This window comes from Protopterus annectens, chromosome 1.part0, assembly GCF_019279795.1.
Source record: "Protopterus annectens isolate FY-2018-M chromosome 1.part0, PAN1.0, whole genome shotgun sequence".
NCBI classification, from domain to species: domain Eukaryota; kingdom Metazoa; phylum Chordata; order Ceratodontiformes; family Protopteridae; genus Protopterus; species Protopterus annectens.
In genome coordinates, this window is record NC_056725.1 from 970,418,204 (window position 1) to 970,490,292 (window position 72,089).

A 72,089-nucleotide genomic window follows, 5' to 3' on the forward strand; every position below is an offset into this window, starting at 1 on the left:
GTAGAATTGCAGCCTTGGGGAACACCTTTGTTCCTACTAGATATTGTGATGTTGTCAAATTACTCATAGAACTGAAATGTAAGTAAAAACTCAACCTGAAACTGTTATTCAATGATATGATGCAGGTAACAATGCTAATAGTGGTTTGAAACTTTCCAGCGTTTTCAACCTCCAATACATGTAGTGTTGAGAATTTTTGAAAATGCATGTGAATTGGATATTAGGAATATGGACAGGTTGAGTAACTCTACACGAAAGTACATTTAACATCACAAAGAACAACACAAGCACTTAATCACTTACGTGACTCTCCGGTTAGGGTCATCAAACCGGATAAAGGGGTGGTCTAGCCATTTCGAAAACACTGATTACACACAGAGAATGTTAATGGTCTTAGACTCCCCAGCTTATGAAAGTGCTTCTCTCAATACTATGAATGGATCTAACAGAATTAAAGGGTACTTGGGACCTTTTCATTAATGGTAGGATAGACATGGATACGTATAATTATATAGACATCTCACAACCTAGGGTTCCAGTGATGTTTGAATTCTTTGAGTCCATAAAAACTTTAGGAATCCACCATTTAGAGCCCTGGTTGATGGGAGGAGTTCTATTACTTATCCATGTGCAAAATACATAGATGTTTTGCTAGTAAATATATCAAACTTATTCCAGTATCTGCAAAGATTCCTGGACTTTAAGCAAACATCAATAACATCAGCTATGATGAGTCTTACAATTTCCTAACCATTGATGTAGCTGACCTGTATACCTCCATTCCTCACTGTGAGGCAATAGAAAGAATTGGGTTACTCTTGGTGGAATTAAAAGCACCCAAGGTTGAGATAGATAACATCTTAGAACTTCTGGATATTTGTACTTATTTCTAATTTTTCCTTTTTGAAAAGGAATTCTATGTCCAGAAACAAGGGTAGCCATGGGCTCCTGTGGAGCTAGTGTGGCCAATATGGTCATGGCCCACTGGGAAAGATGTCACATTTTTGGAAATGACCACTGGAAACAACAGATTTGTTATTATACTCGGTTTCTGATGACGTTTCATTTCTTCTTAAAGGGGATCAACAGGTTGCATCAGAATTCATTGAATATATCAATGACACAACCAATTTCTTAAATTTACCTACCACTTTTCTAAGCGATGAAATTGATTATTTAGATGTAAACTGATCAAAGATAGAGTGCACTCTAAATTTAAATCAAAGATTTTCAGGAAAGAAACATATGTTAACTCATTTCTTCACTTCTCCAGCTCTCACCCTATAAACAGAAAAGGGCAATTGTCAAAGGACAATTAGTGAGAGGGTTAAAATGTGTAGTGATTTGAATGATTTTCCACTGAGTGCACATTGTTAGAAAATATGTTTTCCAACAGGGTTACCTAAAATATTAATTGATGAACTCATCCAGGAAGTGACACGAAGAGGAGCACTGGCTTTATGAACCTTTGCTCCGTTCTGGGATTGATGTACAGGAAAACAGTACCAACTTGGTCATTGAGGCTAGTCCTGATAACACAGAAAGTAGTGATCTGCCAGGTTTTCATCTTTTGAGTTTTATTACCACATTCAATGGTAATTCAAAACTTATTACAGGGATCATTCATAAAAACTGGTATTTCATCCTTAACAATACTTTTTAGCTGAGAGACTTGGACAAAGACCAAGAATAGTTTACAAGAGAACTAACATCAAAGAGTTACTACAAAAGGATTCTGAACAGAATTTGTTTAGTAGAACCACTGGCTCCTTCCTTGTGGGACATGTAATTGGTGTAAAACTATTTACAGGTAGTACATTTTGCATCGATGGAACCAAATATAACATCAAATATAGGATTAACTGTGAAACTAGGTGGTTATTTATATAGCTAGCTGGCGTTTGCTGTCCAAGCTTCTACGTTGGAAAAACAGACAGAAAATTTAGAGATAGCATTTATCAGCACAGCTATACGATTAAAAACAGGAAACTTGAAAATGCCCTGGCTAAGCATGATAAAACCAGGGCATAGTTTCCTATTTATGGAGTATTGACAATGTACAAGCTACCACCAGAGGCGGCCCTATTTCTCTCCTCTTAGAAAACCGGGAACTAGGTGGCAACTCAGACTAGATGCCTTCAATGTTCCCCGGTTTAAATGAGCTGTAACATCGCCCAGTTTGAAATATAAATCCTACCTTAGAAGATAACTAATACATGTATTCCAGTTAGTTGTTTAGTAGAGCAGTTGAGTAATGGGTCTGTGAGGGTACCATTCTCTTTATCTAATGGAATCCTTCTGATTAGAAGGGTATACTGCTGTTTAGGGTAACGGGTAGCCTGATGGGTAAATCATTATGAAATATATGGTTTTTCTGCAGCATTCATACTTTTTACCCCTTGTTTACATCGAGTTTAGGGGGAAAGTATACACTTTTTATACATTTTTGCCTTTTACAAATAGGTCAAAAGGGACTAAAAATATGCATACACATTTTTTGTCTTATATTTATATATCTTTTAAAAAATCCCCACAAGCTTTTGCTCAATTTGCATAGACAATGCTTATTTTAGGTATACTATACGAGTATTTGCAAATATGCACATTTAGAACTGTTTTTAAGGATGTGATTTTATTTAATTGTTATGGTTTTGGAAATTCTTAGTTTTTTTGAAGTATTGTATACCATGTTTTAAATATGTGATGTATGTCTCACTCCTGCCAGGATTGTAATTGTTTTTTAACTTCCAGGAAGTGACGTACTCGCTTGTTATTTAAATGTCTCACAAGTTTTGGCGCCTTGTGAGCATTTTCTTTTACTCTGAAGAAGCTTCCGTAATATAGAGAAGCGAAAACGTTTTTTATTTCATAAATAAATTTGCGTTAAGGTTCCTGTGGCTTGCGGGTCTTCTGTGGCTTCTGACTTTGTGGTCTTAACAGTTTGCATCTCTACTCTTGGATCTACAGTATATTTTGTTTATGGCAGGGGACCACCAGATTGGCTTCCTTTTTTTGGAGGATAGCGTCTTGGTTCTGTTTGGGATAGCACGATCCATGCACTCGTGTAAGTACTGATAGAGTGCATTTGTGTAAGATTCAGCAGCTGTAACTGTATTGTCCATCTGCATGGGTGTCATGAAGTTCACCACTTCTGTCTTAAGAGGCATGAAGTTGGCTTTGGAGAAAATTTTTACTGTGGTTTCCTTAATGGGGGGTCGGGGCGGGATGTGGATATCAAGAGTGATAAGCTTATGGTCGGATCGGACCAACGAGGAGTTGACTTCAGGTGTGGAACACGGTCCTCATGTTGGTAATGACTATGTCTAGGATATTGTTGCCCCTGGTGGGAATGTGGATAAGTTGATCTAGGGCATTGGAGTTTATGAATTCCAGAAAGCGTTGCGCTAAGGAGTTGGTACAGTAGTTTTCCCAGTTAATGGTGGGTAGTTGAAGTGCACTCATTATTAGGGTGTTTGGTTGAACCCTAATATTTTCAGTACATCAAAGAAAGAGGAATGGGAATCCTGGGGCATGGGTGGGGGATCTGTAGCAAGCTACAATTTGGATTGCAGTTTGCCCAGAGTAAGTTGCACTTGGATAACCTCAAACATTATGCTGAGCAACTAGCCTGGAGGTGTGGATATCATTAATGAATATGGGCACACCTCCGCCTTTGGTGTTCAGTCCAGGTTACATGGCCAAAAAGTGTGGTATAAGTTATACCCTGGTAGTGCAGGGGTGCTCTCTGGAGCCTTGAACCAGGTCTCAGTCACTGCACAGATATGGATATTCTCAATTTTAAGGAGTGCCTCGAGTGAGTGCCACAACACGGGCCTTTAGCTATCCCTCCTGTACTAGACATTGTTGTTGATGCCTTTTTGGAATCTAGCTTGGCCCCTGACTCTTTACCTCCTGCTCCCAGAAAACCTGATAGATATTACAGGGTTCCTGACTTTCACAAGTTCCTTTTTAAAAATCCTACTCGGATCCTGAGACCATTTCACAGGGACCCAAGGGCATTAAAGCTACTACTGCCAAAAATCCTACCCTTCTGATAGAGACTCCAGGATGCTGGATAGATGTGGTAAGAAGGTATACACTTCTGCAACCTTGGCCATTAGGGCTTTAAACTGCCAGTTTCATATGTTAAAGTATCAGCAACATATTATTGGATTGCTTAAACAGAAATTATGTTGATTCCCAATTGTGCTGAAAATGGGATCTACAGAATTTAATGCATTCTGCTGAACAGGTTGGAAAACATACTGCTATGTGGTTTTGATTCACTAGAGGCATCTTTCAGGGCTGCTGTCACTGGGTCTGTACTTAGAAGGCATGTTTGGCTTAAGGAGCAATCCTTGCCAGCTCATGTTAAAGCTAAATTACTGGATGCTCCCTTAAATCAGGACCGCCTGTTTGGCAACAAGGCAGAAGAAGTTCTTAAAAGATGTAGGAAAAAGATAAATCTATGCAAACTGTTAAAGACTTCTACAAGTACAACCTCAAGATTTGGTAGGCATTGGCCCTCTAAGAATTGGTCCTTTCCTGCCTCTTCCAGGCCTTCTCAGTCCAAACCCAGATCCAGCAGAACACCCAGGCTTCCAGTCCCAGGTACGCTTGGACTAAGCAGTGGGGGGCCCACTTCCAAATCTGGGAGTAGTAAAACTCGCCCATATGGTAAACTGTCTCAATGACTTAACTTTAAAACTTCCAAACACTTCTCAACTGACTGCCCCTTTGGGGGGGAAGATTGCTCTACATGTAAGAAACTAGGAAATCATTACCCAGGACAAACTGGTTTTAAATATAGTTTCCCAAGGATACAGATTTCACTTCCACACATTACCAACTCCAAACAGTTGGCCAGATCTACCCCCAAATCAGTGGGCAGAGGCTCAAAAGCAAGTACTCTCTCTTAAGCATAAAGGCTATTCAAACTGTACCAGAAGAGTAAAAGGGGCAAGGTTTCTACTCAAGACTTTTCCTGGTACCCAGAAAAGACAATTCATGGCATCCTATCCTGGACCTGTCTACTTTAAACACCTTTTTGGTGATTCCACAATTCAAGATGATAACTCTTCACCAGTTGCTTCCTATGCTAGGCAAAGATGCCTGGTTGGCAACACTCAATTTAAAGGAAGCATACCTGCACATTCCAATCAGGCAGTCTTGCAATAGATACCTACGCTTCAAAGCAGGCTACATGCACTATCAGTTCTCTGCACTGCCCTTTGGCTTATCTACTGCACCCAGGGTATTCACAAAGTGCCTAGCTCCAGTCATTGCATTTTGCAGGCAAATAAATATTCAAATATACCCATACCTGGACAATTGTCTTATTCAGGCAGGACATACTTTTGAATCATCTGGCTTTTGTACAAAGGGTGCTAACTTGCCTGGGGTACACCATAAACGAAAAGAAATCCAACCTGGTACCTTGCCAACAAATTATATTCCTGGCAGCAAGCTTGAATACAACTTCCCAAATGGCTTTCCTCACTACAGAGAAACAAATTAATTTCACAACCTACTTCAAACTAATGGCCACAAAAACCCTGCTATCTGCAAGGCAAATACTGCAAGCCTTGGGGTTCATGGCCTCCTGCATTCTTCTAATTCCATATGCAAGACTGCATATGAGGAAACAACAATGGCATCTGAAAAGCCTATGGTGTCAACATTCTCAGGATCTAGAAGCAATGATTCCTATCATACCTTGCCAATGGTTAGAGTTCCTTTGGTGGGCAGAGGCCTGCCACCAAAACAAGGGACTTCCATTCACTCTACCCCCTGTCGCCCAAACCCTAACAACAGACGCATCAGACTATGCATGGGGGGCTCACCTGGCAGGGAAGTGCATTCAGGGCAAATGGAACCTAAGTCAAATGCACCTGCATATCAATCAAAAAGAAATGTTAGCAGTACAGAATGCTATGACAGCCTTCAAGGACCACATTCTTCCAGGACAACTCATGCTAAAGACGGACAGCACCACTGTTATGTGGTACATAAACAAGCAGGGGGCTACTCATTCTTACCCCCCTCTGCAGACTAGCCATGGCACTGGGGAACACCGCCTTGAGCTACCAAGTGCATCTACAAGCTCAATTCCTGCCAGGAAAACTAAATACGCTGGAAGACAGACTAAGCAGAAACCTCATGGACCCACACGAGTGGAAAATGAAACCTAAGACTTTCAACATGTTGACAAACAAATGGGGGAGCCCAGATATAAACCTGTTTGCCTCCCCCCAGAACTACCAATTAGACAAATTTTGCACAAGGACTCCCCACAAACAAGCTTGGAAAGTGGATGCTCTGTCCTTCAGCTGGAAAAACCTATCAGTTTATGCCTTTCCTCCTCTGTCTTTCCTCTCCAAAGTACTACTAAAGATCAAACAGGACAAACCAAGGACGATATTGATTGCACCAGACTGGCCACACCAACACTGGCACCCCCTCTTGCGCAGTGTGTCACTGTTGGCCCCATGGCACCTGCCTCAGACCCCTACCCTGTTGTCTCAGCAGGAGAACCAGATTCTGCACCCTCAGCTTCAAACCCTGAACCTAGCAGCCTGGCTAATTACCTAATATCTCCTTTACCATCCCTCACTAAACCAGTGATGGATATCATTTTAGAGGCAAGGAGGCCTAGTACTAGAAAGTATTATGCTGAAAAATGAAAAAGATTCTGTGCTTGGAAAAAATCTCAAGGGATGAGCACAGCAGTGCCCAACTTACCTTAGATTCTACAATAGTTTTCTGAGATGCTTCACAAGGCCCTTTCTATTTCCTCCATCAGAATTCACGCCTCAGCCATTTCAGCTCATTATAACACAGAACATCCCCTCTTCTCTCATCCACTGCTCAAGCAGTTCCTTAGAAGGGCCAAAAATTTAAGACCACCCAGGAGAGCCCCAACTCCTACCTGGGACCTTAACTTTGTATTGGAGAAACTCACTGTTCCTCCTTTCAAGCCAGCTGCTAGTGCAGATTTAAAATTCCTTTCTTGGAAAACAGCCTTCCTTTTTAGCAATCACTTCAGCAAGAAGGGTATCTGAATTACAGGCCCTTATGGCAGTGGAGCCTTTCATCATCTTTCATGCGGACAGGGTGTCTCTCAGAACCAGTCCCTCCTTCATGCCCAAGGTGGTATCCAGTGTGGCTCTTAATCATTCCATTCATTTGCCAACCTTCTTTCCTAATCCACAGAACAAAGGGGAATGGATACTGCACTCCTTAGATGTGCACAGACAACTTAGATTTTACTTGGACAGGACTAAACCTCAAAGGAAATCTGAACAACTGCTGGTGGCATTTGCTGCACGGGCAGAGGGGAAGGCTATTTCAAAACTAACCATTTCTAAATGGATAGGCCATTACGTTCATTTCTACTATAAGCACCATGGAAAACCTGCCCCACATGGGATCAGACCCCATTCAACCAGGGCTGCATCTACCTGTACAGCTTTTCTCAGAGGTGTCACTACCAGGACATCCTAGAAGCTGCTACCTGGAGTTCTGTACATACTTTCACCAAGCATTACCATTTGCCAATTTTCTCTAAATCCAGAGCTGGCTTTGCCACTGCAGTCTTGCAGGGCCTTATTGCTGGTCCTAATGCTAAATATAAGTACTTTAATAGAACTTCAGCAATCAGTCTTCACTGTAAACAAATATCCGTTAAGCGCTTTCACCCAGTCCAAATTCCAGGCTTCATCAGAACCATGAACATTCTATTAAGTGCCAACAGCTGTGTGTTTTTTCTCCAAATGCATTGTTTTTATAGTTTTACAGCTGTTGGCACTTAATAGAATGTTTAATGTAGTAATGTATCATAAACTCTGTAAGCATTATGGATATGTTATCTATAATATAATATATATTTTTAAATATATTTTAATTATTGTATTGGTGGGAGGGGGTAGTCACATGATGTATTATTTGCTATTTAAGCGGTTAGAACATAATGTTCATGGTTCTGATGAAGCCTGGTATTTGGACTGGGTGAAAGCGCTTAACAGATATTTGTTTACAGTGAAGACTGATTGTTGAAGTTCTATTAAAGTACTTATACCTTGCCATTCTATGTTGCTTGGAGATCGTTTGTGGGTCCATTGTCCTGTGAGCCGTGGTGTTTTTACATTGGTTTTGTGCTTTGTGTGTTTTTTGGATATTAAAGGTTTGTTTCATGGCCGGAGTGGACTCGGACAAATTTATGGATACTCCAGCCATTCTGAGGGAAAATAGTGACTCTGCAGATAATTCCCCAGTTACCAGAAGTGAATTTAATCAAATAGTTCTTTTATTAACTCAGTTAACTGAGAACCTACGAGACCATGTACCTGAGACATCATCCGGTCTTCCAGGAAATCAACAGAAGGTACATTTATTCATAACACTGTCAATTTTGACGACCATTTCAGTGTTTTTAGTGATAAATTAAATGCTTTTAAGACTAATCAGTTGGAAATTGATTATTTAAGAGAGTACGTTCAAGTTAATAGAGTCCCGAAGGGACTCCGAGTATTTAAGTTTCCAAATAATGTTAAGCAGGATAGTATTTTGTACCAACAGCTGTGTGAAGTATTTAATAGGACAGGCATTGAAGTTATGAATTTAATGATAAGTGATTATGAGGCTCAAAGTGAAGCCCTGTTGAATGAGCTGAATTCTGTTCATGATAAAATTACAAGTGATAATGTGTTTGGTAGGGAGAACATAAAATATGAGAATGTATTTAGGGAGGTAGACAATCATTGTGGAAAAATTATCACTAGAAAAATTAAGAAAATTGGAAAGGGATTTGCTGGAATACAGGGAAGGGAGAGCTTATCCCGTAACTAAAGTGTATCGTGCCTCCGCTAAAGTGGACAATGTTTTTGTTAATAGGACTGTGGGTCACAATAATAACCATCAGTTGGCAGGACCTTCTGGTGGACAACCAGTACTTAGGAGAAGTGAGAGGTTGGCTGAAAAAGAGAGAAAGCACTCAGTGCCAGATTTTCAATATCGGTGGGGGAGGGTGGGAAATACAGGGGGAGGGGGTGGAATTATACCCAGAATTAAATATCTGGCCTATTACAATTGTAGACGAGGGCATGGTGTACGAACACGGAGAAGGACATCATCATGAGAACACAGTTTGCAAAAAAGGTAATTTTACTATTTACAATTTTACTGACATTTGTTTAACAGACGATTATTTTGAATTATTTTCTAAAGGGTTCCATTTTGTTCCTTCCCACCCTGGGTTGTTGGCCAATACTATTATTGACCTAAAATTTTTTATTAGGCAATTAAATTTGAATATTTTATTTAAAGGACAAGAATACACACAGTATGAATTTTCAAGGAAGAGTTTGTACGATGACCCCACCCACCCGTTTTTGAAGATGTTTGAGGAACTTATAGAAAAGGATATTAGGCGACTACATTTTAAGGATGGTCTGAGTCACAATTTTTCTGAAGTGGATGACCAAATATTGAAGAAGTTGAATAAACAAAAGTGTAGGGTTATGAAACCAGATAAGGGGGGTGGGGTGGTGTTGATGTATGCGGTTGATTACAATACACATATGTATAATATTTTGCAAGACACTGAACACTACTCCTTGGTTTCTCGCAATGAGATCAGTATAGCCTATGCTAAAATTAAATATTATTTATTGGACAACCTGCTGCAAGGAAGTATTGATGAAAAATTATATAATTTCTTATACGTTGATCAGGCTAGAATCCCGATTATTTTCGGGATTCCAAAGGCACACAAAGGGATTAGTAACATTAAGTTTAGACCCATAGTAGCAGGTGGGGGGGATTACAGAGCCTTTGGCTACCTTTGTGGATTGGAAAGTAAAGGAATTTGTTGCCTCAATACCACACATTAATAAAGATTCTTGGGAATTCTTGAAGGGAATGAACAAGGACAAATTTGATGAAGATATACTGATGGTTACTATAGATGTAATATAACTTTTTCCAAGTATCCCTCACAAGACTGGTCTTGAATGGTTTTCTGAGTTACTTACTATTGAATCTGGATTGGATGGTAACACTATTAATTTAATAATAGAGTTTACTGAAACGGTCCTTAGGAACAATTTTATGTATTTTAATGGTGAATTTTATCACCAAAAGTAAAGAGTGGCTATGGGGGCGCTCTGTGCTCCCTTCTATGCCAATTGTGTGTTATATTTTTGGGAGAAAACATTTATACTACAAACTGAATGGGCTAGATGTATTACTTACTACACAAGATTTTTAGATGACATCTGTTTATTTTGGAAGGGCTCGAAAGAGAAGTTACAGGAATTTTTTTGCTATATTAATGAATCCACTGAGTTTTTGGCCTTCACTTCTACTGTAAATGAATGTAGTTTAAATTAACTGGATGTTACATTATACATGGATAACAACAACAGATGTTTTCAGTCGAAGTTGTTTAGAAAAAAAACATTTTCCAATGCATATTTGCACTTTGATAGTGGACACCCTTTTTATCAAAAAAAAAGGGGATTGTGAAGGGCCAAATGATTAGAGCATCAAGGATGACAAGTTTATTGGATCAATTCTTGGAAGAGGTGGAATTTATTACTTCACTTTTCCTAGAGATGGGTTACCCTAAAAAAGTATAGACAGTGTAGTAAGGGAAGTTATTGATAATAGGGATTCTAAATTTTTCCCTATATTGGGCATTGGAAAGTCTGAGTACACCAAGTGCACCACAGAAGCATCTAATTTGAAGGGTGCCTTTATACATACTTTTTCTAGAACATCATCTGAAGTAGAAAAAATAATTATGAAGTATTTTTCTATGTTAAGAGTGAATGAGGAAATTTCAAATTTTCTCCCCACACACCCCCATTTTGTGAGGAGAAGGGATATGAACCTTAAGGAGTTAGTGGAAAGAGGGTATAACTCCCAGGAAAGACAGGACAGAGTAAAGAAAGGCACCTATAAATGTGGAGCCTGTCATCAATGTTGTTATATGATTAATCAAGGGTCTGTATATATCCCTTCTAGAAAAATGAAAATTCAAGCATCTAAATATTTCAATTGTAGGACTGAGGGTGTGGGGTATATGGGGGTATGTATGATTTATATGAGTTTTTATATAGGGAAAATGGAAAGGCACTTGGAAAAGAGAGCGCACATGTATGATGTCAGTAAGGGTAAGGATTCTAATGTCCTTTATAAACATGCCCTAGTTTGTAAGGACATGGACATCAAGTTTTTGGTCCTGGAATAGGTCTTGATTGATCCTCGAGGTGGTAGTTGGGAATCAATACTTGAATATAAAGAGTTGCTTTGGCAACTAAGATTGGATGCAGGGAGAGCCCCAGGGCTTAATGACAACATTAATATTAGCAGTGTCTTGAAGTTAAGGGCTGCTAGATTATAATGTGTTTTTTCTCCAAATGCATTGTTTTTATATTTTTACAGCTGTTGGCACTTTATAGAATGTTTAATGTAGTAATGTGTCATAAACTATGTAAGCATTATGGATATGTTATGTATAATATATATTTTTAAATATATTTTTAATTATTGTATTGGTGGGAGAGGGGTAGTCACATGATGTGTTATTTACTATTTAAGCGGTTAGAACAAAATGTTCATGGTTCTGATGAAGCCTGGTATTTGGACTGGGTGAAAGCGCTTAACAGATATTTGTTTACAGTGAAGACTGATTGTTGAAGTTCTATTAAAGTACTTATACCTTGCCATTCTACGTTGCCTGTAGATCGTTTGTGGGTCCATTGTCCTGTGAGCCATGGTGTTTTTACATTGGTTTTGTGATTTGTGTGTTTTTTGGATATTACTGGTCCTAATGCTATCTAAATTCCTCCTCCATCCTTAGCTTTGGGAATCTACCCAGATGTGATGACTGCAACAGTGAAACATGAAGAACATAGTACAGTTGTGTACACTTACCATAAATGTAGATGTTCGAGTGTATTCACTGTTGCAGTCCTGGTTGCCCTCCCTCCAGCCCCCCTGAACTTTTTTTGGCTATACCTCTACTCTCCTTTACTATGCTTAAAAGCTTTTTGGTGTATTTGCTTTTTTTGGAAGTATATCCTTGTGTGTGTGTGTGTGTGTATATATATATATATATATATATATATATATATATATATATATATATATATATATATATATATATATATATATATTCTCCTCAGTATGGAAAATATCTATATCTGTGCAGTAACAGAAACCTGGTTCAAGGCTCCCGAGAGCACCCCAGCACTACCAGGTTATACCTCATACCATGCTTTTCGGCCCCAAAACTCGGACCGAACCACAAAAGGAGGGGGATTATCCATATTCATCAAAGATACCCACACCTCCAGGTTAGTGGCACTGCACGAAGCATCGGAGACCATCCATGCGCAACTAACAGTGGGCAAAACTGCCTTTCAGTTTGTAGCCTGCTACAGACCACCCTCCCAAACTCAGGAACCCCACTCAGCTTTCTTGAGAACACTGGAGAATATGAAGGTCTCTCCAAACACTATCATATTGGGTGACTTCAACTTCCCAAACATAGACTGGGAGCACTACTCAAGCCCAAGCACCCTCGCCCAACGGTTTCTACAATTTATAAACTTAAATGCTATGGAACAACTGGTCACCACTCCCACAAGAGGGGAAAACATATTGGACCTGGTCATCACCAACATGGGGACTCTATGTTCCATACCAGAGGTATACCCCTCATTGGTAAGATCTGACCATAAATTAATCTTACTGGACATCCATATCCCGTCCCCACCCCCAGCCAAGGAAACCACGGTGAAGAACTTCTCAAAAGCAAACTTCACACTTCTCAAAACTGAAGTGGAATCCTTCAAAGCACCCGGGCCAGTGGAAAATACGGCCCAAACTGCAGAATCCTTTACAAACTCATTCTATGGACACCTACAGGAATGCATGGATCGTGCTATCCCAAATAAAACCAAGACTCACTCCTCCAAAGCCAGGAGACCTGTCTGGTGGACCCCAGCCATAAATAAGCTATACAACAGAAGGAGGAAGCTACTACATGATAGAGCAAAATCCCAAAAAGGGAAGGCATCTCTGATCAGTACTAGCAAGAAACTATGATCCCTCATAAAATCATCTAAGGCCAGCTTCGAAAGAAAAATTGCACAAGACGCTAAAGATAATCACAAGGCCTTCTTTAGTTATGTCAGGAACCTGGGTGACAACTCCCAGATATGCTCTGAGTTAGTGCAAAATGACAAAAAAAAATACACTGAACCCACAGACGTTGTCAACATCCTGGCAGACAGGTTCAGTGCAAACTTCTCCCCCCCAAAAGAGCAAATGTCTATCCCAACAGAGTGTAGCCTCCTGACATCACAGATGCACAGGTGAGAGCTGCCCTCCAAGGCAAAAACACAGCATCAATGGGACCGACGGTGTCCCGGCTGCGCCTTACGAGCTCCAAGAAGAACTGAACCCTCACATAAAGTCACTGTTCAATCTCAGCCTTACTACAGGATATGTACCCAAGGAATGGCGTACAGCAACAGTGGTCCCACTCCACAAAGGTGGTGCCACAACGGACCCCGGAATCTATCGCCCTATAAGCCTGACTAGCCTGGTATGCAAAGCTATGGAGCGTATCATCATGGAACTCATAAACAAAGACATTGGGAACCTCCAAACACTGGATCCTACCCAATTTGGCTTTGTTAAGGGCAGATCTTGCCTCTTGAACCTGGTTGACTTCTTTGAAACAGTCACCAAGGCCATAGATGAAGGGAAGGTAGTCCACACAGCCAAACTGGACCTCGCAAAAGCCTTCGACACAATACCCCACTCGGGCATCATAAAATAGAAGCTCACCAGCTTAAATATCAACCCCTATGTCACAAGATGGAAACACCAAACTGGCTCAGGAAAGAAACCCACATTCGTCAGAATTGCAGGTGCCATTTCAGACTCTAAACCAGTTAAGTATTAAGCGTCCCACAGGAGGTCAGTCCTGGGACCTCTTGTTCGGTATATATTTCTCTGAGAGGTACAAAGCTAACATGGGAGGACTATGAGCTGACCAAGTTTAAGATGACGCTGCAAACTGGGTGCCATAATCGACTTCGCCGACCAGGAGTCACAAGCATCCTCCAAAAGGGTCTACGCGGGAGACGGATAACTGGCAGCCAGAGCCATGGCCTAAAACTAAATGCCAAAAAGTGCATAGTCATCCCCTTTGAGAAAAACAAAGTGCCCTGAAATTACCACATAGGTGGTAATCCATTAAATATGGAAGAAGTAAATTAGGGATTTTGGGGACACAAGTAGATAGCAATCTCCTTTGACAATCCACGTTGCCCACAGAGTGGTTAGAAAGACCTTCTATATAGCCCAGCCTTATACACAAAAGGGTTTACATCTAGATCAAGAGGTCATTGTGCCCCTCTACTCATCAGGCCCATAATTGAATACAGTGCCCCATTTGGGATGTACCTTACCCGACACCTGCAGCAACTGGAAAGACCCTAAAAGTACCTCACCAAGAGGATCAAGGGACTCAAACAGATGCCCTACGTAGTTAGGCTAAAGAAACTCCAGCTCTACTCAGTTGCTTATCGCCTACTCAGAGACTATCTGTGCCTGACGTATAAAGCCATGTCCAAACGAGAATTAATGGACATGCTCCACCTCAGGAAATCAAAATCCCCTAGAGCCATACGCTCCAGGGACTTAAACCTCAACACAAAAATAAATAGGACATGCTGGAGGGACAAATTCATATCCCAGAGGCTCCCCTCACTCTGGAACAAAATCCCAATCCATGTTAGGCAGAGCCCCTCAATGACCCTCTTTAAGAGAAATCTTGACGAGTGGAGGGAGATCGTTGGTTTACCCCTGGGATCTCTTCTGTGTCCCTGCTCCTAACCTTAAAAGGGCTATCTTTTGTGACCTACTATACACAGGCACAGTCAACTAATCTAAAGGGTGGTGGTGAAAGCCAAAAGGCACTCTCTGGAGCATAGATGCCCTGGGACTGGGCCTAATTAATCGATATTGTGAGCCTGTGGTTGTTGTGTGTGTGTGTGTGTGTAATGTATGTGTGTAATATTGTGTATTAATATTGTGTATGTATATATATATATTAATAATGATTAATATTCATATTAGGCTTATAAATGCCCTAGATATATGTGTGTTGTGAAAAGTGTGTGTATATAAGCCCTATGAACCTATAGTGTGTATATATATATATATATATATATATATATGTATATATATATATATATATATATATATATATGTATATATATATATGTATATATATATGTATATGTATATATATATGTATGTAACATATATATATATATATATATATATATATATATATGTATGTATATATGCTATTAATATATATATATATATGTAATAATATGTATATATATATATATATATATGTAATGTATATATATATGTATGTATATATGTATATATATAATATTATGTATATATGTGTATATATATGTATATGTATATATGTATATATATGTATGTATATATGCGTATATATGTATGTATATATGCGTATATATATGTATGTATATATGCGTATATATATGTATGTATATATATATATATGTATATATATGTGTATATATATATATATGTATGTATATATGTATGATAAGCACGCATACACAAAATATACGCAACACATTAATATTATGCATTATTAAGAGACATTTAACACCAACACATAGAGACTAAATATTATTACTAGCACACACACACACATAGCCACACACAATCCAGACATATTTTCTAGACATATTATATTATATATTAAAATATTATTACACTGAGACACTAACAATACTTTTTCATAAAAAACACACACATAGTCACACACATAAATGTCCTAATTTATATAATAAGATGCATATATTAGTATATTTATTATATATAAATGCATTTAATATTATTATATTAAAATATTAATAATATAATATTATTATTTATTGCATTCAATAATATTATTAATAAGTGTATAATATAATAATATTATTATGCATATAATATATACATATATACACATATATATATTACATATACATATACACACATATATACATGTAGACAGTATCATATATTATTATACTATTATTATATATATGTATATTATATGTATTACATACTATACATATGTATATATATCTATATTAATTATATAAGTGACATTATACACAACACTGTCATAATATACACACATAATTATAGTATTGTATTGACATATATTGTTAATATTATTATTATTAAAATAGTATGCATACATATAAAATAATTTACCACTTAATATACAAGTATTATTAATATATATATATATACATGTATATAATTAAGAAATATATAATAAAATATACATATATTATATAATATATAAATTAATAATAATATTATATATAAAAAAACTATATATTAAATATAATATATAAATAATATATGGACATATAAATATTATTATTATATAATTAAAAGTATTGCATATATTTACAGCAGACAGAACACAACAACTGCACACAAAACAACATAGCATCAACACAGCAGACACATGCACACTAATATTAATAACATAGAGCTTACAACATAATAATAGAACATATGAGATGACCATAAGTATATTCATCTACATAATATAATAATATGCACTCAAGAATAACACTTTGCACTATCCACATTTTACATGCAGCACACACAAAGCACACACATGAACACACGCACACGCACACTGACACACAACACCACACACACACACACACACACACACACACACACACACACAGCATGCACACACACACACACACATAATAACACACACAATAGCACACTAATACAGCATACACTATCATAATATTGTAATGTGTATATTTTTCAACAAAACACCACATATGCACGCACAAAGTAAACTTAATATACGCTCAGACACAAAAACCACAAGACCACATATGCAGACATGAAATAATAATATCAGAGCATCAATATAAAACCACACAAAACAAAATGATGATGACAAAACAACACAAAGAAAATGATCACACAGACAAAACAAAAAACACAAACACACGCACACACAACACACAATATATCATTATTAATCCCACAACATGCACACACACACATTCAAAACCACACACATAGAACTTATTATGCATTTGCACATCAACCAGCACAACCACAGAAAACAACAATGAGAAACAAACAAAAGCAATAACACACTGGACAAAACCAATAAACATACACACAGCAAACACACAATGGAAGCCTAATACACATATATATATGTATATTATTCTGTATATATTTCATACATGTTATAATTGAAGTATATTGTATAGAAATATGTATAGGTATATGTATATTATGTATATATATATATATATATATGTATATATATATTTTTGTATATATATTTATGTATATATATTTTAATTATGTATATATATATAACTATATATACATATTATTTTGAGGATATATATATGAAATATAAAAAAAAGTGTATATATTATATTTATATGTGTATAAATTAATGGATTAAAAATGTGTGAAAGAAATATACAGTGTGATATATATTAAATAAATGTGGAAAGATATATATTAAGGAAAGTACAAAATGTGTGGATATAAAATATATATATAATTATAATAGGTTTATAAATATATATATATATATATTATAATAATTGTTGTTTACATAAAATAAATGTGTGTGGTATATAAGATATATTATATGTGTGTGATATAAATAGATATATAATATTGTGTGGATAAAAATTTATATAGTGTGTATATATATAAAATAATTAAATATATATATAATATATTATAAAGATATATTATATATGTATATATATATATATAAATATATATATTTTATTTAATGTATTAATAGTTATATGCAGAAAGAAAGTTAAATTAAAAAAAAAGTGTTAAATAATATTAGAAAATTTTATAATATTTTAGATATGCATATTTTTGCAAGATTATAAGGAGTAAGATAGATAAAATAATGATAGTAAAGATAAAAAAAGTATATATATAAACATAAATAAAAAAAATTTTGTTTTACAATTTTTTTTTTATGAACATGTTAAGAAAAAAGAAGATATACATATATGATTTTGTATAATTTTAGTTATATGTATAACAAAAAAAAGCATGTATAAATAAAAATGATGAATATAACATACAATTTTATAAATACATATATATTTGTATATATGCATATAAAATGAAAAAATGTATTGTTTAAAAGTAATTATATGTATATATGCATAGTATATATGTTTAATTAATTGTTATGTATTAAACTACATATATCTTATATTAACTAAAAAATATATATATTTAATGCACAATTTACAAATATGTTTTTATGATTATGTTTTTTAAAAATTGAAAGTTTTTTTATTTAATATATGTACAACATTATATAAACTTTTAAATATTGTAACAACTTTAATAATACAAAACAATAATTTTAACACTAATATTTAAACTATTCTTTACAAAATTAATATTTTAAATAAAAACATTAAAATTTATGGATATTGTACAAAAAAAAACAAAACTAAATTTAACATAAAATGTTGATTAAAAAACTATTACAATAAATTTAACAAAATAACTATATTTAAACTATTTCATTTTTATGTTTTTGCTATTTATTCCTAATATAATAAATTTTTATTTTGTTTTTTAAAAAAAAAAAATCTTTTTCTTGTCAAATATTTTTTCATACATATTTTTAAAAAAAAAAAATATTACACATATAAAAAATTTTTTTGTAAATAAAATTTGTATTTTTTTTTTTTTTTTTTTTTTCTTCTTTGTTTTTTTCCACTATTCACTATTATGCCTTTTTTACTTTAAAAAATTTTTTTTTTTTTTTAATATTCACACTTTTATTTTTTTTATTCTACATACTTTTTATTTTTCTATTTTTTTTTTTCAACTATTTTTTTCTATATTTTTTCAAAAATTTTTTTATTTCTCTTTAATCATCTTAAACTGTTATTGTTATATTAAATTTCTACTAAAAATTTTTTAAATTTCTTTATTTTTTTTATTTTTACTCAACATATTTTTAAAATAATTATTTTTTTTTAACATATTTAATATTACTCACTACTTTTAAATAACATCTCTATTAAAATTTTTTTGACTACTCTATAAATTTATTTTAAAAACTTATTCACATCTTATTTTTTTTAACTAATATTTTATTTATTTATTTCTATTTTAATAAATTTTATAAATTAAAAATTATTACAATTTTATTTTATTTATTATTTTTCTTAATTTATTTTGTTTTATTAAAAAAAAAAACATTTTTACACACTATTTTTTTTTTAATTCTTTTTACAACACTAAAAAAATTTAATACTTTAATCCAAATATTTTTAAAAATTTAATTTTACCTCACCACCTTTTTTAAAAAATTTTTTTACAAAATTTTATTATTATATTCCCTACATAATTATATTATTTTATTTTACATATTAACATAACACACCCTTTTTTTTTTTTTTACACCCATACTTTTCACTTAATTTTCAATATCATCCCAAATAAAAATGACTCCTCTCCTTACACTTTTTTTACATTTCTTTTAATTTAAAATTTTTCAAATATGATTTTCACAATTTTTTTTTAACATACAACAAGGATTTAATTTTTTTTTAAAGAATAGCTATGAAACATATTTATTTAAAAAAATTTTCTAAACAAAACTTTTTATGTTTTCTTAATATAATTTTAAAATTTTTTTACCCATACCTTTCTTATACTTCTAATTATTTTTTATTAAACAAAAATTATTTAATTTTTTTTTTTTACTTTTTTTTTTAACTTTTAAACTTTCTTTTTTTTTACTTATTTCCTACCTTTCATTTTATTATTATAAAAAAAAAAACATATTCATAGTTTTGTAAAAAATATTATTTTAAAATTTTTCCTACTTTTTAAATCATATGCTCAAAATTTTTACATTTGTATTCAAACCTTTTTCCTATAACAATTTACATTATTATTTGTTTTATTTTAAAAATATTTTTTTTTCCCCTTCTATACATAAATTTTTATATATTACTAAATTACTAACCTCTGTTCTATTTTATGTATATTTTATAACAATGCTATTCACACCATTATTTAATCTGCCCCCTACTATGAAAAGGCATAATTTAAACATATAAACTTTTTCTCTTTTTTATATAATATATATTTTTTTATTTTTTTTTATATTTTTATATTTTTATATATTTATATATTATATATTTGCTAATTTTTTTTTTTTCAATTACACACATTATTTCTGCTTTACATATTTTTTTTTTTTTTTTTATGTGCCCCTGCTATTGAAGAGTATATATTTTATTTTTATATTTTCACTACATATTACATATATAAAATTTAAAGCATATCTTCTAAAAATAAAAATTTTTTAAAACATAATTATTTTTATACTTTTTTTATTATATATATCTATATATATTAATATATATTACCTATATATTCTAACATATATATTTCATCTTCTAACAATTTTTTTTTTCTTTATTTTAAATAATATCATAAATTTTATATAAAAAAAACTATATATATATATTTATTAAAAACACACAATTTTTTACTATACACACTCACCAACTTCCTCTTTTTTAATGTTTTTTAAATAAACACTACATAAACCTAGAAAAAAAAAAAATTTTTAAAAGAAATAAAAAAAATACAAAAAAAAAAAACATATAATTTTAAAAAAAAAAAATTTTATTAAAAAAAAATTCTTTATAATAAAAAAATTAAAAATATTTTATAAAATTATAAAAAAATTTTTTTTAAACCCCTATTTATATCTATATATATATATTTTAAAAAGATATGTTTTAAAATATAAATATTTAATAAAATTTTATATAGATATTAATTTTATATTTTTAAAAAAAAAAAAAAAAAAAAAAAAAAAAATATATATATATATATATATATATATATATATATATATATATAAGGCCACACATATACTTTATACACACACACATATATTATTGCTTCCCATTAAGGGGGCACCTGACATCTGGGGCAAGAAAAACTGATGTAATGGCATTGGCTGCATGTTTTATACCTCTAACTACCTGACGTCATGGAAGAAGAGACAGCAACCGACTGAGGGCTACTGCAAGCAAATAACCCAAATGTGATGACTGCAACAGTGAATACACTTGAACATCTACATTTATGGTAAGTGTTCACAACTTTACTTTCTGTCAATAGAAGGCATGCATGGCTTATGGAACAGCCCCTGCCAGACCATGTTGGCTTCCCCCTTGCACAAAGATAACTTATTTAGCACTAAGGCAGAAGAGGTCTTAAAAAAGATGGAAGAAAAAGCAAAATATATGCAAACAGTTAAGGATTCCTTGCAGATCCAGCCCCCTAGGTTCAGCAGTCATTGTCCCTCCAAACACTGGTTCTTTTCAGCTCTCAGTAAACCAGCCCAGTCTAGGCCCCATGGAGACAGACCCACCAGACAGCAGGAACAGGCAATGCAGAGATCTAAGCAGTGGACTACCTCCACTTCAAAACTAGGGAGTTCTAAGCCACCCCCTTATGGTAAGAACTCACAGTGACTCAGCTCCTCCACCCCCTCCCTCTGCTCACCTTCACTTATCCCTAGGAGGAAAACTCTCCTTTCACTCAAGCACCTGGGCTACCATTACCAAGGACCACTGGGTTCTGAACATTGTGTCTCAGAGATACAAATTTTCCTTCCACACCCTTCCCAACCCCAAAAGGGTTCCCAGATCTACCACCACATCAGTGGGCAGAGGCTCAAAAGCAAATCTTTCCCCTGCTCTCTATGAGGGCAGTAGAGCATGTTCCTGCATAAAAGATACGGCAAGGTTTGAACTCCGGACTATTTCTGGTACCCAGAAAAGAGGGCACCTGACACCCCATCCTCGATCTATCCATTCTAAACACCTTCCTAGTGATCCCAAAATTCAGAATGCTCACCCTCCAGCAGCTGTTACCCATGCTCTCCAGTGATGCTTGGCTAGCCACCCTAGATCTAAAAGAGGCCTACCTCCACATTCCTATCAGGGAATCAAGTACGAAATATCTCCGCTTCAGGGTAGGATCTCAACACTTTCAGTTCTCTGTGCTTCCCTTTGGCTTATCTACTGCTCCCAGAGTTTTCACAAAATGGCACCGGCTATTGCCTTTTGCAGACAAATATTCAGATTCATCCATATTTGGACGACTCCCTTATTCAGGCAGACAGCCAGGAAAAGCTGCTCAAGCACCTGGCCTTTGTAAAGACCCTCCTAATCTCTGTAGGGTACACAATCAATAAAAAGAAATACAAGCAGGTGCTTACCCAAAGGATAATCTTCCTGGGAGCAAGTCTGGACACAGCATCCCATATGGTATACCTTGCACCAGAGAAACAAATTTTCCTGACAACCTACTCTCAACTAGCCACCAGGCCCCAGCTCACTGCAAGGAAGATCCTGAAAGCTCTGGGGTTCATGGCATCTTACATACTATTCATTCCATATGCCAGACTGCATATTAGGAAACTTCAATGGTACCTAAAGAGCCTTTGGTGTCAACACTCTCAAGACCTGGAAACTCTTCTACCTATAATTCCTTGCCTCAGAAAAGATTTTCTTTGGTGCGCAATAGTATGCTCCCTCAACAAGGGACTGTCTTTCTCCCCACCCCTTAAAACTCTCAGCACAGACGCATCAGATTATGCTTGGGGTGCACACTTGGACGGCAGGTGCATACATGGCCAATGGAGCCCACAGCAAATCCCTCTGCACATGAATTAAAAAGAGATGATGGCTGTGCAGCATGCCTTGATATCTTTCAAGCCCCTTCTCTCTATCCAGGGGCTCTCCTGATCAAAACAACACCACTGTGATGTGATTCATCAACAGGCAGGGAGGGACTCACTCCTACCCTCTATGCAGGTTGACCATGACTCTCTGGCAGACCAATTAAGCATAAATCTTCTGTACCCACACGAGTGGCAACTCAACAGAAGTACCTTCACCTTAACTCAGAATTGGGGAGCCCTGAAGGTCAGCCTCTTTGCCTCCCACACCAACCATCAGCTCAGCAAATTCTGCACTAGGGAGCATCAATGCATGGCTTGGAAAGTGGATGCCCTGTCCTTTCCCTGGGTCTCTCTATTGGTCTATGCCTTTCCTCTCTTACCTCTCATCCACAGGGTACTGCTCCAAATAAGGGAGGAAAAACCAAGGACCATTCTTATAGCTCCAGACTGGCCCTGGCAATACTGGTACCCCTTGCTGTGCAGCCTGTCCCCGCTGCCTCCATGGCATCTTCCTCATATTCCAAACCTCCTGACCCAGACTGAAGGGGAATTCCTGCATCCCCAATTGCATGCACTCAGTTTGGCAGCTTTGCTTATTCCCTTATCCTGAACCAATCTGCCAACCTCAGTAAACAGGTTCTGGATGTTATCCATGAGGCCAGATGCCCTAGTACTAGAAAGTCTTATGCTGATAAATGGAAAAGGTTCAGCATCTGGATCCAGGCTAAGGGAGCCAATATGGCACAGCCCTCCCTCTCATCCTGTTGTACTTAGCTGGCCTAATACGCAGTGGCCTCTTTCTCCTCTAGAAAAATTCATGCCTTTGCTGTTTCTGCTCCTTTTCACACTGAGCAGCCCCTTTTCTCGCACCCTTTGATCAAACAGTTCCTAAGAGGGGCTAACAACTTGAGGCCAACCAGAAGGGCACCAACACCAGCTTGGGACCTTAACTTTGTATGGAAAAGCTCACCTTGCCCCCTTTCGAACCAGCTTTTTATGCAGAGCTAAAATTTCTCTCCTGGAAGACAGCATTCCTTCTGGCCATCAGTTCAGCCAGAAGAGTCTCTGAGCTGCAAGCACTCATGGCTGTGGAACCCTTCATCATCTTCCTTGCAGACAGGGTATCCCTCAGAACTAACCCATCCTTCATGCCCAAGGTGGTGTCCAGTGTGGCTCAACCAATCCATTCATTTGCCCACCTTTTTTCTTAATCTCCAGAACAAGGGAAAGGATTATTCACTGTCTAGATATGCACAGACAGCTCAGATTCTATCTAGACAGGACTAAATCATTTAGAAAGTCTGATCAATTGCTAGTTAGCTTTGCTACAGGGGCAGAAGGCAAAGCCAGCTCCAAATAAACCATTTCCAAATGAATAGCACACTGCATCCATTTCTACTTCAAACAGCATGGAAAGCCTCCCCAGAAGTCAGGACACACTCCACCAGAACAGCCTCCACCTCTGCAGCTTTCCTCAGAGGAGTCCCCACCATGGACATCCTGGATGCTGCCACCTGGACATCTTTTCACACTTTTACCAAACATTACTACCTGCCTCTCTTCTCCAAATCCAGGGCAGGGTTTGCTTCTGCAGTCTTGCAGGGCATCCTAGCCAGCCCCTAGTTTCCTTGACTGGCTCCACCCATTTCTTCAGCTTTGGGAATCAACCCAAATGTGATGACTGCAACAGTGAAACAGGAAGAATGTAGTACAGTTGCATACACTTACCATCAATGTAGATGCTCGAGTTATTCACTGTTGCAGTCCTGATTTCCCTCCCTCCATCCCCCTTTCTTCTCTTTCTCTTTTTATTACCATTCTTCCTTATTATTCTCCTTTCCTTACAAATGACATATTGATATTTATTTTCCACTGGTAGGGTTCTTCCACCAGAGCCTGGCCTCCTACTTGGGGCTTCTGAAAGGTTATGGCAAGAAAAACTGATGTAATGGTGTTGGCTGCTTTGCTTTTATAATACTGATGATCTGACGTCAGTTCTCAAGTGACAGCAACCAATGCAGAAATACTAACTCTGTGGTGTTTGGGCTGGTCGAGGGCTACCCTGGCAGGGATAACCCAAATGTGATGACTGCAACAGTGAATACACTCGAACATTTATGGTAAGTGTACACAATTGTACTTTGTAAATACTACTACAGCCATGAAAAGTAGGACATCTACTGTTATGTTAACATCTTACACAACTGTACTTTCCTAAGACATCTTGGAACACTTATTAGATCCTACAGTCATTCCTATAGAAAGAAAGAGCAAACAACTCCCCAGTGATTCCTGTGTAAAAGATGCCACATTGATCCTTTACATAGATTATTACTGATGAGAATGTTGAGCTTGTTACATAACTGTGGTCTGTAATCCTTGATTCATTTTCCATAGTTTTCTTTATTGTGACCAGCTTTCCATAAAACACCTCTTTCTTTTCCTGACATGGTTTCTGTGCTGGTTGTCTTTTTCTCCCAAGAGATCTAGGCTACTCTTTAATTCACTAAAATCAGTATACAGTTGTGAAAATGTAATTTATTTGCCAAGTCATGAAAATGGTTTATTCAGTGACCTCGTAGGAGTCCTTGAATCTCTGTTGACATCATTTGAAGGAGAGCATGCTTTTTTACCATCTTAACTTTTGGGGCACAATAAAGGATAAGTGTGGTAGAAGTCCTCATTAACAGATACTTTATATATGAGACAAAGTTCTCTTTGCAGTTTAAACCAACTTAAGCACCATGCTTAACCCCTTAAACGTGGTGTGTTTAAGTTGATATTGTTAGACTGAAATATAAATGAAAATTATGTATGCACCATAAAAATAAATCTGTAAGAAGAGAGTCCATTTCTGGTAACCTGTATTATTGCTGTTTAAGACATTAGTACCATTTTGTAGCTAGGCATTTCCCAACCTGTTGGAACCCAACCTTTTCCCATCATATATCTGTTTTCTGTAATTCTTTAGTGAACAACACCAAACAGAAGGAACAAGAAAAACAGAAAAAGACTCCAGAGCACAGAAAAGGATAAAGTGAAGTTCTTGATGGAAGTGTATGTCATTCAAGCTGGACCTTTTTGCAGATCTATTATTATGGAAGGCACAAAATATTAATATCCGATAAAAGAGATTGATCTTTGGTAGCCTTTAAGAGAAATCTAGCACTACATGTAGATGGGCACAACCAAGGAAACATACCATAGAGGATAATGACTCTGAAAGCAGATCTGGACCTTGAAATAATGTCCAGCTTATAGTGCCTTAGATAGATGTTCAGGGAAAATCACATTGCAACTATGTAAATATTAATAGCAGCATTACATAAAAAGTAGAAGCTACTGCTATAGTGGAATTGAGCCCTCAATCTTGTAGAAGGAGAATCTCCATATTTGTTGTGCCAGACTTCACTACAATTATCCAACCAGCTTGTAAAGGTGAATGATACAAACTACTGTTCATTTTGTGTGTGTGTGTGTGTGTGTGTGTGTGTGTGTGTGTGTGTGTGTGTGTGTGTAAAGATCTGGCTGTGTCCACTTAAAATCTAAGCTTTATGTGGACATTTGTACAATGATGGGTATATTCACCATAGTTACAGAATTCAGAAAAAGGGCAGATTTATTGGTTAGTTCATATATAAATCTGTGACAACTTTTTCCATGAAGGACATTCTAAATATTCTTTTCTTGTGGAAAATTAGAAAAGTAAGCCTGATAGAAACAACCTATAATTCTGAAGAGACATATGCCAGGAAAGTAGTGTTTCAGGACAGGAACTTGATATCCACAGATGCAGAAAGCTCACTGGTGGATGGATACATTTCTGAAGTATAAGTCTGCCATGGAGGGCTAGTGCTTCCAACTAGAGGCCTGAGGTAAAAGGTGTCATATAGGATTATAGAAACTTTAAGGGAGGTGAGTGAAAAAAAAAATCTACAAAGGAATGAAAGTTAAGAGATGGCTGTTAAATGGACTGTGACAGAAGAGTAATTGAAATCAGAGCTGAAAGACTGAGTGGGTGCCATAAAGGAGGTATGCACCACTTTAGATGCCCAAACAGGTCCTTTTTTTTCCTTTTTAATTTTTTATGGAGGTTAGATGGGTTCTGAGATGAAGCAATTAGAAACTACTTTCTTTCAGAAGATAGGTCAAGTAGCTGTCAGTTGAACTGGAAAAGTCAGGCTGTCTGTTTTAGGACAGGAAGGTGTATATGCTATATACTTGAAGGAAGAGACAGCAGCATCTTGAAAGGATAGTGATGGAGGTAGCTTCTGCTGCAATAGGTGTCTCAGAAGAGGAAACCATTTTTTTCTGGGCCAGAATGGGAGACTATAAGAATGAATTTGATTACAAGGAGTTTGACTTCCTATATTAATTTTGTCATCAAAAGAAATAGGAGAAAAGTGTAACCGATTCCATTTGGCCTGTTGTGTGCTAGGACCTCTGTAGCCAGACCTCCCCAATGGCTGGATTAGGGAGAGGAAACTATAAGGCAAAGAGGTCACGCATTAGATTCTTTGTTGTCACTGTGTCAGACTGTGTAACTATTCTTGGGGCATCTGGAGACAATAGCTGCATCTACCCCAGAGAAATGGTCTCACATATGATGTAGTCACTGTTAGAAACTGCTGAGTCTTAGTGGCCTGTTCTACACTCATCACCTCCTGATGTATCAGGTGGAATAAGTTACCTCACAGTTTGTAGATGCAACAAACAACTGTGCTGTCTTAACTGAACAGAAATGACTCTCTGAGATAGGATAAGGTAGAGAATCCTGAAAGCCTAATTGGGGTCAACTAAACTAGCCTCATTTCATAACACTGACAAAACTCTGGTAGCAACCAGCTGTACTAGTCTCCCTATTTTAGTGCCACCCATACCCACCATAGTCCAGACACGCCTGAAGTGAGTGTAGCTTGAAGAATCTAAAACTAGAAAGGGCCCCAGACTTAAGGTGGTGAAGTTAGCTCACCATTGGAGGTGCCTTTTCACAGGCTTTGGAAATTCCAAATATAATATAGAGGATTGAAATGTTGGCATCGCTGACTGAAATTCTCAACTGAAGTTCCTCATGTGAAGCATAAAAATCAACGTTGCAATAAGGCCTAAGGCTTTTACGTTAAGCTGTGCTGGAAAATATTGTGGTAAATGAATAGAAGCAACTACCTGTTGAAAATGTAATGTTCTGTCCTGAAGCAGAAGGAATCAACACAGAATGATGCCCATGATGCACTCTTTGAGAATAACATACTGAAATGAGAGAACAATATGAGCAAAGACCCCCACTGGTAATCTATGAAAGATAAAGCAGCTAGGATCTAGTCTTCTAGATACTGAGAAATCTCATCTCCCTGCAGTACATAGTGAGCTACTAGTACTAACAAGCATTTGGTGAACACCCAGAAGGTTGAGGAAACATTGAAGAGAAAGAACCTGAACTGTTAATTACTAGTGCCAACCCCAAAACAGAACTCTCCTTGATTTCTTGGTTACTGTACTCTGTAGTTAAGAGTCCAACTAATAGGTTCAAAGAGTTCACCCAGCCTTCTTCTGGCAGACAAGGAAGGACTAATTGCACTGTGACCATCTGCATTTTCTTTTTTTGGGGTAACATTTAAATCACTAAAATCTAAAATGACCTAGGACCATTATGCTTAACATCAGAAATGATCATGTAATAATAACCTAAAGCCTCTCTAGCTTGGTTGGAGTGCTTGGAATTTTTTTAGCAGCTTTAAGATCTCCTTTTTTTGCCATTTTTTTTGGGGGGGGGTCTGAGAAGGGAATCCATGAAAGAGAGAGAGAGATCCTGTGTTGTATAATCTCTAGATATCATCTTCCTTAACCATCATTTCCTAGAAATTCTCCCAAAGTCATCTTGAAAGAATTGTTAAAACTGTCTCCAGTGTGGTGCATTTGGGCAGTTTGGGCAGGTTCTCAGAACTTCTTGAACTGATTATGGCTGCCTGATGAGTATCAGCAGGCCCTACATTTTGATCCATGGCCTTGCTGGCCACCAGACTGAGAGGACTGCCTTTTTTCCACCACTCTTCTGTTGCTATTGTGTGCCACACTGAAACCATATGCGGTATTGACTCTTCTGTGTTCTGTTAAATATATATATTTACTTATTTACTGTTTGTTGACTGGGTGAATGGACTGATTAGTTGTACCTTTTCAGCCACAACTCAAGCTTGATGAAACAAGCATAAAGCAATGCATTGTAAGATAGCAAATCATTCACAGCAATAGAAACAATATGGAAGAGAGGACAACCCAATACAAAACATGAGAAAGCAAATTGTTTAGTAATACAATCCTAATTATCACTATAACAAACAATGTGAGATAGGAATGGTGGCTATGCTGTGGAGGATTACATTTTTCAACTTGCAGCAGTGAGGGGCTAATACTTCTCCTTCACATTAAGATGCAGACATTTATCCTAAATGGTTGAGTCCTTGGAAAGGGAAATTACAAAAAAAGCATTGATGTCCTGCATCTAATTTAATCAGCTAGGAATGCCAACATATAGCTCTAGTGGGTCTTGCTGCCCAGTCTAACTTTGTCACATTATAAGTTACTCTGTCTTTAAGGATCTATATTAGAAGAGGTTAGAGTTTGGGTCCTAATGTCTTTTAATGGGACTACTACCTACACCACATGCTTCAATTTTGTCTTCCACATCTGTAGAAATATATCATGCGAGTCTAGTAGATCAGTGTCTACATGGATAAGGTGTCAGACATGAACACATACTTTTAAAATCTGTACATTACTTTAGATTGTTTCATAGTGGGGCAGCAAGAGTTATAGAAGCCTTGCCGAGGGCTCCTGCACATTTGCTGGCATCTGATTTAAGAGTCCTTGCCCACAACAAATTTTTTTATGGAGGACAGAAAATCTGGTCAGCCTTCTTTGGCATAGATGCTGTTGGAGTCTTGGCTTTTCCAAATTGTTTTAATGGATACTGTTTAAATTTTCATCAATGGGAGTCACCCAGGAGGTTTGAGGGGTTAAATAATATAATGGAAATTGAAGTCTGATGGCCTCCCTGCTTCATTTGCAGATAATCATGAAACATTGGGTCTTGGAAGAAAAGGGGGAGCTGGCCTTCACCAGTTCTTCAAGATCTTCAGTGGAAAGTTCTAAAGAATGTTTAATGTGCTTTGTTGTAGTTAGTTTTCTTAGGCTTTTTTCATTGGTTGTTCAGTATCCAAGGCCTCAGACATCCACTTTCCTATGGAGGAATAGAGGTCCTGGGATGAGTGTAAGCTTATGTAGCAAGAGAAGTCTGATAGGTTTGTCTTCAAAGAGAAGTTTATGCGTGGATGCTTCTGTGAGTAAAGTACTGTGCCAGAAGGAATCCTGCTACAAGATTAGTGCCTGCTGTTGATCCATGGAGAACTAGCACCAGTGTAATGGTATTATACTGAGGACCCAAAAAGCCGGGTGCCAGAAATCTGATGTTAACCCCAAGCCAGAGAGATGAACAGTGGGAATGTGAATGACAGAAATGTCAACAGAGAAAAATATCAGTACCAGCACTGAATATATAGGAGCTAGTATGAATGACACTGGGAAATATGGCATTGTGAAAAAAGTGCTATGGGAATGATGTCAGGTGATTAGTTGTTGGCATAGACTTTGCCCAAGTCAGAGAAGCAGGTACAAGAGAAGGCAACAGAGCCACTGTCACTAGCTATGAAAAGGAAGATTTGTGAATAAAATCGGTCTATATTAAATCAGCTAACATTGATTTATCAACCCCATGTGTTTAAAAGCTTACAACTCCGCTTTAATTCTAGAACAGCAATTTTTTCCCAAGGAAAAAAAAATCACTGTTCCACAAAAATAAAATAAAAACTTCAAAACATTACATAAAGTAGGGGCTTTTGCCTCCCTCGAGGCTGTGCTACACCTCCTACTTAAATATACCAACTCCGAGATCGCACTACAGTGACAAAAATGGCAAATTAACGGAGGCGGCCAAATGATTTCTTTCCCAGGAAAAATTACTTGTATGTCATTTCGCTATTTTGCTGTTTCGTGCTTTCAAGTTTGATCAAGATGCATTCGAAGGATTGCATCTTCAATTATATAATAGGAACCCATAAAATCATGTCCCTTAACACCCTGAATCTGAGAAGGTGGGGAAAGGCACCTTAGGTTGCCTTGCCTGAAAATATATCTTCTGTTATCTTGACATAATCAGTACTTAAGCAAACTAAAGAAAGAGAAAAAAAATCAAGAGAGAGCACCCAACTCCTGCTGCAGTGCCTGAGCTGCTAATCAAACACTGGTCATCTGGGTCATAGTCCAGAACATTTCTCTTTATGATATGGAGATGGTCTGATTTTTTTCTTCTTCTTCTTCTTCTTTATAAGTGTGCCAGACATTTAAGGACTTTGTACAGTTAAGCTAGAAGAAGAGGAATATGCAGGCTGGTCAGTCTTATGCTCTGCTTGTATGGCAGACAGTGCCTTAAAGTCTAATAAGGCTTAGAGTGCCTTTCAATACCCACTGCACATAGTCTGGTTAAATCAAGCAAATGGGACAGCTGGAAAAATTATGGGTTTCTCCAAGACAGTAAAGACAAAGAAGCCTGACAATCAATGGATATTGTAGCCTAACTGGAGAAACACTTTCTAAACAGAGGGAGAGCACATAACAAGGAAACAGTGGCCTAGGCTCAGTGATGCATAAAATAACAAAGTATGACTTATTTTCCCTGTGACCAAGTAGTCCATTTATTCTCTATGTAGTGCAAGAGCCAACCAAGGTGAGTGGCTCCAGCTTCAGTGATGCTGCTTGGCTTCCATTTCCCTAAGATGTCTTCATTCCTGCTTGTGAGTACCCTTGTACTGCTATGATACTTAGCCTCAAGTGTCATTACAACAATTAGACTAGCTGCTTCCCTTCCATAAAATGGTTGAGTCATTTTCCTCCACTGGTGCTTGAGACAGTAGTCAAATTTAAGTTATCTGAGTTGAAGTCGGGCCTTTATCCCTCTAAGATGTGGACCCTGGCTGTTAAAGTATGTATTCTGGCAGAAAATTCAGAGGAATAAGGCTCTTTTGACAGTGCAGAAGAGTGAGAGACAGGAGAAAAGAGTCTCTACTCTATAATTATTTTCATTCAGAAACTAAATTTTTCACAACCTTAGTTTGATGCCATTTTCTGAGTGATTGCCTTCATAGTATGATGAAAAGAAATGGAGATTGAGATATAGAGTGATGCATAATGGTAAAAGTTGGGAAGTTCTAGGGAGTCTGGGAAAGTTGTATCTGACAAGCTGTCCTAATGCCTGCTAGCATCAGCCCTTGAAAGATTACAGAAGATTGGATAGCTTTTATCAGATTTTTAGTTTCATTCAGTAAGTCAAAGTCACAATAAAATGTATAAGTGGAACTCTGTTTTATTTTAAGTGTAATAAAGAATATAGAAACTGTGATTCAGAAAAATAGTGTTTGCTTATTATGTTTTGATTTGTCTTTCAAATGCTGAGAATATACCACTAAAATGCACTGAGGATACCTGTGTGTGTATCTGTTTGTGTACTTTCCAACAGATGCTGTAAAATGTAATTCTTATAAAAGGCAGTCTAAATGATATTACATAAAAGTTTGGTTGAAAATTTATGTTGTTGTTTTATGTATGACCACACACATGCAACATAAAGGTTATTCCAAGGCATGTAGGATTAAAATGATCTAGACAATGTTAGAAAAAGTGATCAAGCACAGACAAAGCAAAACTGATGAACAGGAAAATCGAGGATACACAACCCTGGACAGGAAACATTATCAAAGGCTCCAATCTGGAAATTGGTCCTGAGGGCAGTTATCTCGATGAGCAATAAAGATAACTATGGAATATTGGGAAGCATACAGATACATTAATTGTACAAACAGAAAGACTTTTGCACATCAGTATAAATAATTAATGAGCCTCCTCCTCTGTAGCTCCATGTATGAAGAAGTCATCTTTGCTATAATGCAGAAAGGATGGAGACTTTGGAGAAAATAATGCACTACTTGAGAATCCTGGTATCTGTATTGTCTTCTTTCATTCCTCCTCATGGTTGGTTATGGATCTGACTCAAATGCATATTTACAGACTAGGATCCAAGTCTCAAGCTCCTCCCACTCACCCATAATGCACCACACTATCTCCCTCAGTTCGATTGCTGCCCAAATAGCTGATAATTGCAGGGAAAAAAGAAGGAAGTAGAAATTAAGAATCAGAGGCTCAAAATCAGAAACATCAGTTCCTAAAAAGTTCTATCCAGATCTTCAGAACCACTGAGAAGAGGGATGGCTGGGAGGGATGGTGAGGAGGAATGAAAGAAGACAAAACAGATACCAAGTTTGGGTAAGTACACAACTTATAAATCTGATGTTGCCTCTTTCTATCTTCCTCACAGTTGCCAGAGTCCCTGGCAATACAACTCCTGGGTGGTTTCAAGGAAGAATATGCCAGAGCACTGCTGAAGTGGAGCAGCCCTGCCTGGAACCACCACTGTAATGCACAGCATGATTTTGAACAAGCAGCAACACATGGTCACCCAAAGATGCAACAAAAAGAAACAATAGACATAATCCCAGCGAGGTCTCAGAGACGAAAAAATCTAACTACTACATCAGCACATAGTCTGTTGTTCATTTTAATGCTATACTTTGAACCACTGGTCATGGACTGTAGAAACATGGACACAAATAATTACTCTGATTTTTGAAATGGCTTCTCTGAATCTCAGGAGATCTCTCTTTATTGAAGTGATGGTGATAAAGACTGTTTTCCATGAGTAAGCTCAAACACTATTGGTTTTAAAAGGTTTTTGAGTTAAGCCTTGTAAGACCATGAGATTCCCTGGCAGGAAAGGATTTTTAACTGGAGGCCTGAGGAGGAATATTCCTTTCAAGAAGGCCATGCACAGTTTGGAGGTTGCAGGAGAACTGAAAACATTACCCAAATTAAAGTTAGAGATGGTTACCAATTGAAGTTTGATAGTAGAGATACTGGCTCTGATGTAAGGAAGAGAAGGATAGCTGATATCGGAGCTGAAAAGGGTCATGTACTCTATGCCTTTCCTCTCTTACCTCTCATCCACAGGGTACTGCTCCAAATAAGGGAGGAAAAACCAAGGACCATTCTTATAGCTCCAGACTGGCCCTGGCAATACTGGTACCCCTTGCTGTGCAGCCTGTCCCCGCTGCCTCCATGGCATCTTCCTCATATTCCAAACCTCCTGACCCAGACTGAAGGGGAATTCCTGCATCCCCAATTGCATGCACTCAGTTTGGCAGCTTTGCTTATTCCCTTATCCTGAACCAATCTGCCAACCTCAGTAAACAGGTTCTGGATGTTATCCATGAGGCCAGATGCCCTAGTACTAGAAAGTCTTATGCTGATAAATGGAAAAGGTTCAGCATCTGGATCCAGGCTAAGGGAGCCAATATGGCACAGCCCTCCCTCTCATTAGCTGGCCTAATACGCAGTGGCCTCTTTCTCCTCTAGAAAAATTCATGCCTTTGCTGTTTCTGCTCCTTTTCACACTGAGCAGCCCCTTTTCTCGCACCCTTTGATCAAACAGTTCCTAAGAGGGGCTAACAACTTGAGGCCAACCAGAAGGGCACCAACACCAGCTTGGGACCTTAACTTTGTATGGAAAAGCTCACCTTGCCCCCTTTCGAACCAGCTTTTTATGCAGAGCTAAAATTTCTCTCCTGGAAGACAGCATTCCTTCTGGCCATCAGTTCAGCCAGAAGAGTCTCTGAGCTGCAAGCACTCATGGCTGTGGAACCCTTCATCATCTTCCTTGCAGACAGGGTATCCCTCAGAACTAACCCATCCTTCATGCCCAAGGTGGTGTCCAGTGTGGCTCAACCAATCCATTCATTTGCCCACCTTTTTTTCCTAATCCCCAGAACAAGGGGGAAAGGATTATTCACTGTCTAGATGTGCACAGACAGCTCAGATTCTGTCTAGACAGGACTAAATCATTTAGAAAGTCTGATCAATTGCTAGTTAGCTTTGCTACAGGGGCAGAAGGCAAAGCCAGCTCCAAATAAACCATTTCCAAATGAATAGCACACTGCATCCATTTCTACTTCAAACAGCATGGAAAGCCTCCCCCAGGGGGGTCAGGACACACTCCACCAGAACAGCCTCCACCTCTGCAGCTTTCCTCAGAGGAGTCCCCACCATGGACATCCTGGATGCTGCCACCTGGACATCTTTTCACACTTTTACCAAACATTACTACCTGCCTCTCTTCTCCAAATCCAGGGCAGGGTTTGCTTCTGCAGTCTTGCAGGGCATCCTAGCCAGCCCCTAGTTTCCTTGACTGGCTCCACCCATTTCTTCAGCTTTGGGAATCAACCCAAATGTGATGACTGCAACAGTGAAACAGGAAGAATGTAGTACAGTTGCATACACTTACCATCAATGTAGATGCTCGAGTTATTCACTGTTGCAGTCCTGATTTCCCTCCCTCCATCCCCCTTTCTTCTCTTTCTCTTTTTATTACCATTCTTCCTTATTATTCTCCTTTCCTTACAAATGACATATTGATATTTATTTTCCACTGGTAGGGTTCTTCCACCAGAGCCTGGCCTCCTACTTGGGGGCTTCTGAAAGGTTATGGCAAGAAAAACTGATGTAATGGTGTTGGCTGCTTTACTTTATAATACTGATGACCTGACGTCAGTTCTCAAGTGACAGCAACCAATGCAGAAATACTAACTCTGTGGTGTTTGGGCTGGTCGAGGGCTACCCTGGCAGGGATAACCCAAATGTGATGACTGCAACAGTGAATACACTCGAACATTTATGGTAAGTGTACACAATTGTACTTTGTAAATACTACTACAGCCATGAAAAGTAGGACATCTACTGTTATGTTAACATCTTACACAACTGTACTTTCCTAAGACATCTTGGAACACTTGTCGTCCTACAGTCATTCCTATAGAAAGAAAGAGCAAACAACTCCCCAGTGATTCCTGTGTAAAAGATGCCACATTGATCCTTTACATAGATTATTACTGATGAGAATGTTGAGCTTGTTACATAACTGTGGTCTGTAATCCTTGATTCATTTTCCATAGTTTTCTCTTTATTGTGACCAGCTTTCCATAAAACACCTCTTTCTTTTCCTGACATGGTTTCTGTGCTGGTTGTCTTTTTCTCCCAAGAGATCTAGGCTACTCTTTAATTCACTAAAATCAGTATACAGTTGTGAAAATGTAATTTATTTGCCAAGTCATGAAAAATGGTTTATTCAGTGACCTCGTAGGAGTCCTTGAATCTCTGTTGACATCATTTGAAGGAGAGCATGCTTTTTTACCATCTTAACTTTTGGGGCACAATAAAGGATAAGTGTGGTAGAAGTCCTCATTAACAGATACTTTATATATGAGACAAAGTTCTCTTTGCAGTTTAAACCAACTTAAGCACCATGCTTAACCCCTTAAACGTGGTGTGTTTAAGTTGATATTGTTAGACTGAAATATAAATGAAAATTATGTATGCACCATAAAAATAAATCTGTAAGAAGAGAGTCCATTTCTGGTAACCTGTATTATTGCTGTTTAAGACATTAGTACCATTTTGTAGCTAGGCATTTCCCAAGCTGTTGGAACCCAACCTTTTCCCATCATATATCTGTTTTCTGTAATTCTTTAGTGAACAACACCAAACAGAAGGAACAAGAAAAACAGAAAAAGACGGCAGAGCTGCAGAAAAGGATAAAAGTGAAGTTCTTGATGGAAGTGTATGTCATTCAAGCTGGACCTTTTTGCAGATCTATTATTATGGAAGGCACAAAATATTAATATCCGATAAAAGAGATTGATCTTTGGTAGCCTTTAAGAGAAATCCCCTAGCACTACATGTAGATGGGCACAACCAAGGAAACATACCATAGAGGATAATGACTCTGAAAGCAGATCTGGACCTTGAAATAATGTCCAGCTTATAGTGCCTTAGATAGATGTTCAGGGAAAATCACATTGCAATTATGTAAATATTAATAGCAGCATTACATAAAAGAAGTAGAAGCTACTGCTATAGTGGAATTGAGCCCTCAATCTTGTAGAAGGAGAATCTCCATATTTGTTGTGCCAGACTTCACTACAATTATCCAACCAGCTTGTAAAGGTGAATGATACAAACTACTGTTCATTTTGTGTGTGTGTGTGTGTGTGTGTGTGTGTGTGTGTGTGTGTGTGTGTGTGTGTGTAAAGATCTGGCTGTGTCCACTTAAAATCTAAGCTTTATGTGGACATTTGTACAATGATGGGTATATTCACCATAGTTACAGAATTCAGAAAAAGGGCAGATTTATTGGTTAGTTCATATATAAATCTGTGACAACTTTTTCCATGAAGGACATTCTAAATATTCTTTTCTTGTGGAAAATTAGAAAAGTAAGCCTGATAGAAACAACCTATAATTCTGAAGAGACATATGCCAGGAAAGTAGTGTTTCAGGACAGGAACTTGATATCCACAGATGCAGAAAGCTCACTGGTGGACGGATACATTTCTGAAGTATAAGTCTGCCATGGAGGGCTAGTGCTTCCAACTAGAGGCCTGAGGTAAAAGGTGTCATATAGGATTATAGAAACTTTAAGGGAGGTGAGTGAAAAAAAATCTACAAAGGAATGAAAGTTAAGAGATGGCTGTTAAATGGACTGTGACAGAAGAGTAATTGAAATCAGAGCTGAAAGACTGAGTGGGTGCCATAAAGGAGGTATGCACCACTTTAGATGCCCAAACAGGTCCTTTTTTTCCTTTTAATTTTTTATGGAGGTTAGATGGGTTCTGAGATGAAGCAATTAGAAACTACTTTCTTTCAGAAGATAGGTCAAGTAGCTGTCAGTTGAACTGGAAAAGTCAGGCTGTCTGTTTTAGGACAGGAAGGTGTATATGCTATATACTTGAAGGAAGAGACAGCAGCATCTTGAAAGGATAGTGATGGAGGTAGCTTCTGCTGCAATAGGTGTCTCAGAAGAGGAAACCATTTTTTTCTGGGCCAGAATGGGAGACTATAAGAATGAATTTGATTACAAGGAGTTTGACTTCCTATATTAATTTTGTCATCAAAAGAAATAGGAGAAAAGTGTAACCGATTCCATTTGGCCTGTTGTGTGCTAGGACCTCTGTAGCCAGACCTCCCCAATGGCTGGATTAGGGAGAGGAAACTATAAGGCAGAGGTCACGCATTAGATTCTTTGTTGTCACTGTGTCAGACTGTGTAACTATTCTTGGGGCATCTGGAGACAATAGCTGCATCTACCCCAGAGAAATGGTCTCACATATGATGTAGTCACTGTTAGAAACTGCTGAGTCTTAGTGGCCTGTTCTTACACTCATCACCTCCTGATGTATCAGGTGGGAATGTTTACCTCACAGTTTGTAGATGCAACAAACAACTGTGCTGTCTTAACTGAACAGAAATGACTCTCTGAGATAGGATAAGGTAGAGAATCCTGAAAGCCTAATTGGGGTCAACTAAACTAGCCTCATTTCCGCAACACTGACAAAACTCTGGTAGCAACCAGCTGTACTAGTCTCCCTATTTTAGTGCCACCCATACCCACCATAGTCCAGACACGTCTGAAGTGAGTGTAGCTTGAAGAATCTAAAACTAGAAAGGGCCCCAGACTTAAGGTGGTGAAGTTAGCTCACCATTGGAGGTGCCTTTTCACAGGCTTTGGAAATTCCAAATATAATATAGAGGATTGAAATGTTGGCATCGCTGACTGAAATTCTCAACTGAAGTTCCTCATGTGAAGCATAAAAATCAACGTTGCAATAAGGCCTAAGGCTTTTACGTTAAGCTGTGCTGGAAAATATTGTGGTAAATGAATAGAAGCAACTACCTGTTGAAAATGTAATGTTCTGTCCTGAAGCAGAAGGAATCAACACAGAATGATGCCCATGATGCACTCTTTGAGAATAACATACTGAAATGAGAGAACAATATGAGCAAAGACCCCCACTGGTAATCTATGAAAGATAAAGCAGCTAGGATCTAGTCTTCTAGATACTGAGAAATCTCATCTCCCTGCAGTACATAGTGAGCTACTAGTACTAACAAGCATTTGGTGAACACCCAGAAGGTTGAGGAAACATTGAAGAGAAAGAACCTGAACTGTTAATTACTAGTGCCAACCCCAAAACAGAACTCTCCTTGATTTCTTGGTTACTGTACTCTGTAGTTAAGAGTCCAACTAATAGGTTCAAAGAGTTCACCCAGCCTTCTTCTGGCAGACAAGGAAGGACTAATTGCACTGTGACCATCTGCATTTTCTTTTTTTTTTTTTGGGGGGGGGGGGTAACATTTAAATCACTAAAATCTAAAATGACCTAGGGACCATTATGCTTAACATCAGAAATGATCATGTAATAATAACCTAAGCCTCTCTAGCTTGGTTGGAGTGCTTGGAATTTTTTTAGCAGCTTTAAGATCTCCTTTTTTTGCCATTTTTTTTTTGGGGGGGGGGTCTGAGAAGGGAATCCATGAAAGAGAGAGAGAGATCCTGTGTTGTATAATCTCTAGATATCATCTTCCTTAACCATCATTTCCTAGAAATTCTCCCAAAGTCATCTTGAAAGAATTGACCCAAAACTGTCTCCAGTGTGGTGCATTTGGGCAGTTTGGGCAGGTTCTCAGAACTTCTTGAACTGATTATGGCTGCCTGATGAGTATCAGCAGGCCCTACATTTTGATCCATGGCCTTGCTGGCCACCAGACTGAGAGGACTGCCTTTTTTCCACCACTCTTCTGTTGCTATTGTGTGCCACACTGAAACCATATGCGGTATTGACTCTTCTGTGTTCTGTTAAATATATATATTTACTTATTTACTGTTTGTTGACTGGGTGAATGGACTGATTAGTTGTACCTTTTCAGCCACAACTCAAGCTTGATGAAACAAGCATAAAGCAATGCATTGTAAGATAGCAAATCATTCACAGCAATAGAAACAATATGGAAGAGAGGACAACCCAATACAAAACATGAGAAAGCAAATTGTTTAGTAATACAATCCTAATTATCACTATAACAAACAATGTGAGATAGGAATGGTGGCTATGCTGTGGAGGATTACATTTTCAACTTGCAGCAGTGAGGGGCTAATACTTCTCCTTCACATTAAGATGCAGACATTTATCCTAAATGGTTGAGTCCTTGGAAAGGGGAAATTACAAAAAAAGCATTGATGTCCTGCATCTAATTTAATCAGCTAGGAATGCCAACATATAGCTCTAGTGGGTCTTGCTGCCCAGTCTAACTTTGTCACATTATAAGTTACTCTGTCTTTAAGGATCTATATTAGAAGAGGTTAGAGTTTGGGTCCTAATGTATTTTAATGGGACTACTACCTACACCACATGCTTCAATTTTGTCTTCCACATCTGTAGAAATATACCATGCGAGTCTAGTAGATCAGTGTCTACATGGATAAGGTGTCAGACATGAACACATACTTTTAAAATCTGTACATTACTTTAGATTGTTTCATAGTGGGGCAGCAAGAGTTATAGAAGCCTTGCCGAGGGCTCCTGCACATTTGCTGGCATCTGATTTAAGAGTCCTTGCCCACAACAAATTTTTTTATGGAGGACAGAAAATCTGGTCAGCCTTCTTTGGCATAGATGCTGTTGGAGTCTTGGCTTTTCCAAATTGTTTTAATGGATACTGTTTAAATTTTCATCAATGGGAGTCACCCAGGAGGTTTGAGGGGTTAAATAATATAATGGAAATTGAAGTCTGATGGCCTCCCTGCTTCATTTGCAGATAATCATGAAACATTGGGTCTTGGAAGAGAAGGGGGAGCTGGCCTTCACCAGTTCTTCAAGATCTTCAGTGGAAAGTTCTAAAGAATGTTTAATGTGCTTTGTTGTAGTTAGTTTTCTTAGGCTTTTTTCATTGGTTGTTCAGTATCCAAGGCCTCAGACATCCACTTTCCTATGGAGGAATAGAGGTCCTGGGATGAGTGTAAGCTTATGTAGCAAGAGAAGTCTGATAGGTTTGTCTTCAAAGAGAAGTTTGCGTGGATGCTTCTGTGGTAAAGTACTGTGCCAGAAGGAATCCTGCGACAAGATTAGTGCCTGGGTTGCTGATCCATGGAGAACTAGCACCAGTGTAATGGTATTATACTGAGGACCGAAAAGCCGGGTGCCAGAAATCCTGATGTTAACCCCGAAGCCAGAGAGATGAACAGTGGGAATGTGAATGACAGAAATGTCAACAGAGAAAATATCAGTACCAGCACTGAATATATAGGAGCTAGTATGAATGACACTGGGAAATATGGCATTGTGAAAAAAGTGCTATGGGAATGATGTCAGGTGATTAGTTGTTGGCATAGACTTTGCCCAAGTCAGAGAAGCAGGTACAAGAGAAGGCAACAGAGCCACTGTCACTAGCTATGAAAAGGAAGATTTTGTGAATAAAATCGGGTCTATATTAAATCAGCGAACATTGATTTATCAACCCCATGTAAGCGAAAGCTTACAATCCCGCACACTTAGAACAGCAATTTTTTTCCCAAGGAAAAAAAAAAATCACTGTTCCACAAAAATAAAAATAAAAACTTCAAAACATTACATAAAGTGGGGGGCTTTGCCCCCCGATGTGGGGGGGCTGTGCCCCCCTACACCTCCTACTTAAATATACCAACTCCGAGATCGCACTACAGTGACAAAAATGGCAAATTAACGGAGGCGGCCAAATGATTTCTTTCCCAGGGAAAAAATTACTTGTATGTCATTTCGCTATTTTGCTGTTTCGTGCTTTCAAGTTTGATCAAGATGCATTCGAAGGATTGCATCTTCAATTATATAATAGGAACCCATAAAATCATGTCCCTTAACACCCTGAATCTGAGAAGGTGGGGAAAGGCACCTTAGGTTGCCTTGCCTGAAAATATATCTTCTGTTATCTTGACATAATCAGTACTTAAGCAAACTAAAGAAAGAGAAAAAAATCAAGAGAGAGCACCCAACTCCTGCTGCAGTGCCTGAGCTGCTAATCAAACACTGGTCATCTGGGTCATAGTCCAGAACATTTCTCTTTATGATATGGAGATGGTCTGATTTTTTTTCTTCTTCTTCTTTATAAGTGTGCCAGACATTTAAGGACTTTGTACAGTTAAGCTAGAAGAAGAGGAATATGCAGGCTGGTCAGTCTTATGCTCTGCTTGTATGGCAGACAGTGCCTTAAAGTCTAATAAGGCTTAGAGTGCCTTTCAATACCCACTGCACATAGTCTGGTTAAATCAAGCAAATGGGACAGCTGGAAAAATTATGGGTTTCTCCAAGACAGTAAAGACAAAGAAGCCTGACAATCAATGGATATTGTAGCCTAACTGGAGGAACACTTTCTAAACAGAGGGAGAGCACATAACAAGGAAACAGTGGCCTAGGCTCAGTGATGCATAAAATAACAAAGTATGACTTATTTTCCCTGTGACCAAGTAGTCCATTTATTCTCTATGTAGTGCAAGAGCCAACCAAGGTGAGTGGCTCCAGCTTCAGTGATGCTGCTTGGCTTCCATTTCCCTAAGATGTCTTCATTCCTGCTTGTGAGTACCCTTGTACTGCTATGATACTTAGCCTCAAGTGTCATTACAACAATTAGACTAGCTGCTTCCCTTCCATAAAATGGTTGAGTCATTTTCCTCCACTGGTGCTTGAGACAGTAGTCAAATTTAAGTTATCTGAGTTGAAGTCGGGCCTTTATCCCTCTAAGATGTGGACCCTGGCTGTTAAAGTATGTATTCTGGCAGAAAATTCAGAGGAATAAGGCTCTTTTGACAGTGCAGAGTGAGAGACAGGAGAAAAGAGTCTCACTTATAATTATTTTCATTCAGAAACTAAATTTTTCACAACCTTAGTTTGATGCCATTTTCTAGTGATTGCCTTCATAGTATGATGAAGAAATGGAGATTGAGATGAGTGATGCATAATGGTAAAGTTGGGAAGTTCTAGGGAGTCTGGGAAAGTTGTATCTGACAAGCTGTCCTAATGCCTGTAGCATCAGCCCTTGAAGATTACAGAAGATTGGATGGCTTTTTATCAGATTTTTAGTTTCATTCAGTAAGTCAAAAGTCACAATAAAAATGTATAAGTGGAACTCTGTTTATTTTAAGTGTAATAAAGAATATGAAACTGTGATTCAGAAAAATAGTGTTTGCTTATTATGTTTTGATTTGTCTTTCAAATGCTGAGAATATACCACTAAAATGCACAGGATACCTGTGTGTATTTGTTTGTGTACTTCCAACAGATGCTGTAAATGTAATTCTTATAAAGGCAGTCTAAATGATATTACATAAAGTTTGGTTGAAAATTTATGTTGTTTTATGTATGACCACACACATGCAACATGGTTATTCCAAGGCATAAAGGATTAAAATGATCTAGACAATGTTAGAAAAGTGATCAAGCACAGACAAGCAAAACTGATGAACAGGAAAATCAGTACACAACTGGACAGGAAACATTATCAAAAACCAATCTGGAAATTGGTCCTGAGGGCAGTTATATCTGATGAGCACAAAGATAACTATGGAATATTGGGAAGCATACAGATACATTAATTGTACAAACAGAAAGACTTTGCACATCAGTATAAACAATTAATGAGCCTCCTCCTCTGTAGTCTATTTATGAAGAAGTCATCTTTGCTATAATGCAGAAAGGATGGAGACTTTTGGAGAAAATAATGTACTTACTATAACTTGGTATCTGTGTTGTCTTCTTTCATTCCTCCTCATGGTTGGGTTATGGATCTGACTCAAATGCATATTTACAGACTAGGATCCAAGTCTCAAGCTCCTCCCACTACCCATAATGCACCACTATCTCCCTCAGTTTGGGATTGCTGCCCAAATAGCTGATAATTGCAGGGAAAAAAAGAAGGAAGTAGAAATTAAGAATCAGAGGCTCAAAATCAGAAACATCAGTTCCTAAAAAGTTCTATCCAGATCTTCTAGAACACTGAGAAGAGGGATGGCTGGGAGGGATGGTGAGGAGGAATGAAAGAAGACAAAACAGATACCAAGTCATGGTAAGTACACAACTTATAAATCTGATGTTGCCTCTTTCATTCTTCCTCACAGTTGGGTTAGAGTCCCTGGCAATACAACTCCTGGGTGGTTTCAAGGAAGAATATGCCAGAGCACTGCTGAAGTGAAGGAAGCCCTGCTCCTGGAATCCATGTCTAATTTGTAATGTGTGACAAAAGTATGATTTTTTTTGACTAAGTGGCAGCAACACAGATATCATCTAAAGATGCCCCAGAAGAAAAAGCAGAAATAATAGACATAGACCTAGTTGAGTGGGTCTTAGGAGGACGAGGTAACTCTAATCCATTCTTGGCATAGATCAAAGTAATACAGTCTGTTATCCATTTAACAAGAGTAATTTTTGAAACCACTTGGCCTAAGTGACTATGAAAGAAGGACACAAATAATTACTCTGATTTTTGAAATGGCTTCTCTGAATCTCAGAGATTCTCTTTGCTGAAGTGATGGTGATAAAGACTGTTTTCCATGAAAGAAAGTCACAAACACTAGCTGGTTTAAAAGGTTTTTGAGTTAAGCCTTGTAAGACGACCATGAGATTCCCTGGCAGGAAAGGATTTTTAACTGGAGGCCTGAGGAGGAATATTCCTTTCAAGAAGGCCATGCACAGTTTGGAGGTTGCAGGAGAACTGAAAACATTACCCAAATTAAAGTTAGAGATGGTTACCAATTGAAGTTTGATAGTAGAGATACTGGCTCTGATGTAAGGAAGAGAAGGATAGCTGATATCGGAGCTGAAAAGGGGTCATGTACTCTATTGAGGCCTAGAAGATAAATCTCTTTCATTCGCTCCCTTAGACTTTCTTGGTAGACAGTTTCTGGGAGGCTAAAATAATATCTTGGACAAGGGAAGCAAGCCTGGACCTTTGAACAAACTGGAAGTGGAGAAACCAAGCGGTCAGTTTGAGGGATATTGGACTGGGGTGTAAGTCCTCCATCGGGTGAGAAAGGAGGTCCCGTTTGGGTTCCAGTATCCATGGAGGATATTTCAGGTGAGACTAGAGGAATGAGAACCAAATCTGATGAGGTAATTAGGGGGCAATGAGGATTACCGAGGACTTCAGATGCTTTGCTTTCTGAAGAAGCTTTGGGATCAGTGTTAGGGGGGGATAAGCATAGAGGAGACTGGGGGCCAGTCATGAATTAGAGCATCCCTTGGGGAATTGCCCTGGAAGGGGGGATTAGAGCAAAGTAGTTGCTACACTACTTGTTATGGGGGATGCAAACTGGTTGCAGCAGGGTTGGCCTCAGTGGGTGAAGATCAAGTCCGCTACTGATTGGTTGAGGGACCACTCGTAAGGGGTCATAATGGACCTGCTGAGCTTGTCTGCTAGGATGTTGGATTTCCCCGCTATGTGAGTTGCAAGTAGAAAACAGTCCGAAGACCTCATCCATTCAAAAAACACTCATGGGCTCTCTGTACAACGGGTAAGGGCATGTTCCTCCTTGTTTGTTGCTGTACCACACCACTGACATGTCTGTGTGAATGGCAATAGTTCCTACCGGAAGAACATCCTGAAAGGCTTGCAATGTAAGGAGGACTGCTCTCATCTCCAGAACATTGATATGCAACTTGGTCTCTACATGGGACCACGTGCCTTGGGCTATCTTTCCCTTGAAATACCCCCCATCCCAACTTGAAAGTGTCCACTGTCACAGTGGCTGAGGGGGAAGGAAGGAAGAAAGGTCTGCCGATCATCAGGTCATTCGACAGCAACCACCATTGGTTTAGGGTCCATTGAAGTACTTGCATAAAATACCTTGCTAGAGGGACTAAGGGAATGGCAGCCACCACAGATCCGACAGCCTGAAGTATCAGCCTTGCTGGTGGGGAAGACCAGTTTAAGACGGCTCGAACATGATCTCTCAAAGTCTGAACACCATGAGTGGGTAGAGCAGTAATCTGGTTCACTGTGTCCAAGGAAGTTCTGATAAATTCTAAACTCTGAACCGGGGTTGGGTTCAATTTTTGTCAGGTTTATGGTGATACCTAGATGGTTGGCAAGGCTGAAGAAGTAATCCCTGGCCCGAGGTAGTTGTTGCCTGGTTGGGGCAGTGAAGAGCCAGTTGTCCAGTTATGGAAACACCCCGAATCCCTGCAATCTCAGATGAGCTACGCCTACTGCCATGCATTTGGTAAACACCCCGGGGGCTGTAGTAACTCCAAGGGGCAGAGCTCTGAACTGAAAGTGACTGGCTCCCAGCCTGAAGCACAAATGACTTCTGGAGCATCTGTCTATTCTGATGTGATAGTATTCATCCTTTAAGTCCACTGAGCACATGTAGTCATCTTTCCACAGCAGCAGTAGAATGGGCTGGACTGTAACCATTCAGAACTTTGCCTTTTTAATAAGCAAATTCAGTTTGTTTAGGTCCAAAATGGATTGCAGGTTCCCTGTTTTTTTGGCACTAAAAAGAAGTGATAGTAAGTTCCCAATCCTTTTTGTTCGGTCAGGACCTCTTGGATAACTCTTTTTTTGCAATAGATTTATGATTTCTGCTACTGCTTACTCCTTCTGACTAGTTGGAATGTTAGGGAATCTCTTTGACCTCTCTGGTGGAAGAAGGAGAAAGGGAATATAATAACCTCTGGATATAATCTTTAGCACCCATTTTTTTTTGTGTTATATCAGTCCAGACAGTAGGGTGCAGTGAAAAACAACCACACAACTGCCTCCAGAGATGATCAGTTGGGCACCGCTTCAGGAGTGCTGATAAGGTCTATCAAAGAAAGGGTCCTTGAAGCCCTACTTCTGCAGAACTCATCTGCCCCTGGGGCAGCTTCTCCCATTGAAATCTCCCCCTCTGCCTCTAGAAGAAGGATCCCTGCTCTGATTCTAAGAAGACCCTTGAGATTTTCAGAATCAGGTTTTCTTTCCATTGCACTGGTTTCTAGAAAAAATTAGCTGAATAGTTGAAAACCTGACCCTGTTGACAGACAAGGTCTTCTCTTCCTGTTCACTGTAGGTTAGGGTTTCTTTGACCAATGGACTGAAAAGAGAGGATCCATCAAATGGGGCATTGACACAGGATGCCTTAAAAGGTTCCACAAAATCACAAAGCCATATCTAGGCATCTCTCCTAATAGCAATGCCTGAGCTGGCTACCTGTGAGGCATCCTCTGTGGAGTGGGAGATAAGCCTCATGGAAAAATCGGGCAAGGACGAAAGAGTTGTCAGTCGAGTTAGACCTTCTTGAAGTCCTCTGCCAACATGATCTCTGCCAGATAGTCTGAGAGTTCCTTCACCATTTCCCTCTGTAATCGAGTAAAGTGTGCCAGGTAGTTTAACACTTTCAGCAAAAAAGTGGCTGAGGCATAAACAGGCTTACCAAACCTGTTCGTCGCTCTGGGCTCCCTTTTTTTGCAGATGGACAGTGGAGCTCTGTTTGCTAGCTCCTAATTGGTAGCCGGTTCTACAACCATGGCATCAACTGTAATACCCTTGGTCCAATAAGGTCTGTCCTTAGGGGGAGATGAAAACCTATCCGGGCATTTGGAATCAGTTTGATAGAGTTTGGTTCCTTCCAAGCCTGGTGGAACACCAAATCCATGAGCACTGCAGCCAGGGGGACCATCCAGGATGTAGACGGCCCGTCCCAAAAGCTTTCAAAAACATGGACTCTTCCTAGGAAGGAGGTTGGCCTGACCAACCACCTCTCTGTCTTAGGATCTCTAAAATGTCCCCAAAGGAGACGTCTTCCAGTGATGATCTGGGGGATCCTTCCCCTTCATCAAGATCCATGTCCTCGGTGACAGACTCCAAAGGGGGAGTCAGTGTGCCTCCTTTTGCATGTCCTCTTATGACGAATCTCCTCTGTGGGATGTTCAGTGGAGGTCTCAGAAGAAGAGGGGACTCCTTCTGGGGGAAGAGTTTGGAGGCTAGTCTGGACGGGCTGACTCTGGGCAGGTATGACAAGCTTAAGTCTCTGATCCAATGGGGAGTTGTAGTGAAGGGTCATGGCTCAAAGAGGCCAGATCCTTATGGCAAGAGAAGGCCCTTTCTATATCTTTGAATGCTGATGGGTCCAGTGAATCCCTCCCCAGTTCTACTGGAACCAAGGCTACTGAAGAAGAAAGGGCAGGGATTTCCTAGAATCGGACCTGAGCTGTCCAGCGCCAAGAGAAACAGATGGCTCTAAATTGGAGTTGAACCCCTCCCCCTGGATCTGATGGAGACATCCAGGATCCAAAAACCACTGTGATCCGACAACAACAGAGTAGACAAAATCGGGGTGATGGCCAGAGCAAAGGAAGGTTAGCTCCTCATACTTAACCCCAGCTCTTTTGGTTAGCTATGATCTTGAGACTCCAATACTGAGGGGCAGATCGGAGAGGGAGACTGAGGTTGAAGGGAAACACTTACCAGTCCCAGAGGGGATGGAGCGAAGAAGACCTCCAACTGGATCTGAGTCTTGAAAATCTTTCTGATCATCCTGTCATATCGACCACTAAAAGCCTCCTAGAAGACCGAGAAGAAGTTACTGATGAGGGCCTAGCATGCCTGATGGGCATCTGCTGCAGCCTGAGGGAAGGAGCAGACTCAATGACCAGCACCAGTGTAAGACCCCTAGCTATCAGATCCATAGTCTTAGGATCTGTGGTGGAAGGAGTAGCTTCAGGAGAACTGGAGATTAGACAAGTAATGGTTGGATCTGAAGAGTGCTTCAGATCCAACAGATCAGATGTAGGTCTAAGATCTGAGCCTGATGAATCCAAAGGTCTCAGAGTTTTTGAAAGTGGCTCTAAAGATGCCCTCAAGGACTTGTGAGGGCGTTTCTTAGAGTCGGACGACCCTGCCACATTCTTGGAGGGGGTTTGAGACCCTGGAGAGGAACTTGAAGCAGGCAAGAAGTCCTTGAGAATTTACTTATTTTTGTGGTCAACGATAGCCCTGGAATTGAAGCCCTCACAGATAGAGCAAACTGAATGCAGATGTTAGAGCCAAGGCAATAAACACACGAAGTATGTGCACTGAATGCAGAAATTTTCCAGCTGCATTCAGAGCACCTCTTGAAACTGCTGGGTTTATGTGACAAGTTCCCAAGCACTGAAAAGAACACCTAAAATGCAACATGGCAACCACAGCACAAAACACAGAATCACTGTACAACAGAACTAAACAAAATTAGCTATCAATATATATATATATATATATATATATATATATATATATATATATATACACACACACACATAAATATCTAGCTACTTTTTTTTTTTTTTTTAAGAACAGCTAGGAAAGGGAAAGAGTACAACCAACAGCTAGAAGAGGGAAGGAGAATGCTCAGGCAAAGCCCAACTGTCAAGCTATGAGAAAAGGTGAAGGCTTCTAACTTTACACTACCATGGAAGGGGAGGAAAGAATGACAGAAAAAGCACTTATTTGAAACATGAAGAAAAATAGCAATCTTACTGCAAAAGACTTGACAAAAGCATGAGACTCGATAACCACAGCTGACTGTCTGGCGGCAAACGAGATCTGAGGGAGTTAGAGGACAGTGCATTATGGGAAGTGGGAGGAGCTCAAGACTTGGATCCTAGTCTGTAAAAAATGTGGTCGAGTCGGATCTGAGGTTCGGATCCATAACCCAACTGTGAAAAGGCATGAAAGAGACATCAGATCAAAAGATTTAAGGTTTGCATTAGAAATGATATAAGACAGATAAAGAGATGAAGAACAAAAAATTCAGAAATTGTAGATATGTTTAATTACCTCAAAGGAATTGAGTCCAAGTACCATCTATCAAAATAAAAAAGTACAAGAAAAAAGGACTCTAAAGGTACAGGTTAGAATGCCGAGGAACAAGACAGCTCCACATCATGATCTCAAATGTCTCAAAATTCTATTCCGAATTTCACTCAAATTTGAAAAAGAATTTGAAGCTCCCACATCCCCAGAGCTAAAGGTTTCACCTCCTCATTATCACACATAATCATCTCTGAGATCTCAGACCTTTGGCGATGAGAGAAATTACCCTGTAGAGATTTTATTTAAAAATGTGCACACTGGTAATCACAAAATTGGTTGTCCCTCTCAGTGTATGCTTTAGGACATAATACTTTTTTTTGTTTTGTTTTGTTCTTGAAAGTAACATGAAATATGAGGGAAACAACATTCTTGAGGATACACTGTGAACAAAAATTGGGAGGAAATTCAGTAATATATAAAACAGAATATAATTCTGTCAGACAGATAGGAAATGACCATACTGGATGAGGCAAGCAGTCCTTATTTGCGACCAAATGCTGTGTTTTGCTGTTCCATACTAAGCTAAAAACTGTTTAAAACTTGAACTGCTATCTCATGAAGCCAAGTTGTATCAACCCACTATGAGTAAGCTTTATCCATCCACGATACTATGTTAACTGCAACATGCTAATATGCCCATAACTTATGTTGAGGCTCTAAAGAAAAAATTGCCTACACCTCCTAGCACTTGCACTAAAATATCACAGCCTCTGGAACACAAGGCAAAACCTACTACTTCTCCATTCACACTTACTGCAACTCTGCACAGCTCACCTAAGAGTCATCAGGAAAGCAGGCTTAAGCTCATAAGGCCCAGTAAGTATGATTCTTCACAAGAAAGTGATTTAGTCATGGGTGACTCTACAATTAGGCATTCAGACTCCACACTGAGGAAAGAACATGGTGAGTGTAAGCTGTTTGGTGACAGGATCTGTGATGTTACAATGGTCCTAAGGAACCTGGAGCCAGATAAATATAACTGACCTAGTCGTGGTACATGTGGGGAGTGAATGACCTGAAGTGTTACACCAAGACGGACATGCAGAAAATGATAATGGAACTTGCTAAGCATGTGTTAGAAGCAGGAAAAAAAATGGTCTTGAGTAGTATCTTTCCTTCACCAAAAGTGATGCCTAGATACCAAGAGAAGGTAATTGGATTTAACATTTGGTTGTGCAATTGGTGTTGTCCTAAGGAAGGGGGAGGACATGGTCCAGTATGTATCAGTCTGGAATGAGATGGCAAGTAAGATTTCCTGTTTGCCAAGGATGACTTACACTTCTGATACCAGGGCTTCTGCATGCTGGCTAAGGCTTTTGCTGCCTCCATAGTGTTTATAGGTTGATACTAGGCTATCTGCCCTAGGGCATTTATAAGCCTAGCCAGAGTATGTTTGGCTTTCGCCACCCTTTTAGATTAGTTGACTGTGCCTCTGTATAGTAGGTCACAGAAGGTAGCCCTTTTAAGGTTTGTTTACTTTACCTCTGTCAAGCAGCGACACAGAAGAGATCCCAGGGGTAAATCTATGACCCCCCATCCATTCATCAAGATTTCTCTTGAAGAGGGTCAGTGAGGGGCTCTGCCTGACATGGATTGGGATTTTGTTCCAGAGTGAGGGGAGCCTCTGGGATATGAATCTGTCCCTCCAGCATGTCCTATTTATTTCTGTGCTGAGGTTCAGGTCCCTGGAGCGTGTAGCTCTAAGGGATTTAGATTTCCTGAGGTGAAGCATGTCCATTAATTCTGGGTTGGACATGGCTTTATATGTCAGACACAGATCGCCTCTCAGTAGGCGGCACGCAACTGAGTAGAGCTGGAGTTTCTTTAGCCGAACTGCATAGGGCATCTGTTTGAGCCCCTTGATTCTCTTGGTGAGATACTTTTGGGGTCTTTCCAGTTGCTGAAGGTGTCGGGTAAGGTACATCCCAAACGGGGCATTGTACTCAATTATGGGCCTGATAAGTGATGAGTAGAGGGGCACAATGACCTCTCTTGATCTAGATGTGAACCCTTTCATGATAAGGTGGGCTATATAGAAGGTCTTTCTAACCACTTTGGCAATGTGATTGTCAAAGGAGAGATTGCTATCTACTTCGGTCCCCAAGTCCCTAATTACTTCTTCCGTACTTAATGGATTACCACCTATGTGATAATTTGTGGGCACTTTGTTTTTTTCCAAAGGGGATGACTATGCACTTTTTGGCATTTAGCTTTAGGCCATGGCTCTGGCACCAGTTATCCGTCTCTGTGAGACACTTTTGGAGGATGCTTGTGTCAGTCAGAGAGTCGATTATAGCACCCAGTTTGCAGTCATCTGCAAACTTGGTCAGCCATAGTCCTCCCATGTTAGTCTGTACCTCGGAGAAATATATACCGAACAAGAGAGGTCCCAGAACTGAGCCTTGTGGGACACCACTTGTAACTGGTTTAGAGTCTGACATGGCACCTGCTTTTCTGACCATGTGGGTTCTATCCCTGAGCCAGTTTGCAACCCATCTTGTGACATAGGGGTTGATATTTAAGCTGGTAAGCTTATTTATGATGCCCGAGTGGGATATTGTGTCAAAGGCCTTTGCGAGGTCCAGGTAGGCTGTGTGGACTACCTTCCCTTTATCTATGGCTTTGGTAACTGTTTCAAAGAAGTCGACCAGGTTCAAGAGGCAAGATCTGCCCTTAACGAAGCCGAATTGGGTAGGATCCAGTGTCTGGAGGTTCCTGGTGTCTTTGTTTATGATTTCCATGATGATACGTTCCATAGCTTTGCAGACCAGGCTAGTCAGGCTTATAGGGTGATAGTTTCCAGGGTCTGTTGTGGTACTCTCCTCTCCACAAAGGTGGTGCCCCAACGGATCCTGGAAACTATCTCCCCATAAGTCTCACTAGCTTGGTCTGCAAAGCTATGGAAAGGATCATCATAGACCTTATAAATAAAGATATTGGGGACCTACAGACACTGGATCCTACCCAGTTCAGCTTTGTTAATGGCAGATCCTGCCTCTTAAACCTGGTCGATTTCTTTGAAACAGTCACCAAGGCCATTGACAAGGGGAAGGTGGTCCACACAGCCTACCTGGACCTCGCAAAAGCCTTCGATACAATACACCACTCGGGCATTATAGATAAGCTCACCAGCTTAAATATAAACCCCTATGTCACTAGATGGGTTGCAAACTGGCTCAAGGACAGAACCCACATGGTTAGAATAGCTGGAGCCATGTCAGACTCAAAACCAGTTACAAGTGGTGTCCCACAAGGCTCAGTCCTGGGACCTCTCTTGTTCGGTATATATTTCTTGGAGGTACAGGCCAACATGGAAGGACTGTGGCTGACCAAGTTCGCAGATGACTGCAAACTGGGTGCCATAATAGACTCTCCAAAAGGGCCTCATAGAAACAGACAACTGGTGCCAGAGCTATGGCCTCAAGCTAAACGCCAAAAAGTGTATAGTCATCCCCTTTGGCAAAAACAAAGTGCCCACAAATTACCACATAGGTGGTAATCCATTAAGTACAGAAGAAGTAATTAGGGACCTGGGGACCCAAGTTGATAGCAATCTCTCATTTGACAACCACGTGGCCAAAGTGGTTATAAAAACATTTTATATAGCCCACCTAATCATGAAGGGATTCACATCTAGATCAGGGGAGGTCATCGTGCCTCTTTACTCATCCCTCATCAGGCCCATAATTGAGTGCAATGCCCCTTTTGGGATGTACCTTACCAGACACCTGCAGCAACTGGAAAGACCCAAAAGTACCTCACCAAGAGGATCAAGGGGCTCAAACAGATGCCGTATGCTGCCCGGTTAAAGAAACTCCAGCTCTACGCAGTGGCATACCACCTGCTCAGAGGCGATCTGTGCCTGACGTATAAAGCCATGTCCAACCCAGAATTAATGGACATGCTGCACCTCAGAAAATCCAAATCCCATCGAGCTACATGCTCGAGGGACTTGAACCTCAGCACTGAAATAAATAGGACATGCTGGAGGGACAGATTCATAACCCAGAGGCTCCCTTCACTCTGGAATAAAATCCCAGTCCAGGTTAGGCAGAGTCCCTCATTGACTCTCTTCAAGAGGAATCTTGATGAGTGGATGGGAGATCGTAGGTTTACCCCGGGTATCACTTTGTGTCACTGTTAGACAGAGGCACAGTATACTAACCTCGAAAAAGGGCATAGCAAAATTAATTTAAAATGGGTGGTGAAAGCCATACACACTCTGGCTAGGCTTATAAATGCCCTAGGGCAGATAGCCTAGTATGAACCTATGAACCTATGAATATAATTCATGAAACATGTCCTCCAGCCCCATTATATATTTGCTAGGTAATAATACAGATGTCCTTCTATTCTTCTGTTACACTATTCCTGACATAAGGGAGTTGCCTGCCAAGGTGACGACCTGACGTCGGCCAGTATATCAAACTCTTTTACTACCTAAGGTGCACAGTACATCTGACATGGGCCATCAGCAGACTTTGGTCATAAAAGTGGTATATGTATGCATCACCCTGAGAACTTCTTTGCTGCCAGTTGGATCACCAGTCCTGGATGATGCTCTGCTGTCGGAATCACCAATTTTCTAAGATAAGTACCCCATTTTGGAAACTTTTTTGTGCTTTTGCTACCTTTTTTCTTTACTGAGGTTCATGTCATCCAGAAAAGGGAAGTGTGACTCTGCACGACAGATTCCACATAAAGATAGTCATACGCAGTGCCTTTTTTGCCTCAGCCCAACCACAAAACCTGTTCCATTTGCCAATCCTTTGTACCGAAGACCCTCCAAAGTCAGTTATCCTTCCTCATGATATACCTAGAAAACCAAAGCCTCAAGCTTCTACCGAAGAGCTTAGTGGAGTCCCCTCCGGACCCCCTGATTGAGCCTACAAAATGAAAAGGCCAAATAACATAGGCCCAAAATTGAAGCTGTGACTCTCAAGTTGGACATCTCTCCCAAAACACATTAAAGCTCTGAGACATGCACCGACCGGGATCTGGACCCACAGACTGAATCTGCTTCACAGGCTGACTTGGCTCTGGACATTTGCACTTCAAGAGAGGCTTCTCAGATGTCTGTCTCTGATATCCAAGGGGAACCAAGGCTTATTATGTCAAAGGGCCCTAGGGGAGTAACCCAAATAATTGCTAGGGAGGATGTTGACTCAGACATTGTGGAATATAGGCCTACATCTGGCCCTCCTTCTTTGCACTACACAGAAACACCTGCAAAAGAAAAAAAAAAAGACAGTGTCTCCATCCTCCAACCCACAGTAGGAATGGCTGAACTTTTCACAAGGTCTCTATAAGGTCTTCATGGAGCTTATGCCTCCATCGGGTCATCATGCTTCCCCTCTGGCCTGGCCTGCTTCCCCTTGGAAGAGGCCGGGGCCCCATTCTACCGCTGATGAAGATTCCTGTTCTAAAGAGGAGGATGAGGATTTGGATTGTTCTTCCCAAATCCCTTCCCTATTGGATTATGCCTATCCTAAAGGGGATTCCAATGGGTACAGATTCCCCCATGGAGGAGATTTCTTTTGGGGAGACTATTTCCAAAATGCATGACCACTTCAAGTGGGACACTACAGAAATATCTGAGGTCCAGAAGCACTACTATGACTTCCTTCGGGTACAGACCCCTAGTCCTTCAGCCATCCCTCCTGCACTTCCCACCTGTTTGGATGCTTTTGCATCCAATTCCACCCACCTAGACTTCCATCCTCTAGCGGCCAAAAAGTCAGGCAGGTACTACAGAGTACCCAAGGACTGCCAATTTCTCTTCAAGGCTCCTGCTGCAGATCCTTCTGTAATTTCTGTTGCCTCTTATAACACCTCCAGGTCACTTCCTTCTTCCACCTTGCTACACTCAGATAAGGATAGTAGACAGTTGTAGAGGCTAGGGAAGAAAATCTATACCTCAGCTACCCTGGTCTTCAGAGCATTAAATTATGAGATGTGCATGACCAATTACAACTTGGAACTGCTTTCCCAAATTTCCAAACTGGTTTTAGACATGCCTGATTTTGAAAATAGGGCCTTATCATCCTCCCTCCTTGCCACCTCTTCTCAGGTAGCCAGACATTTTATCAAGTGCACCTATGAGGCAGTAGAAGCCTACTCTAGAGCTGCCACTTCCTCTTCTGCCCTCAGAAGATTTGTCTGGCTTAAGCTTCAGCCTCTATCTGAGGACATCAAGGCAAAACTGATGGATGCCCCCTTGAACAATACTGCCCTTTTTTGGAAACCTTCAGCAGAGCTCTTTAAATCTCTGCAGGAAAAAAGTAAAGAATTCAAGGATTTTAAGCACATTCTGGTATCCCTGTGCCTAAATTTCATAGAAATTACCCTGCAGAACAAACTTTTGTATGCAGGCAATCCAGAGCCCTACAGTCTAGACCTCAAAAAAAGGCCCAAGAAGACCCAACAGTTTTCTTCTTCCTTAGCCTCTGCTTCCCATATAACCAAACAGCCCTTTTCTGATTGGATTGTCTCCTGTTAGTGACTCTTGCAGCAACCAAATCCCCCTTTCCCATCATCTTTCCCTTTCCCTCCCTTCCTGTGAACACATCACTCAGGACTCGGGTGCTAAGCATCATCAAGAGGGGGGTACTTCATGGTTTGGCACAAGGTGCTAAACTTCAAGGGAATTCCCCTACCACCAAAATATAAGGCCTCTCTTTTCTTCCAATCTTACAAGAACTCTTACAACAGGACATTATAGAACCTGTTCCCCAAGGGGAAGAAAGAAGAGGCTTTTACTCCCACCTTTTCCTAGTTCCCAGAAAAGAAGGACCATTGAGATCAATTCTATACCTCTCTTACCTCAACAACTTCCTCATAGTCCCTTTTCAAAATGTTAACCTTACAAACATATTTTCCTCTTATCCTGCCTCAGGCATTTCTTACTTCCATAGATATCAAGGATGCCTGCCTCCATATTCCCATCTACCCCAGATACATGAGATTCCTATGATTTTCTGTGGGATCCTCACACTATCAGTTCACAGCTTTGCCTTTTGGACTTTCTACAGCTCCAAGAGTCTTCACAAAATGTTTAGCCCCAGTAGTAGCTTTTTGCAGGTTCCAAGGGATCTTAATTTACTCATACCTGGATGACCTCAATCCAAGCCACTTCTAAAGCAGAATTGAACAAATCCCTCCAAATGGCAATTGCCTTTCTTCAAAGCGTGGGATTTACCATCATCTTCAAGAAATCATCCCTGGACCCAGCCCAAGATCTCTTATTTCTGGGCCGCAGATTCCAAACCCTGAACATGATGGTGTCTCCCACCTTCCAAAGCACAGGCAATCTCACTAATCTTTGCAAAGACACTCTATCTAATTCAGATTTCTGTCAGACAATTCCTCAGAATCTTAGGGCTGATGGCATCCACCATTCCAATGCTTCCTATAGCAAGGCTTCACATGAGAAAACTCCATTGGTTTCTCAAATCAGTATGGTCTCAACATGCTCACCCTCTAGAACACCTAATTCCTCTAGTCCTATGTCTCAACAAGGAGCTCCAGTGGTGGATTTCACAACTGTCTCTAAATCCAGGTCACCCCATTTACCCTGTGCCGCCAACTCAGGTCTTATTCACAGATCCATCAGACATGGGTTGGGGGCAGCCTTAGACTTCCACATGACTCAAGGAGAGTGGTGTCCCTTCCAAAGGAAGAACCACATATATGTGAGAGAAATGAGGGCATTAATTTTTTCTCCTCCAAACCTTCAAGTCACTTATCAAACCAGGGAGATTACAAGTGTACATAGACTGTATGACAGTCTTGCAGTATGTAAACAAGCTCATTCTGAAAGTCCTGTTGAAAGTACAACAGGACAAGCCAAAAATCTTGCTTTTGACTCCCTGTTGGCCAAGACAGCATTAGTTTCCCCTTCTCTTCCACCTAGCCAAGGCCAATTACCACAAGTTGCCACACAGAGTGGACCTGCTAACACAGAACAAGGGCTCTCTCCTCCTCCCAGATTTGGAAACCCTTCAAATGATCCTGTGGGTGATAGAACCCTGATCCCATTCAAACACCCTTACTCTGAGGACATGCTTCAGGTCCTGCAGGAGGCCAGGAAATCTACTCCTAGAAAATTTTACCACTCCATATGGAAGAGGTTCTCCATCTGCTGTCTGTCTAGGAACCAGGACTCGTTGAAGACGGCTCTGCCTATGGTCCTGTCCCATCTGTGTGAATTGCTTAATGCAGGATTAGCATACTCTCATTTGTCAGATATCTCTGTTTGTCTGATGCTAGCTCCTCCCTTAGCTTCCAGATTCAAAGCTAAACAATTTCTCAAAGACATCTTTCAAATCAGACCCCCCCCCCCCTTGCAGGAGACCTATGGCTCAACCCTGGGACCGAAATTCATGCTAGAGAAATTGACTCAAGCACTCTTTGAACCTGCTTTCTTCTACTTCACTCAAAAACTGCACTTGGAAAATGGTCCTGGTGGCCATTACCTCTGCCAGATGGGTCTCAAAGTTACAAGCTCTTATAGCATCCCCCCTTCTTGTCTTTCCACAACAACAGGCTGTCCTTGTGGACCAGTCCCTCCTCCATGCCAAAGGTTGTCAATGAATTGTCCCTAAACCATGCAATTCACCTACCTACTTTCTCTTCCTCCCTCCAGAACAGTAGTGAGAGGATCCTGCACACCCTGGATGTACACAGACAGCTCAGGTTCTGCTTACATAAGACTAAACCCTTAAGGAAAACAGACCAATTATTTGTATCTTTCCATCTGAGGGCTGTGGAATTGACTGTGTCCAAACAGACCATCTCCAATTGGATATCCATATCCATTGCTCACCGTGGTAAGGTTCTTCCTGGCTCAGTTAAAGCTCACTCTGCCAGGGCAGTATCTTCCTCAGGGACTTCGATACCAGCTCTCTACTAGAGGCTGCTACTTGGATATCTGTCTACACCTTCACTAAACACTATAAGCTGGACTCCCTCTCCAGATCCAGGGCAGGGTTTGCCAGGGCCATTCTTCATGGCTTCCTAGAAAATTCATCTGTCACTTCCTCCTCCCTTTCCTCATGAGCTTTTGTACTCTCCCTTATGTCAGGAATACTGCAACAGAAGAATAGAAGGACATAGATTAGTTGTGTAAGAACTTACCATAATGATTGATGTCCTTCTCTTCCCATTTGCAGTATTCCAACCCTCCTCTGTCCCCCACTTACTGGCTTTCTTGGATGCATTGATCCTCATTTTCTTAGACTGTCTCCGACTGGAGCTTCAGTTCTGAGGGTGGTGAGCACATGCTTCTCTTTTATGGCCGACATCAGCTGATGGCCCACATTAGATGTACCATGTACCATGCACCTTAGAAAGTAAAAGACTTTGGTATACTGGCTGATGTCAAGAATAGTGCAACAGAGAAGAAAAGGACATCTATAATTATGGTAAGTTCTTACACAACTTATCTTTTTTCCACCTAACAGGTGTTCTATTTTTAATGTAACAAGTGTGTGTTGAGTGGAACCAGACTGGGGGGTAGTTAAAATTATGCCAAGAGTTATGCCTGCCCATTTTTTTAGTGAATGAAATTGTTCCAAATACTGCTCCTAATTCTGTCTATGTTGCTGGTACTGGAAACAAAGGAATACCCAACTCGCGCTGTAGGTATATGTACACACACCAAACAGTTACTGACTTCATTGTCATGGCATAAGTGTATAATGCAGCAGAAAAAATATTAAACTTAGGATGCTAGTTGGGTGATCTCTGCTCAACTTTAACCACATGCTTATTTCTGATAAAAAAATTGTGCAGTACTTACAGATGCCTTTCCATATCACTGTTGCAGTATTCTTTACTAAAATGATAGTGCCAGTAGTAGCCCAATATCCAGCCAGTAAGAACAAAGCCTTAGTTTTTTATAGATGTCATGTATGCTTCCTGCTCAAGGTGTAGAACATGAAGGTGACACACAAATGTACATACCTCAGAACTTCTTTGCCACCAGTCTGAATACCATCATTGAATGTCAGCCTGAATTCTGCTCCTTCTGTGCTGATTACCGACCCATTTTCAGGTAAGTACCCCGTCAGGGTTTCTTTCTTTTTCAGAGTTGTGGGTTTACATGTCATCCAGAAAGGGAAAAAGCCAGTGTGGGTGTCAGATTCCCCATAAGGATCATCACAGGCAGTATCTGTTTTGTTTGGGTGCTTCTCATAACCATACACAGTGTTCTATCTACCAAGTGTTTGTCCCTAAGACCATACATAGTTGTCCCTCATCTTTGTTCATTTACTTGGTGAACCAGCATTTTAAATTGTTGGCGCAGTCACATCTGATTTGGCTACTGTCCCACATCCCAAGATGTCTCTCAAGGCTGGTGAAAGCCCAGAGGATTGCCCAGTTGTTACATCAGATTCCTGTGCTGCGACCATATCGGAGGCCAGCATGGATCTGACTTCTTGCATATCCTCGGAGTCTTCACAGATATCCATTCCAGATGTTGAGGGGGAACCTTGGCTGACCATTTCTGAGGGTCCAAGGGGGTTCTGCAAATACTTGTTTGGGGGGAGATTCCCACCTTAATTGAATGTAGGCAAGGGTCTGAACCTCATAGGGTGTTTAGGGCAGATATACTTCAAAAGAAAAAAAATGCATATTTCCACTGCTCCTAAAGATCTACAGTGTGAATGGCAGGATTTTATCCAGGGGTTGTTTAACACATTGATGACATTGAAACCTCCCCAAGGAGTTTCTGTACCTGCTCCCTCTTGGTCCTGTACCCCACTTAAAGGCCCAGAGAGCAGAAGTCCTCTGGTGAGGACTTGGATTCTGGGGAGGAGTTTTTGGCATATTCCTCTCAAAATTCCATCTCCTCTGGATTATGGCTCTGAAGAGGAAGACTACATTAGCCCAGACTTTCCTTCTGAATAACTCTCTTTTGGGGATACTATTTCTTGTATGATGGAGTACTTTAAATGGGACTGCTCTCAGGTTTCAGACAGTATTATGAGGTCCTCCAGATGTAGTCCCCTAAGCCCTCTGCTGTACGCCCTGTCTTGGCTGCCCTTTTCTGCTTCTTTTGTGGCCCCAGACTCACAACCTTCAGTCCCGAAGAAAACTGACAGGGTTTACAAAGTGCCTGATGATTATAAGTTTCTCTACAAAATGTCCTTTTGCTGACTCCTCTGTGGTGCCTGTCTCTTCTGACAACCCCTCCAAGCTTTGCCTTCTACTAAACTGCTTCCTTGAGACAAGGACAGTACGGCCATGGAGCAGTTAGACAAGAAAGTAAAAACTGCTGCCGCCTTGACCTTTTGGGCTGTTAATTACTAGACCCATATGACCAGGTATATTTTAGCCCTACTTTCAGAGGCTTCCCAGACTCTGTTTGACCTTCCTGATTCTGAATTGAAGGCCTCAGCCCTCTCTTTTCTGGACTCCACTTCTCAATTATTCTGTCATTCTATTAAATGTAGTTATGATGCGGCTGATGCCTCTCTAGAGCTGCTGCTTTTGATTCTCTTTTGAGACATTACTCGGCTTCATCTCCTGCCTTTGTCTGATGACATCAAGGCTAAAATGTTAGACACTTCTCTCTGTAATAAGAATGTATTTGGTTCTGTAGCTGCTGAGCTTTTTTAAATTTCTGCAGGATAAGAAAGCATTACAGGAAATAAAGCATATTTCTCCTATTCCCAATTTCCAAAGGAATTATCCCTCTAAATCTGCTTTTGTTAGCAGAAAGCCTCACTCCCCCCTCCCACACACACACAAAAAGGTAAAAAGAGGTTCTAGGTGGGTTCCTCCTGATAAATCTACTCAAACTGGCACTTTTCAGAAACCTCCTTTTCAAGACTAACCAGATTCCATCTTTTCCCCTTTCCTCAATCAGATTTCTTTCTTTCTTTGTCTTTCTCTGTCCCTTCTTAATTGTTTAAGGAACACTCAAGTATCTTGGGCTCTATCATCTGTCAGGGTACCTTATAGTGTGGAAATCCCTTCCTCCCTTTCTGGGCATCTGTCTACCTCCTCAGGAAGAGCTTCCTTTTTCTCCAGAACTACTTCAGGGCCTTATATCTCAAGGCACCATTCAAGCTGTTCCCCCTTCCCAGGAGAGGAAGGAGTTTTATTCCAGAATGTTTCTGGTGCGTAGAAAGGAAGACACCTGGAGACCCATTCTGGACCTCTCTCAGCTCAACACATTTCTGATATCCCCTTCCTTCTGAATGTTATCTCTTTAGACCCAGATGTCGGCGTCATAGCATCAATCTTTTGCCAGTCCCTGGCCCTTGTCATTGGTTTGCGGTTAGAGTTGTTTTTTTAGCGCAGGGTGCGCGGGTGAAACGGCGATGCGGGATTTGCTAGAAATCTGCGTTATTTAATTAATTGGTTTTACCATCCTCAGTCTTTAACGGACAGTGGGAAAAAGTGGTTTCGAGGTTTGATTGTGGGGTTGGCTAAGCGTCAGAAAAGTGCATATTACCTGTATATGCCTTGTCAGTTATTTGGCTTGGCGTGCCAGGTTGCCGCTCCCGGTAGAGTTAACAAAGCGCATCGCAAAGGATTCCGCGACTGTGCAGATTTGGTGGGGCTGTGCCAAGCTTGTGTAAGAGAACGTCGGATGTCGGTTTGCGCTTCGTGTTAAGCGCCGCCAGAAAAAACAAGTCAGAGTTCTTTGTCAAATCAAGGACCGGTCTTTGACCGTCACTTTAGAAAACTCAGTGGAGGCATGACCCGCTGGGAGTTCACAGGGACTCGCAGCTAGAGACTTGGGCGTTTGGCAGGAGGCAGTCTCTCTGTGGTAGGCCAGCCTTTTCAGCTGAGGGCAACTGTTCAATTTTCTCTCTTCTCTTCTTTGTTAGTCTCTTAGGCAGAGTTGTTCTGACCCTATATCTTTTTCTGGGCTTCCATTTTGAGCTTCGGCCAAGTTGGGGGATTGGAGCCATCTTCGATTCCCATTTCTTTGGGTCCCTGCTTAATATGGCAAATGGCAGATACTTTGGTTATTATGGATAGGTTCCCCTGATTTATATCGGGTAAGCATTAAGAGGAGTATGATGTGATTATGAACTTCTTTGAGACAGCTTCTACTCCTGAGGCTTCTATTTTCAGGTATTATTCATTGGGGGAGCATTTACATTGATTGAGATTCAGCTGTACCCTGAGATCTCTTCTTTTCAGAACTCAGAATTTTTGAGGCCATTTGTTTTGGGAGCTTTCAGAGGCCTCTGATTCAGGAAAAGGCTTTGGAATTCTTGTTTTACTGAAAGAGACTGGGAGAGGCTACCCTCCTTGTGTTTTCCGGTTATGTTATATGGTTTAAGATGTTTTGCAGAGGCTTCTTAGAACCCTGTTCTTTCAGTGGGACCCGATAAAAATATTAGCAGGCACCAAAAGGTGTCTGTTTTATTTGTTTCTAAAGCCGGGACCAGAAACTTAGTTTCCATCCAGAGGCTGTGTTAAGAGGGGCTAAGAAAGTGTATGCCTCTTCCCTGAAATAAAGGACTTTTGAACTTCCCTGGATGAGAGGGGTTTCCTGCTCTATTACTCCTATCACTCTTGAAGCTTGAGCATTGAATTGTCATGGAAACATGCTAAAATATCAAAATTGTCTGGGCCTAAGGTTGAATCTGCTTCGGTGGGCTTATGCGTGAGGTATTGGTGGAAAGTTTTTTGGATTTCGGTTCATGTGAAGTGGCAAGCACAAGTCAATGAAGGGTGATGGGGTTTAGTTGCTGCCTAGACAGCTGAGGTGCCCTTGCTGTCATAATTCTGTTCTTTGGGGTTTCTGAGAAGGTGTTGCTTTGGATGTAGCTGAGCATCTGGTTACTTGAGTTTTGGATCTGCCTTCAGCTTGGGTGCAGTAAAGTTGGAGGCTCAGCTGCCTCTAAGTTTAAAGAAACTGTTAACATTTCTTGCTTAATATGCCAACTTAGGAAGCTTTTATGCACCAGCAGCTGGATGGAAGAGTGAGGATGTCCCTTCCATCTGTTGGTAGGTTTTGGCAGGTGATAGGAGAGGAGTTCACTGTCTTGGCATTCTGGTTCTTGGGTTCACCTGCCTAAGATTTTTGCAGAGGCAGCAGGTTCCTTTTTCTGAAGGGGGAGAGGTCGGTTCTTTTTTTCAGTAGGTTTGATCTGGCTGAGGCTTCCAGCTGCCAAGGGATTCTGGGTCCTTTTTTTCCTGGCTTGGGGATCACTGTCTCTCAAGGGGTGAGGGCATGCCTCAGAGACTCAAGTTGTTTGGGTGAAAACCTTCATTCAATTTTTACCGTCTCAACCAAAATTTCTCAGCCTCCTTTGAAAGAAGTTCCACATTTAATTTCCTTGCACCAAAGAAAATGGGCTTTTTTCACCAGTCTCCCAGTTTCCAGATCAAGGGGATGCCTGGAGTCCCTGAACCAGAAGATCCCTATTCAACACTATTCTCCAATCACCCAAGTTCAGATAAGTACAGTTCTAGGGCATTTACTCTCTTCCTCAAAAGAAGATCACTGGAGTTTCCCTCTCTCAAGATGTTGAGCTCTCATAGCAACATGTATAGCTGGGCAGATCTGATGGTTCTCCCTTAAGCCTCAAAGCCTAATTTCATGTGCCTACAATTGCAGGACAGCTTGAAATTCATCTGGTCAAAATTCTGGGTTTCTCATATCTCAATTCCTGCATTGTAGTGACATTCATCAGTAAATCCAGAGTATTCCTTTGAGCTTCCTCCTCATGGCTCTTTCTCTACTCTGCTTGGACAGGAATTGGAATCTATCCCTGGCACTGCCTCTTCCTGCTTCAGGCTCAAGAAAAGGAAAACAAAGTATCTGCCTCTTATAGCAGTGCTGAGAAGATATGCAAAAGCGAGTACCTTGAATATCAAATCATGTTAGTTATATTGCTTTAAGATGCCTGGGTATTGAGACTGAATACAGATTTACAGATCTTGACCTCTCAACAAACGTGCTTTCCTTTGCGATTATCACCTGAAACAATCTCATCAGTGCATCCTTACTGCAGAGAAGTCAAAGGACATTATACTTCATGGCATCTTGTATTCTCCAAATCTGCAATGCTGCACTGCATATGACAACATTGGGGGTGTTAATGGTAAAAATGTTGACACGTAGGATTTGGATGAAAGAACATGTCATCAGAATGTCACCTTGCCTTCCAGGACGTGGTGTGCTGGTGGGCACTCGCCAACAAAGGTCTTGCGCTCCAAGGCGAGTAGAGCCTGCAAAGAAACGATTGGTGGGATGAGGACTGAGACCAAGAGCTGACCCAACGGGAATACAAGATCAAGACAAGATTTCTGCCACACTGCAGATTGCTACATTCATTTTGGAGGAAGATGTTAGCGAACAGGGATCACAACACTCACAGGAGTTACTTCTTCAGGCATCCAGTTTGCATTAATTTCTGGCAACAACTCTTACAAGGGCAGTCAAATGCAGGTACATCTAACAGATTCACAGCAGCATCGTAATACATGCAACAATTGAGATTAAGCATCTCTTTGCGCAAAAGCTTACTTGTTTTTGGTGAGGTAAGCTTGCAAAACTAACTCTCGCAGGTGAGGTGCCGAGCCTGAGAACTCCTTAGCAGATGATCTAAGCAGAGGACTCCTGGATCCATGTGAGAGTGGGACTGACCATTAGATCTGGCAAACTTGAGAGTACTCATGGGGAGCCCAGACATATCTTGGAGCTTGGATGCACTAACACACGCTGCCAGTAAAGCACTTTGGGGATATGCACAACAACTTGGTTTTGAAAAGGTCTTTCCAATGTCAGTTGGAAAATCTTTTTCCATGATTTCAGACCCTCAAAGATGAGGATGATTTTGATAGCTCAGACAAGCACAAGAAGTATCAAGGATGATTTTGATAGCTCCAGATTGGCCTCGCCTTTCTGACCTCTGATACCTCGGCCAATCTTAAAGAAGCTACCTGTCTTTTACCTCTGATATCCATTCACTTGATCTATCATTAGCTCAATCCACTCTCTGTGTCAAAACACAGCTCATCTCATGCCTGGAATATTCTAGTTAGAATCTCAGCAAGCAGAGAAAGTTATCTATGGAATTTTAAATTTTGAAAATGGGTAGCAAGAAGTTTAAGTTGAAGGCAAAAAAATTTTTTTCTTTAGCAGAATTTTTATTTATTGTACAGCAAAATTTTTGCTTTTGGAATTCTTCCATTAAGATTGTTCAGCCCCCATTAAGATTCATGCTATTCATTGTCCTCTCTATTTTTTGAGCCATTCATGCAGTTTTGCATTCCCACTATAATATTGTTCAAGCTCAGCTCCTTAGATCCCAAAGATCCAGGCTCCAGCTCTTACTTGGGGCAAAGAATTCAATGAGCCTTACCAAAACTTGAACTACCTTTTTTTGAGCCTGCGGCTACTGCTGAATTGAAATACTTGTCATGGAAGACTGATTTGCATGCTACTATTACTTCTTTGTCACTTTACTTCTGCAAAGTGTCTGGGCCCTAGTAGCCTTATGGCAATTTCCATTTTTCCCTAAGTGCTATACTAGTTAATGTTTTAATCCTTCCTTCCTTGAGTGGTATTTTTCACAAATTTAAAGCCATAAAGGAAAACTGCCTACACTTTATTTTGTACCAATTTAAAAAAAAAAAATAGATTTGCTTTTTTTAACTCCCAAAAATAGTTTGCCGCATTTGTTGTTGAGCAGGCATTTGAGTTATCAGCAGGTTTAGTTGTTTTTTTTTTTGCTTCAAGCAGTGTGTGTTACATTTCCAAAGCCAAAAACAAACTATTTCTAGGTGATTATTTTGCATTGTAATTATTTATCCACATTCAGATTGGGGAGCAGATTCCTGGGATTATCTCCCTGCACAACTGCATTCATTGCCACTGGGGGTGGCAACTAAGGGGGTTTTGGAAGCAGCTACTTGGAGTTCAGTGCATACTTTCTCTAAGCATTATCACCCTCCTATCTATTCTCAGTCTAGCTGGGTTTTGCCAGCTTGTTTGGCAGGCATGTTGTCAGCTCCTGCTTTTGTTTGCTTTTGCACCTCTCCTCTGCTTTTCTTTGGGATTCTGCAATAGAACTTCTGCAATTAGGGGAACGAAGAACATAGTACAGTTGTACCCTACCATAAAATAGATGTTGCTGAGGTACCCGTGCCATGTCTCCACTACCCCCTCCTTCCCTCTGTGTTAGGGTTGGGGTGTGGAGTGAGGTTTGTTTTTTGACTATTTATATATATATATGTATATATTATATTTTATTTTTTTTTTTTGCAGGTATTTTCTTTTTTGTCTCTAGGGTCTTCTGACATCTGGGGGGCTGAATAAATGATAGGGTCAAGTCGGTCAGTACTTTAGTACTGCTCGGTGAGCGTCCAGTCTAATGCGCCTGACGGCGTCGTCACTCTGGTCAGTAGTATTCACACTCAGGACTGCGGACTACCCAATAGTAAGGACTGCAGCAATGGGTACCTCGAACATCTACATTTATGGTAGGTACAAAACTGTACTTTTCCTTCTGTTCATCCCCAGGTTTTCCTGGTCTCTCCGGATCTCAAGGGTGCTTATCTTCACATCTCTAGCCATCCCCTTTTCAGGAAGTGTTTGCATTTTTCTGTTTCTTCCTTGCATTTTTAGTTCTCTGCTTTGCTCTTTGGCCTTTCTACTGCCGCAAGGGTTTTCACCAAATGCCTCACTCTGATTGCATTTTGCAGGATGAGAGGAGTTTATATCTATCTTTATCTGGACAACCTCTTCATTCAGCCTTCCACCCCCGAGACCTTGCTTCAACACCTTCACTATACTGTTTGCCTCTTGCAAAGTCTGGGGTTTGCAATAAACTTCCAGAAATCAGTCTTCGTTCCTTCTCAGGATCATCCGTTTCTCAGTTGCAGGCTCCAGACCATCCCTATGCTGGCCTCCCTATCTCCTCCCAAGGCTTTCTCTAATTACCTTTTTTTCAGTCACTTCTTCAGGTTTCAGTTATGGGTGGGGAGTTTCTCAGGGCTGTAGGATTCATGACCTCCACCACTCCTTTGGTCCCTCTAGGCAAGCTCTCTATGAGAAAACTACAGTGGCTCCTAAAGTCAGTTTGGCTTCAGCACTGCATCCTCTAGATTTTGTAATCGCTCTTCTTCCATGCCTCAAGCTCAAGCTTCAGTGGCGGATTCATCAGCTCTCTCTCAACTCAGGACTTCCCTTTCAGCCCCCAGCCCCCATTCAGGAACTTTTTTTGGATGCCTCGGACATGGGGTGGGGAGTTATATCAGTCCTCTCAGGGTCCAGGATCTCTGGCCCTCATCAGAGGTCAGACCATGCCAATATTAAGGAGATAAGAGCTCTCCTTTTCACCCTTCAGCCCTTTCATTCACTTTTTCTTCCAGGGCCTCTCAAAACTTTAGAGACAATACTACAGTAATGTTATACATCATCAAGCAAGGGGGGACATGGTCATACCTTTGTCGCAAGCTGGCTGTTCAAGTTTGGGATCTAGCTGAATAGAATCGATTGATTCTTCAGGCTGTATATATTCCTTCTGAGTGGAACATAGTAGCAGACTCTCTGAGCAGGATTGTAACACAGTCTCACAAATGGATGCTTCACAGAGATGTGTTTCTAGACATTATCCATCAGTGGGATACTTCTCAAGTAGATCTTTTTGCCTCCCTTTGAACAGACAACTTCCTCTTTTTTTGCACCAGAGTCCCATGTTATGTGGCCTGGAAGGTGGGCACCCTATATTTTACTTGGAAGGGGATGTTTCTCTATGCCTTCCCCATCCATTCCTCTCATTCCAAGGGTCCTGCTCAAGACAGAGCAAGACTCCCTCAAAATCTTGTTGGTGACTCCTTTTCAGCCTAGACATCATTAGTTCTCTCTATTTGTGTACTTAGCCAAGGGCAATAATCACAAGTTACCTCACAGGGTAGACCTACTCACACAAGACTAGGGGTATCTCATCCATCCTTACTTGTCCAGTCTTCAAATGACATTCTGTCTGATAGGGTTTTGATCCCATTTAGGCACCTTTTTTCTGAGGACGTGCTTAGGGTTCTGCAGGAGGCCAGGAAACTCACTGCCAGGAAATCCTATTTCCAAATGGAAAAGATTTTCTATTTATTGCCTTGTTCATAACCAGGATCCATTTTCTGTGGAGATTCCTGTGGTTCTCTCTTATTTCTGTGAATTGCACCATGCTGGGTTGGCTTAATCTTCCATTAAAGCTCACCTTTCAGCTATTTCTGCTTGCGTGCCATTAACTCCTCCTCTGGCCTCTAGTTTGAGGTCAAGCAAATTCTTAAAGGTGTCCGTCATATCAGACCTCCCAGGAAGCCTGTTTCACCTTCCTGGGACCTTAATTTTGTTTGTGACAAATTGACCCAGGCTCCTTTTTGAGCCTGCAGCTTTGCTTCTTTTCAGCATTGCACATGGAAAACTATTCTTGTTTTGTCCCTTACTAGTTTTTCATAGGGAAAGGGTGTCTATACTAATCCTTCTTTTATGCCCAAGATGGTGAATGAATTGCGTCTGTCAGTCTATTAATTTGCCCTTCCTGTTTCCTTCTCCACAGTCTGCTAATGAGAAGATTCTCCACACCTTGGATTTGTATAGGCAGCTCAGGTATTATTTTGATAAGACTAAGGCCATTCACAAGTCTAAGTAATTTTTTGTTTCTTTTATTCCCTGATCTCTAGGTTTGACAGTTTCTAAGCAAACCATTTCTTCATGGATCTCCAAGGCCATTTCTTTTTGATACTCCTTTCATGGAAAAAGCATTTATGTTTCTTTAAAGGCTCATTCTACCAGAGCTGTATCTTCTTCTGGTGCTTTTTTCAACGATTTGGATACCAAGTCTTTCCTTGAGGCTGCTACTTGGACCTCTACAAATTGGATATTGTTTCCAGAGTGAGAGCTGGCTTTGCCAGAGCTATCCTGCATGGTTTTCTGGAGGGCTTTTCTGTGTCTTCCTCCTCCCAAGTTTCCTCTTGAGCTTTTGTACTCTCCCTTTAGCAAAGAATACTGCAACAGTGATCTGGAAGGACACAGTGCTGTTTAAAATCTTAACCATAATAATAGATGTCCTTCCCTTCAGTGTTGCAGTGCTTGCTCCCTCCCTCCTCTCCCTTCTGCTCTTCTCTTTTCCCTTTTCTCCTTCTGGGTGCACATGTTCCTCCTGCTTCCTAGGACTGTTCCTCCTGGGGCTATTCACTTCTGAGGTATGCACATCCGTACATTACCTTTATGCCCTACGCCTTGAGCAGGGATCATATGTGTGACTTACAACATCTGTAAAAACCTAAGGCTTGGTATGGTGTCAGCATTTTGGGATACCCGTGACAGGGAATCCCTTTAGTAAAGAATACTACAACAGAGAAGAAGACATCTGCTGTTATTTTTAGATTTTACACAAATGTACTTCTGATGGCTTCTGATGAAAAAGGAAGTGCCGTACAATTATGATAAATACCAATACAACTATGCAAAGGATAAGTCCATACAAATATTGAGCAGGGTGGGTCTGGAGGAGACTTTCAAAAAATTGCAAACAAGGATGATATATATTCTTTTTATAGTTCATATATTATCAACTCCAAATAAATTCAATGCTGAGTTCTGAACTGGTGGAAGTCCTATGAGTGTCACTTGGTTGACTAACTTATTTCCAAAATCCAGGACTGATTCCCACTAATTGTCCATTGTAGATTACACTGTTGGATTATAGGCCTCACTTCTGGGCACATTGATTTCCCTGTTTTTTGCCTAGTATGGGATGCATTGCTTTTCATCAATAACAGGTGGAATGATGTTGTTGGACTCTTGTTGATATCCATCACTTGGAAGGGCCTTCTTAACATGTGAAACATGAATCCAAGTAGTCGATCCTTCACATCAAATGACTGTAGCTGTCATAAGGAGAACCAGTAAAGGTCCATTTCATTTTGACTGGAGGGCATGTTGTCTGTCGAAGGATGGGATGAATACATAATCTCCAAGGGATGACATCATGGCAGAAGGTTTGTCGAAGGATGGGATGAATACATAATCTCCAAGGGATGACATCATGGCAGAAGGTTGAATCAGGTTGATTAGCTGCAATAACCTATGAATAAATATTTTGTAGGATAGAAATAACAGACTTGCAATAAAGAAAAATAGATTCAGCAACATCCTGCAACTCTAGATTATTGGGCAATGATATTGCTGTCATTCTCATGGGTCTTCCCATAAGAATTTCATGTGGACAATATTTTCTAGGGCTGCTAACGTCACTGCGAATGCTAAATAAAACTAAAGGCAATGCTTTTAGTAATTTAAGACCAGTCTCCTCACATAATTTTGCAGTTCTCATTTTCAAAGTGTGGTTCATTCTTTCAGCAGTTCTAAAAGCTTGCGGTCTGTGAAGACAATGGTACTGCATGTTCACTTTCATAATTTTACACACTTGTATTGCCTGACTTGTACAATGGGTCCCCTATTTGACGAAATACAAGGAACACCAAATCTGGGTATTAGTTCTCGTAATAACATTTTGTGGACAGTAGTCACATCATTCTTTGCACCAGGATAGGCTTCAACCCATCCAGAAAAACATCTACAATTACTAAACTGTACTTGAATTTTTGACATTGTGGTACTTTAGTAAAAGCTCACTGTACACAACAGAAAGGTCCCCTCGTCTTTTTTTTAAATCTGCACAGGGAGTCAAAATGTATCTTATTAGTGCATTTTCCACAAATGAGAGGGCAACTGATAAGGCTGAACCAACTGGACTACTAAAGAACATGAGGCTACTAAACTGCCAACCAGATGGCTTCATAAAAAGACCAGGGAGTGGTTACAGCAGTCACATATCCACCTTACCTTATCAGAGCCATCAGCTTAATTCTTAAAAGACACTCTGTAAAAAACTTTATTAGTTTCTTGTAGTTGCTGCTAGAATGAAACCTAAACAGGATATGACAATGCAGCTTGTCTGGCCGTCATGTCTGCAAATGCATTTCCTTTTGAAATATAAGAATCATCAGTCTTATGAGTGACACACTTGACTATAGCTATTTTATAAACTATCCTGTAGGCATAACGTGAATTTGTAAAAATGGTTACTGTTTTGTCTTTTGCTAATTTGCATACTTTAGTAATGAACACAAGTTCAGCTATTTGTGCGGACACATTTCTATTTAATTGTCCAGTTAATAATACTTGGTTTGCTGTACATGGAAAAGAGCTGCTACTAAAGACCTTTCTTCTCTTCGAGCACAGTATTCATCAATAACTAAACGTTAACTCAGAATTTGGTAGTGGGACATCTTTTAGATCTGATCTAAGAGGAAGCTCATGATTAGCTACACGTACACAATCATGGGGTTCACCTTCATCCAGTTA